The following is a 72,089-nucleotide window of genomic DNA, read 5'->3' on the forward strand; positions in this document are numbered from 1 at the left end:
TTGCTTAGAAGGTTGTCTTGCAATACCAAATTCATATTCATAGTTAGCAAATAGTCTACACTAGTCAACTTTACCCGCACGTTGTTGCGGCAGCGAAAATATAGTTATAGATTATGTCATTAACATATAAATACGCAGAGATTCAAATAAACACTGGATAGAAAATATAGCAAATATTTTTACAGAGTTGTCCAAATTTATACAACATACATAGAAGGCATTATCAACTGTTCTGTCATCCACATACAAAAGTGGTTATCCTGATATTCCCCTTTGATAACCACCCTAGTTGCTGATTGGTATCACCATTTGAAGATAAAATGTTTCAAAACAGCAGATTGTTTATGTACACCAAAAAATGGGGAATTCATGTTAGCAAGCACTATTTACAGACAAAAAATATTAGTCAACACTGTTCTGTTTTGGACAACAGATGATAATTGTTGTGCCTTGGCCCGTTTGTTAGTGCGGAAACGAGATTCAGATTATAACCTCACCAAATCACACTCAGTTGAACAGAATAAAATACAAGAAATTAAGACACCGAGAAATTTACGAGGTTCGGCAAAAACTTGCCTACGTCCTCGGATAAATATTGCTCTTCACTATGAGAATAACAGTACAAGTACACATGAGTTAAATTGACATAACCCAATTTCAAATCCCTTGTACACCCACTCATAGAATTTTCAAGAGCCTCACTCTACCTCTCAACCCATGTTCAACCTTTCCCATGGGAGAGCTAAATGCTCTCTCCACCTTGGATGCTTTTCTGGTGCTTACCTTCCCACTTTCTAAGCATACATAATGCAAGCATTTCCTTGCATTAAATAAAGGCCAAGCCATCATCACATTTCTTCATAATCATAAAAGCAAAGCAACCACCTTTTTCTATTTTCTTACAAGCATCATCATTGTGTCTTTACTTATGATGATGTCCACCAAACTTTTCTTTGTTTAGTTTACTAGCCGAAAAGCATTTGTCTTGTTGTCCACTTTTGCTTTTACTTTGCAGCACTTGTCTGCAACTTTCATGCAGCCCACACCATGTGATATTTCCATTGAAAGCAAACACAGGTCACTTCATTATTACCAACTCAAAATATGAGCCAATCACAACAATCTCCACCTTGGCGAATACACCATGCAAAAATCCTTGCACCCATCACCAAAGCTCATTGGCCTTACGTACCAGCATACACACCCTGAATCAACCTCGTTGGTCCTGTTCCGATTCAGTCACTGTCAATGCATGTGTAGCTACTGTAAGCTAAAAAATAACCATTTAGCTTCAGACAGGATCTCGACACATCCTCGTCTCCTCCAACAGGTTTTCCTCATCTTCATTGTCTGCAACCTGGAAACTCGTCAGCGCGCTTGTTTCCAGCAACAACCCATCGAGCCAGACAAAATTCCCACACTTCCTCCTACCTCAGGACCATCTCATCACCTATGAATCTCATAGCTCTACCTGCTGCAAAACCCATGCAACACTTGAAACTAAACATCACCAGAAGAAGTGTTGCTTCGAGTACCTAGAGGGCATACTCGAAGCCTTCTGCCATAAACTTGCTACAACCCGGCCTTGCATCGTAACACTGTGGACCCTTACCTCCGGAACCGGATCTGAACCTGTTGTCTCTCTCAGATCCTCTTTCTGATCTTCTTCCACGATTCCAACCTTGAATAGCTTAAGCAGTCTCGTGCCCACCATCATCCATGGTCTCCTTTGTGTATCATTCCACACCAAAGAAGCTTACACCTGCTCCAAACTTATTGTATCTTTCCATGCAGTAAAGTTTCACAAGGTTCTCGTACGAATCTGAAAGTGAGGTAAGAAGAAAGAGGCATTTGTCTTCTTCCTCAACATCAACTTTCGCAGTTGATCTAAGCATCCCTGAACACGGCTTCCATTTGTTCAGGTTTCCATTACTCTCATTTACCAAGAGTAAAACTGCCTCTCCCATTAAACTGCTCAACTGAAAATTCCATGGTGAACAACAAATATGGACCTCCAACAAACCAAGCGTCCAACGATGCTTTGATACCAATTGTTGTGCCTTGGCCCGTTCGTTAGTGTGGAAAAACGAGATTCAGATTACAACCTCACCGAATCACACTCAGTTGAACAGAATAAAATATAAGAAATAAAGATACCGAGAAATTTACGAGGTTCGGCAAAAATCTGCCTACGTCCACGGAGAGATATTGCTCTTCACTATGAGAATAACAGTACAAGTACACATGAGTTAAATCGACATAACCCAATCCCAAATCCCTTATAAACCCACTCATAGAATTTTTAAGAGCCTCACTCTACCCCAAGAGTTCTTTCACTAGAATACTTTTCACTCTAGCTCTCTTGATTTTCTCTCAACCTATGTTCAACCTTTCCCATGGGAAAGCCGAATGCTCTCTCCACCTTGGATGCTTTCCTGGTGCTTACCTTCCCACTTTCTAAGCATACATAATGCAAGCATTTCCTTGTATTAAATAAAGGCCAAGCCATCATCACATTTCTTCATAATCATAAAAGCAAAGCAACCACATTTTTCTATTTTCTTACAAGCATCATCATTGTGTCTTTACTCATGATGATGTCCACCAAACTTTTCTTTGTTTAGTTTACTAGCCGAAAGGCATTTGGCTTGTTGTCCACTTTTGCTTTTACTTTGCAGCGCTTGTCTGCAACTTTCATGCAGCCCACACCATGTGATATTTCCATCGAAAGCAAACACAGGTCACTTCATTGTTGCCATCTCAAAATATGAGCCAATCACAACAATAATATCCTCTGTACACCAACACAAGTTTATTCCTTTGAGTAGTCACTGTAGATAAAATATTTGGATAATTGGAAAAAAAAAAAGAAAAGAAAATGTTAATACACATGGAATAAGCTTTGGACATGAATAAATTTATAGTATGGAAGAAGCAGTAGGAAAACAAAGTCACCTAGTTTTTTTTTTTTCTGTGCAGCAGGGTCTGTTGTTGAGCTAGTTAGGGAGGATTTTTTTTTTTCTCAACAACTTAATCGAAACTTGATCGAAATCTTGCACATCTGCTTTAGAGATGTCTTCTGTTTCATTGCGTTAAAGATATTAAAAACATCAGAAAAGTAAATTTAGATTAGTTTGAGATCAATTTGAGATGCAGTTAAAAATAATGTTATGTAGAGTATAACCTTTTTTCAAAAGCTGTAAAAAGTGCTCTTCTAACTAGTTCTCCTTTTCTTTTCTATGATTCCCCAGTTTGTCTCAATAGGTGCAATGGAAGATGAAATCGTTGTAGAAGAGATTGCAATTTCTCTGCTAATTGGCTGTGGAGTTGTTGGCTGGATGCTCAGGTCTTCAGAAACATTGTAGATGAGGAAATCATTTGAGTATAACAAATTTCTCCTGCTTCCAAACCGGAGGTGAAATTTTTTTCTCTGGTCTATAAGTCTGAGAAACTTACTTGGCAATTGTTTTTGATATGCTCATCTTTGATTGAAGACCAAATTTTTACAGGCCATGGCAACCTTTTCACCTGATTTGCCAATAATCAGAGCATTGATTTCATTCGTCTCATCTTCAAGCACCAAGAACATTTTGTACATTCATTTAAAAATTTAATACATAAATTAGGAACCATAAACTGTTTAATGAGTTTAAAACTGGATTCAGATAAATTTTTGAATGTTATAGCTTAATGTTAATATAAAGCATACAAAAAATAAAAGTATGGCTTCATGAAACTGTGCTTCAAATTTGAATGAATCTATACTTTGTTTTGTAGTTGGATCATTAAAAACTATAAAAAAATTTAGGGAGACTTTGGATACGGTCCCTAACTATGAATATTCTTTGATTGAAACCTTGTTGGTTTTCAATTTTTTATCCAAGTCCTTGAAATTAATGTGATAATTTATTTCTATGTATTTTACTATATTTTTTAAATTAAAATTTGAAATTTTTATTTGTTTATATTAATAAGATTTTAAATATAAAAAAAAACCATAATTTGTTGGATTAAAAATATTAAAATATAAATATACTATTGTGTGTGTGTGTATAAACATTGGTACATTCATCAAAATTAACCAAAAAATTATTGTATCAAAACATGGGTACATTCTTCAAAATCAAAAAAAAAAAAAAAAAAAAATGAAGATATTAGGCTTAATAACATTAGTAAATTTCTTTGATTAAACTTAACATGGATACATTCTCAATCAAAGAAAAAAGAATGTACCCATATAAGTTTAAAAATGGATTACAAAAAAAATTGAATAGATTTTATATAAAAAAAATGGTACATTTTACATATAACAAATTGATATATTTAAGAATGAGTACATTTTAAGATTAAAAATTTGAAAAAATTACATGAATGGGTACATATAATTCGCATGGGTACATTTAGCAAAAATAAATATGGGTAAAAATAAATAAAAAAATGTGGGTACAAATACGAATAAAACTTTAAAAAATATGGGCACAAAAAGAAATTAATATATGGGAAAAAATTAAAATTGAACGAAAATTGGTACAAATTAAAATTGGGTTGCAAATTAAAAATGGGTACAAACTAAAAATAAAAATATATGATAAAAAATTTAGCCATAAATATAAAGGAAAACTAACGAAAAGTAAAAAAAAAAATTCCCTTTTAATGAAAAGCCCTTTTTAAATGTCACAGACCGTTCCAAAATTTTGTAACATTAATTGGTCTCGAACGAGGAAGTTACTAAATCACCCTTGGACATTAAGGTGTGTTGTGTGTATTATGTACTTAAGTTGCACAATTCTAATATTTCCTATTTTTTTGGAGACTTAGGCTTGTTACTTTGTTTTGTGGGTTAGTAACCAACTAGAACCACACACACACCTATCCATTTCCCTGTGTACTCTCTCTCTCTCCTCCCTCTCTCAATTTTCTGCAACGTCTGTACAAGCGTACTGACAATTCTTGAACCACTCCATTTAGGCAGGGATTGAGGCTAAAGTTAGTGTCTTTGAGTTCTTGGCAAGCTAAGGATCACAACCATACCTTTTTTTAGACGTAAAACCCTCGTTTTCTCGAGAACCCAAATTCGAGGTACTGTTCATGCACAAGTAAATGTGAAGTTTTCAGAAGATTTTAAGCCTCTAGGAAGCTTTAGAACGTCTTCACAAAGCTCGGAAAAGAAAAACGAGGTGTTTTGGACGTTGAGAAGTCGAGTTTGGTCGGAATTATCGTGCTTTCTTCGGAGAGATCTCGTGATCTTTGGAGCTTGAAATTGGTAAGATTGTGTTCTATTCGTCCTAAACATCAATTTGGTTCAAGTTTTATGGAATTTGGTTGAAAAATGGAAGAGAAATGAAGGTTTAAACATTTTCCAGTTTTCCGACGACGGCGACGACCGGCGAGGTTCACTGGAGAAGAAAAAAGAATATTCTGTCAAAGTTGACGGAATATTCTTAATGGAGGGTAACAGTGTTAGGTAATTTGGACAAAATATTCCTTTATTTTGACGGAATATTCCTAACGGCAGTTAGGGATTCCGTTAGGATTCCATGCGCGTGGCCTTGCATGTTGCCGTGCACTTGCTGGCACGTGGGACGTTGGAAAATTTTTCTAAAAATATGGGGATGTTCATGAGGTTGTGTAGATCACGTTGGTATATCTAAACACCTCATTTGAGTAATGTATGAGAAGTTATTAGCTATTGTTGGTTATGTGCTTTAAATAATGTTTATTTAGTTATTTCGCATATAGGTGAGACCTATCCTGAGGATGAGTGCAGTCAAGGGCGACTCGGGGGCTACGACCCTTCAGCATACCAGTGGGTGGGGTTTTGGTTTTCAGTATATAATTATATACTTGATATTTTCTCAAAAATGTGTTTAAATGAAAGTATGCTTTGAAATGCCATGCATATAAATTTATATTCAGCATATGAATTAGTATATGATGCATAATATGAATTGGTGTTGTGCACGCTCAGGTAAGTATCAGGTTAGTTATGTTTGTTATATGAGATATTGATAATGTGAGACGTGATTGAGAGCTCATAAACCTGCACCCCGGGTGATTGTGATTTAGCCAGAGATATGGCACATGCCTGTTTATAATGTCACCTCCCACACATTGGATCCAATTTAGGTGCACAATCTTGTCGTACAGACCATCATAGGTGGTTTCGACTCGTAGGTGACTAGTGACTTATCACACATCTATCATGAGAGCATAGGATTGAGCATAACTATATTACACCAAATCTTGTCGTACAGACCTTTGCAATGGTTCTGACTCATGTGCTATGTAGTGCCGTATAGGTCACTTACAGTGACTCCGGTTAGATTGACTAATGAGCTATGAATTCAACCGTACAGACTTCTGCAGGGGTTCCGGCTAATATGTTATTTTTCTATGAATTTATTTTCACCTGAGTTACTTATTCTGTTTTATATTTTGGCATGGCATACTTATGAATATGGATATGTGGAGCATGAATTGAATGTATATATACATATATATATATATATATTTATATTTATATTCTATTTCTGGGACAAATGAAATGGTTTTGAAAAACTTTGTTTTTGCCCACTCACACTTTCTGTTTTGCGCCCTTCCAGGTTTTAGATAAGCTTGTTCGTTGGTGGCTCACGAGGATTGATTGGAGGTTCTGATAGACTATCACACATGTAGGGAAACTTTGGGTGTTGTCTATTTAGTAATTGTTTTTCAGGACTGAACTTAGGCTACTCACACTCTAATTGTGCATTTGCACATATTCTAGTACTTGCCTTAACTAGTACTCTTATGAATTTGGCTTTTATTTATTCGTATTCTCTATTATCATTATTGCTTCCGCACTGTGCACATAGCTACGTCACCCTCACGTGACGGCCATCATGCCTTGATTTGGGTCGGGGTGTGTCAGTTTGGTATCAGAGCCTAGGTTTAGCAGTCTTGTATGTCTTGTGAATAATCTAATCATTGTGATGTCTCCTGTCAAAACTATGCTGTTTCGTAGATAGCCACGTCACTCAGCTGAGCTTAGTTTCCCTGATATTGCTCAGTTAGGGGAAGCTATAGCTAATGTCATTCAGTCTTCGCTCCATCCTCCTCAAATGACACCTCTTGTGACTATGTATAATCTGAAGCTGAATCATTTCATGGGTAATAAAGGACATGATGGAGCGGAGAATTGGCTTAATCATGTCGAGAAGACTTTCTTTGTGATGCAGAGTCAGGGGAATCTTCCTCCTGATTGGTGGGTTGAGATGACTACCTAGTTTCTGTGTTCGGAGATTGCATCCTGGTGGAGACAGGAGTCTTATCAAATGTCACCGGAGGTAGCAGCTAATTGGGACATGTTCAAACAGTTGTTTAAGAAAATGTTTATTCCCCCTGAGTATATTGATCACAAGAAACAAGAATTTATGCATATAAGACAAGGAAAGATGACAGCGAATGAGTATTACAGGAGGTTCACTGATTTGTCTCGATATGATCCGGAGGTTACTGTTAATCTGGTTGAGATGCTCTGTCGTGTCAGGTTAGGTACTAAGAAGAAATGGCGTTTTATAGCGACATCGACTCCTTGTGCCACTTACCAGGAATTTTTTGAGGTTTTACTGCGGATTGGGGACTCAGAGAACATGCCTAGTGAAAGTGAAGATGAAGAAGAAAAGAACAGGAATCATAGGCGAGATGATAAAGGTAAGGTCAATCATCTCAAGGACCTCGTAAGACCTAGAGTTTTAAGAGAAGTGGTGTCAGTTCCAGCTCTTCTAGTGGAGGCTTGAGCTCTAATGTATAGAGGATAGGTGGTAGATTTTCTGGAGGCCCACGATTTCAGAGGCAGAGGGATTTTGGTGGTTCAGGTACTCCTTTATGCTGCAAGTGTAATAATAGACATTTTGGAGAGTGTAGGAGAGGAAGCAATGCATGCTATACTTGTGGACAGATAGGGCATATGGCTGCACATTGCCTTCAGAATCAGTAGAGGCCTCAACAGCCTTCCTTACCACCAACTGCGTCGATCCAACAAGCTTCAGGACCTAGTGGTTATGCCCAAACTGGTCGTGGGGGTGCTTATCATTATCAGGGCGACACCGCTCCTTATATTACATGGCAGTATCAGTACTCGCAAAACCCTTATTATAAGGGTGGTTACCCTCAGTATCAAGGATGTTCTATGCCATATCAGCCACATTCAGCAGGTAGATCCCAGTGGTACCAGGGGGACAGAATAGGTAGAGATTACTGCTAGCAGTGTAGGATCTTCGAGGCAGTCTGGTCAACCAAGACAAGGACGAGGTATTCATCCTAACAGAAGTCGTGGTGGACGACATCAGAATCAGGGATGTATCCATAACATGACACTGCAAGATGCTCAGAACAATCCTGATTTAATCATAGGTACATTACATATTCTTGGTCATTTTGCTAGAGTATTGATTAATTGTGGTGCTACGCATTCTGTTGTTTCTCATACATTTGCTCAAATGACGCAACATCATCCTACACCTTTAGGACTTTAGGATATGATTTAAAGTTTTCTATGCCTATAGGGGACAAGTGTTATGTTGATCGGGTATATCCAGGATATCCAGTGATGGTGGAGGATGTTGTTATGCCAGCTAACCTTATTCCGTTAGACATTGTTGATTTTGATGTGATTTTGGGCACTGATTGGTTACACTGCAATCGTGCCAAGATAGATTGCTATGGAAAGACAGTTACTTTCCATCGTCTTGGATTACCCAAAGTTACATTTGTAGGAGAGCCTAACGAGGTGAGGCATGGCGTTATTTCTGCCATGAAAGCTAAAAGATTGTTATCGAAAGGTTGTCAGGGATATTTGGCTCATGTGGTGTTGAACGTTAATGCTCCTGGTAGTGTGGAGGATGTGCGAGTAGTCAGACATATTCCGAATGTGTTCCCTGATGATTTGCCTAGATTGCCGCCAGATAGAGACGTAGAGTTTACTATTGATTTACTTCCAAGTACGAATCCTATATCTTTAACTTCATATAGAATGGCTCCTGCTGAATTAAGGGAATTGAAAGTTCAGTTGCAGGAATTGGTTGATAAGGGATTTATTCAACCTAGTACTTCACCTTGGGGAGCTCCAGTTTTATTTGTGAGGAAAAAAGATGGAACCTTGAGGCTATGCATTGATTACAGGCAATTGAATAGGGTAACAATTAAGAACCGTTATCCATTGCCACGTATAGATGATTTGTTTGATTAACTCTAAGGTGCATGTGTGTTCTTTAAGATTGACTTGAGGTCCGGTTACTACCAGTTGAAGATTAAAAGTGAAGATGTCCCGAAAACAGCATTCAAGACTCGATATGGACATTATGAGTTTCTTGTGATGCCATTCGGGTTAACTAATGCACCAATAGCTTTCATGGATTTAATGAATTGAGTATTCTAGCCATATTTGGACAGGTTTGTCATTGTCTTCATTGATGATATTCTGGTATACTCTAAGTTTAAAGCAGAGCATGCTAGACATCTTAAATTGGTGTTGAAAAGTTTGAGGGAACATTAGTTATATGCTAAGTTCAGCAAATGCCAATTCTGGTTAGATCAAGTGGCATTTTTGGGACATGTCATTTTTGCTCAAGGTATTCATGTGGATTCTCAAAAAGTGGCAGCTGTGGAGAATTGGGAGAAACCTCGAACCGTCACTAAGGTACAGAGTTTTCTTGGCCTAGCAGACTATTATTGACGGTTTGTTAAGGATTTTTCAGTCATTGTCTTGCCATTAACGAGGTTGACTAGAAAAGAAGTTAAGTTTGAATGGGATGATAATTGTGAGCAAAGTTTTTAGCAGTTGAAATATTATCTCACTCATGCACCTGTTTTAGCACTCCTAGATGATAGTGGTAATTTTAAGGTCTACAATGATGCTTCTTTGAATGGTCTGGGTTGTGTATTGATGCAACATGGTAGGGTGATTGCTTATGCTTCGAGACAATTGAAACCTTACAAGAAGAATTACCCTACTCATGATCTAGAGTTAGCGGCTATCATCTTTACTCTGAAGATTTGGAGACGTTATCTTTATGGTGAGAAATGTAAGATCTTCACAGATCATAAGAGTCTTCAATATCTTTTTACTCATAAGGATCTAAATCTTCGGCAGCCGAGGTGGATTGAGTTACTTAGCGATTATGATTGCACGATTGAGTATCACCCTGGTCGTGCAAATACAGTGGCATATGCACTTAGTAGGAAGGCTTCAGCTAGACTTAATGCCATTTATGATGATTGTCATGTTCCTCTTCTTGCCGATTTGAGGTCCATTGGAGTGGAGTTAGGAGTGGAAGATCAAGAGGAAGCCTTACTTGTGAATTTTCAAGTTAGGCCAATTTCAATTGATCATGTGCTTGAAGCTCAGATGAATGATGAAGAGACCCGGGAAATAATTCAAGCAAGAAATCGAGGCAAGAAGAAAGATTTCAAAATTCGAGAAACTGATGGCATGCTTATGCAAGAGAACAAAATGTATGTGCCGAATAATGTAGAGTTAAAGAAAGAAATCCTTGATGAAGCGCATATGCATCCAGGAGGTACCAAGATGTATCATACCATTCGACCATTTTATTATTGGCCAGGTATGAAAAGAGAAATTGCCGAGTATGTGAGTAGGTGTGCCATTTGCCAACAGATTAAAGCAGAAAGAAAGAAACATTTTGGATTGATGCAGCCACTTCCCGTTCCACAGTGGAAATGGGAAAATATTACTATGGATTTTGTGTACAAGCTTCCTCGAACACAAAATGGTTATGATGGCATTTGGGTGATAGTTGATCGGCTCACTAAGTCATCACACTTTATTCCAGTGAGGGAAAAATACTCATTAAGCCGATTAGCTAAGTTATTTATATCGAAGATTGTGAAGTACCATGGTGTTCTAGTTGATATTATCTCAGATCGAGATCCTAAATTCACTTCTAATTTCTGGGTAGCGTTCCAGGAAGCTCTTGGTACGAGATTACTTTATAGTACGACATATCATCCTTAAACAGATGGGCAGTCTGAGAGAACTATTCAGAAGTTAGAGGATATGCTGAGATCTTCAGTGCTGCAATTTAACGATGGCTGGCATGATCATTTGGATTTGATGGAGTTCGCCTACAACAACAGTTACCATTCGAGTATTGGTATGACCTTTTGAGGCACTCTATGGCAAGTCTTATCGAATGCCATTATGCTGGTCAGAGGTGGGTGAAAGAGTTTTAGTGGGTCCTGAGATAGTGGAGGAGACTACTCAGAATATTCAAGTGATTAAGTCTAACCTGAAAGCGGCCCAGGATCGAAAGAAGAGCTTAGCAGACAAGCATGCCACTGACCGGATATATAATTTAGGTGATTGGGTATTTCGAAAGCTATCACCATGGAAAGGTGTTGTGCGGTTTGGCAAGAAAGGAAAACTGAGTCCTAGGTACATTGGACGATATATGATCACCGAGCGAGTCAGTAAGGTTCCTTACAGGCTTGAGTTGCCTCCAAAGTTGTCCAAAGTGCATGATGTGTTTCATGTTTCAATGCTTCGACATTATGTCTCAGATCCTTCTCATGTAATACCTCCTCAACCATATGGACTTAAACAAGCACCAAAACAATGGCACGAGAAATTTGATCATACTTTGTTGACACATGGGTTCAAAATAAATGAATCTGATAAATGTGTCTACATTAAGAGTAATGATAAAACTTGTGTTATTGTCTGCTTGTATGTGGATGATATGCTCATAATGGGAAGAAATAAAGATATCATAAACAAAACAAAGAAAATGTTGAATTCCAGTTTTGACATGAAAGACTTAGATCAAGCCGATGTCATTTTAGGAATTCAAATTAAGAGAAATAGTGAAGGATATGTTCTTACACAATCCCATTATGCAGAAAAAATATTACGATGGTCTGGTCAATTTGACTGCAAACCTGCTGCAACTCCTTTTGATGCTGGATGCAAGTTAGAGAAAAATAAAGGCGATGCCATATCTCAACTTGAATATTCTCAAGTAATTGGAAGTCTAATGCACTTGATGAATTCAACTAGACCCGACTTAGCTTATGCAGTAAGTAGGCTTAGTAGATATACAAGTAATCCAGCACAAGAGCATTGGGATGCTTTAGTAAGAGTGTTAAGGTATTTGAAAAATACACTTAACTACGGATTACACTACACAAAATATCCACCTGTTGTAGAAGGCTTCAGTGATGCCAATTGGATTTCTGACACTACAGAATCCAAGTCGACAAGTGGATATGTTTTTACCTTGGGAAGTGCAGCAATATCATGGAAATCCTCTAAACAGAAATGTATAGCTCGGTCCACCATGGAGTCCGAGTTTATAGCTTTAGACTTGGCTGGCGAAGAAGCCGAGTGGCTCAAAAAATTTCTAGAGGATATTCCAATATGGCCAAAGCCGGTAACGGCTATATGTATACATTGTGATAATATGGCCGCGCAATCAAGGGCCAAAAGTCATGTATACAATGGAAAGTCACGTCATATCAGGCGTCGACATAATACTCTTAAGAAGTTGCTCTCCAACGGAATAATATCCATTGATTATGTGAAGTCAAAGGAAAATATAGATGATCCTTTGACAAAAGGCCTACCAAGAGAGTAAATATTATTTACATCGAGGGGAATGGGTCTCAAGCCAATTCAATGAATCGAACTGGGCGGATACCTAACCTAGCTGATTGGAGATCCCATGGTCTAGGTTCAATAGGCAAACTGGTTGAGTTTGATTCAAAAGTTGAACACACAAACCCATTCTTATGATACAATGTGTGTTGTCTGTTGACGTTTAATGGGTTATGTTTTATACATTTAATGACATTAATATCTTGTTATCAAGAGGAATATGACAGACTATTCTTAATTAATGTCACCTATATAAGAGTAAATGGGGCCACATTTGTGAGAATTGACATGGCTAAATTCTCTAAAGCTCCTACGAAATCCGGGATCTGTTCAGGGCCGAAATGAACACAACCGTATGAATTAACATGTGGCAGACATGATATGTGTGTAGCATATTGTCTTGGTTTACTACTGTGGTGAACAGTTCAAGATCTTCCACATCCACTGCGTCACCAAGTAAACCCGATATGTTTTCACTAGGGTAAGTTCAAGTCCAAAAGACACTTCACCCGATGCATATCATGCTTATTCTCTCTCAGTTTTAGGCAGCCTAGTCATCCATTTGCATTTACATTTGCATTCAAATGTGGGGTGATTATTGGAGTTTGAATGAAATTTCAACTCAAATGTGGGGTATTGTTGGAAATTTAAATAGTTTGAGTAGAAACAAGCACCAAAACAATGGCACGAGAAATTTGATGTTTTATTTAGATTATTTTAGTTTATATTTGAGTTTCTTATCAAATCAATCCCCAATACCAGTTCGTTAGAATTGATGCGATTCATCATACACACTCACATCATGTATCACAACACTGATAACCAAATCCATTACACATTCATCATAACCATCACATGCGAGTATCTCGACCCTACCAATTTCTCGTCCATCACAAGAACATTCAAATTCACCCATCATGTCACAAGGCCTGGAGAACTTACGACCGAGACACGTTCGTTCCTCGGTCCTAATTGTTTTTTTACAGAAGTCAAACAGAGCGCAAACCATGAAAACGAAGAACTAGTTGGTTTCGTACAGTATTTGCCGTTCACTCGTCTAAAGCAATCAGCGTCATCTAACGCAAACAATTTTTGGAAGAAAGCCTTCATTCTAGAACACACTAAAGAACGAGATTACTAAAGAGATTGTCCAAGAAACCCTTAAGAAACCATTGAATAGGTGGTCTAGTAGCTGATTGAAAACAAAATAAAATGAAAAGACGAGAAGGATGAGAAAACCTTGAGTGAGGTAGAAAGAAGAGAAAGGATCAGGAAGTAGTTAAAAGCAGAAAGATCCCGAACTGTTTAACAAAGTATGATCAAATTTCAAATGTGGGAAATTTAAATTTATATTTAGGGAGTTTTAACAAAACATTCCCGGTATTGTTCACTTTTAACGAAAAATCACATTTTTACCTTTAACTGTCACTATTCACTGCACCTTTAATGACACACCCTGACCCAAATCAGGGCATGATGGCCGTCACGTGAGGGTGACGTAGCCATGTGCACAGTGCGGAATCAATAATGATAATAGAGAATACGAATAAATAAAAGCCAAATTCATAAGAGTACTAGCTAAGGCAAGTCCTAGAATATGTGCAAATACACAATCAGAGTGTGAGTAACCTAAGTTGGACAATTCTAATATTTCCTAAGTTTTTGGAGACTTAGGCTTGTTACTTTGTTTTGTGGGTTAGTAAACAACTAGGACCACACACACATTTATCCCTTTCCTTGTGTACTCTCTTTCTCTCCTCCCTCTCTCGCTTTTCTGCAACATCCGTACAAGCGTACGAACAATTCTTGAACCACTCCATTTAGGCACGGATTGAGGCTAAAGTCAGTGTCTTTGAGTTCTTGGCAAGCTAAGGATCACAACCATACCTTCCTTTAGACGTAAAACCCTCGTTTTCCCGAGAACCAGAAAACCCAAATTTGAGGTACTGTTCATGCACACGTAAATGTGAAGTTTTTAAGCCTTTAGGAAGCTTTATAACGTATTCACGAAGCTCGGAGAAGAAAATGAGGTATTTTGGAAGTCGGGTAGTCGAGTTTGGCGAGTCTGAAATTTGGCCGGAAGTATCATGCTTTCTCTAGCGAGATCCCGTGATCTGTGGAGCTTGAAATTGGTAAGATTGTGTTCTATTCGTCCTAAGCTTCAATTTGGTTCAAGTTTCATGGAATTTGGTTGAAAAATGGAAGAGAAATGAAGGTTTAAACATTTTCCACTTTTCCGGCGATGGTGACAATAGGCGAGGTTCACCAGAAAAGAAAGAAGAATATTCCATCAAAGTTGACGGAATATTCTTAACGGAGGGTAACGGCGTCAGGTAATTTGGACAAAATATTCCTTTATTTTGACGGAATATTCCTAACGGCAGTTAGGGATTCCGTTAGGATTTGCTACGCGTGGCCGCGTATGTTGTTGTGCACTTGCTAGCGCGTGTGACGTCGGAAAATTTTTCTAAAAATATGGGGATGTTCGTGAGGTTGTGTAGATCATGTTGGTATATCTAAACACCCAATTTGAGCAATATATGAGAAGTTATTAGCTAGTATTGGTTATGTGCTTTAAATAACGTTTATTCAGTTATTTTGCATATAGGTAAGACCTATCCCGAGGACGAGCGCAGTCAAGGGCGACTCGGGGGCTACGACCCTTCGACATACTAGTGAATGGGCTTTTGGTTTTCAGTATATAATTATATACTTGATATTTTCCCAGAAAATGTGTTTAAATGAAAGTATGCTTTGAAATGCCATGCATAAAAATTTATATTCAACATATGAATTAGTATATGATGCATAATATGAATTGGTGTTGTGGACGCTCAGGTAAGTATCAGGTGAGTTATGTTTGTTATATGAGATATTGATAATGTGAGACGTGATTAAGAGCTTATAAACCTGCACCCCGAGTGATTGTGATTTAGCCAGAGATATGGCACAGACTTGTTTATAACGTCACCTCCCACACCATATGCTCACATTGGATCCAATTTAGGTGCACAGTCTTGTCGTACAAACCATCATAGGTGGTTCCGACTCGTAGGTGACTAGCGACTTATCGCTCAGCTATCATGAGAGCATAGCATTGAGCATAACTATACTACACCCAATCTTGTCATACAAACTTTTGCAGTGGTTCCGACTCATGTGCAGTGTAGTGCCGTATAGGTCACTTACAGTGACTCTGGTTAGATTGAGAAATGAGCTATGAATTCAACCGTACAGACTTCTGCAGAGGTTCCGGCTAATATGTTATTTTTCCATGAATTTATTTTCACCTGAGTTACTTATTCTATTTTATATTTTGGCATGGCATACTTATGAATATGGATATGTGGAGCATGAATTGAATGTATATATACATATATATATATACATATATATATATATATACATATATATATATACATATATATATATATATATTTATATTCTATTTTTTGGAAAGCTATACTTGTTTTACGGCGAGGGTTTAGAGCATTTGATAAATGAAATGGTTTTGAAAAACTTTGTTTTTGCCCACTCAAAGTTTCTGTTTTGCGCCCCTCTAGGTTTTAGATAAGCTTGTTCGTTGGTGGCTCACGAGGATTGATTTGAGGTTCTGACAGATTATCACACATGTAGGGCATCTTTGGGTGTCGTCTATTTAGTACTTGTTTTTCAGGACTGAACTTAGGTTACTCACACTTTGATTGTGTATTTGCACATATTCTAGTACTTGCCTTAGCTAGTACTCTTATGAATTTGGCTTTTATTTATTCGTATTCTCTATTATCATTATTGATTCTGCACTGTGCTCATGGCTACGTCACCCTCACGTGACGGCCATCATGCCCTGATTCGGGTTGGGGTGTGTCATTAAAGGTGTAGTGAATAGTGACAGTTAAAGGTAAAAATGTGATTTTTCGTTACAAGTGAACAATACCGGAAGTGTTTTGTTAAAACTCTCTATATATAAATATACTAATTGTAATATTTTTAACATTAAATGAATATATTTAGAAATAAAAAATATTTTATTATTGAAATAATTAATGATTTTATTAATACCAAGGACCTTGATCAAAAATTGAAAATGAATAAGATTTTAATCATTGGAGTTGTAAAAATTGTATTATACAAATTTTTACTTTCATTGTCCAAAGTTTGATAGTATTTATCTAAACAGTCAGCAATTATTAATTAAGAGTTACCAATACTTTCCCAAAAATGAAAATATTAAATGAGCAACAAATCGTAATGCAAGGATGGCATGAGACAACAATTAATCGATGGAATTGAAATATCGTGTTAGAGCTATTACCAAGGAGTCGGAATTTGATTTGGATGCTTTTGGCAAATTAGCTGACCACTGGTTGGATCTTTGTACATTTGTTTTGCACATGTAGGGCAAGCGGTGTACCATTGCTCATACCTTGTGTTATACCGCTTGATTGATACTTTGCATAAAAACGTATCATTCTGCAAAATGTTTTAAAATTTATATTTTCACGCACTACAATCATTAAATAAATAAGTTTGATTAAAGAAGCTAAAAAGAGCTCAAACAGTTTTGGTTCGATGCAATAAAATCTAACTATTGCATATACCTTATATAAGTCAGGATCCAAATAATCCAATTCCTCGATTGTCACCTTCTTTCCAGTTTGTAAAACGTCTGCCTGATTTGCCTGATTGGAAGGAGGGAGCGTTCTAATAGGGTGAGGCCAAGCTGAAAACTTGTAATAGTTCACATTGAACGTTAGTCAAATAGTTTTTTCTTTTTTTCTTTTCTTTTTTTTTTTTTTTAAGAATTTTAACCATGTCATGATTTTGATTCTGAGGAAGAATGGACGCACACTGATTTGTAAGAATTTAATTTTGTAATGTCTGGATTTATAAATAAAAACGTTGAACCAATATTGTTCAAAATGATGTTCTATGTGTATTATATAAAAGTGAAGACAGAAAAGGGACAAAACGATGGATTAGTACACGTTTCAAACAGCTTTACACGCATGTGAAAAAAAAAAATGCAAACCGTAACTTACAGAGTGTAAGACAGTTTTATAGATTTGAGACGATGTGCACCACAACAAATCATGTTTAACCGAAAAAGAGCAATATGAAAATTAACTTTGGTGCATTGAATACAGCCTGTCTAACATCTTTATTATGGCAATAGTATGTGTTTTTGTAAATGTAATCTGTATAGCATGTTTTTTTTTTTCACCGGTTGGATTACTCTTTTATCTTCGAAGTTGGTTTTGATAATAATTAATTAAAATATATTTATCAATGGCTAGGAAAACTATTAACTTACATCCATAATTATATGGGAGTTTTAACGAAAAGGGTCTGACATTATTCATTCTTAATCAAAATGACATTTTGTGTATGAATAGTCCATAATGGATCAGGCTCTTTTTCTTATTTACTCTTATGCCATTACAGCGGGGTCTAGAATGATGTTGACATTTTTATCTGGGAAAAAATTATTTTACATTATGCTATTAAACTGTTTGGACCCGATTTTACACCATCGGCCCAAGCGATCGAGGCCGTTGATGAACATAGCTCTCAACCGTTGGATGACAGAGTAGTTAAGATAATTATTATTGAATAATATATTGTGGTTTTAATCATGATGTTATCTTTTAATGGTGAATTATTTTGACATTTTCTAATATGGGATAAATGAGTTTCAAATTATCTCCAATTTAGAAGCAATAACATAGTTCGAATTAATTGGGGTTTGCTGACAGAACATGCAGAGATCAGCACTTGGCGTGATCAGATAAGTCTTGAAGAATGGGATGGCATGATCAGATGGGCCTTGAAGGGATAATGAAAGAATATTCTTTTATTTTCCTAATTGGTCAAACAAATTTGTCAGATAAGTAAGTAGGTGATAGGTTTTAGCCTATCATGACATAGGGAAATGATCACGTGGAATGCATCCAAAAGATAAGAAAGGAAAAATAGGTTTTTTTGGATAATGGTGATAATACTGAAGCAGAGTCAGGTTATCTATTTTTCTGTTATTTGCTAAAGGATAGGCTCTAGCTTGTCTAGTTGGGATTGAAGTCAAATTCTACTCGAGGATCAGGCCGTGCCAAGCAAGCATACAGTCACTATAAATACAGATGCAATGACAACGGAAAATGACCTCCAACTCAACACACAAACTGCCATGCGCAAACCCTCGCTCTACACGAAACCTCTCAACAACCTTGAGATTTTTATTTTCCTTTTTCACCAACACATCTTCAGTTTGGATAAACAGCACTGTGAAGGCAATCGGCGAACATCTTCAGTTTGGATAAATAGCACTGTTGCCGGAGAATCAGCCGGTCGTAAAGCACCTTCAGTTTGGATAAACAGCACTGCGATGTGGCCAACTGGTTATCTATCCAAGTCTCGGTCGAGAAGGATTTTCGAATCCTTATTGGCAGAGGTCATCTCATTAGCCTTCTCGGCGAAGTGAGGTGTTACAAATTACTACATTCGACACATTGAAAGTCGAATTTGATATTGAATTTCGCAGAACTAGCAGCCTTGTCTTCAGGCTCTAGAACTCAAATGCCGAGAATGTTCCTTCCTCGGCCGCAGTCGTGAGATTCAGAAGTCAGCAGCGCGCCACGTAAGCTTAGTAGTTTTTAGGGTCAACATAAACTTATGCTAATTTACAGCTAGATCTTCATGCTTCCATCATGTTGTCGATGTTATGCAGCTCTTCTTCTGTCAAATTATTCCAGTATTGTTCATTGCCTTCTACTAGCTCTACATCTCTTTCTCTATCTTCTTTCACCTTGTAGTACATTTCTGTTATTTCTTCTTTGAAATTTTAAAGCTTCCAATAAGGTTGATGACTAATCCTTGTCTTGCTGTAAATACACATCTCTTCTTCCTCTGCTACTAATACCATATCATACATAAACTCTTCAAACTCATCTAAGGTATACATTTGGATCCCTCTAAATTTTAAAATATCTTTGTATGAAAGAGTCCACCTATGTGACGAGATAGATGATAGTTTAAAGGACTATTCATTAATCATGGCCATATGCCTAGCTTTCTCCTTATGCATATATGCATACCAATCTGTAGGACTACTAATAAAGCTTATGCAAATTTCTTTCCACCTTTCCAGATAATCTTCTGCTACTTTTACAAGTTTTTTAAGAAATGATTCTAGTTGGGAAATACGGTTAATGAATATTTTATCGAGATAACCAAACTCTAACAGTAAGGCAGGAGTAACTTCTACCACATTATGCTTTTTCTGATGTTCATAACTAAAATGCCATGGTCTAAAATCTCTCATGTTAATCATGGCCATAGCTATGCTAACGTTTGGTTTACAAATACAATTCTCTGTACTATCACAAAGATATAGTGGATACATCTTTGTAATAATATTCATCCCTTGTTTTGGATCACAGATGAACTGATACGAGGTGCATTGTAATTGTAATTGTGACTCTTTCATGAACTGTGATGCTCTGCTCAGGATCTCATTCTGCATATCTGTTGGCATTATTCTTAGTTTTTCTTTTGAAATTTCTTCCAATAAAATATCATCTAATATTAAGTCTAAAGATATATTCCTAATAAAATTTTCATATTTTTCTTTTTTTGTCTTTGTCACTCAGATGCTGATGTTGCTCTCATTATTTTGATGCTGCTCCATTTCAATGTCTTCTTCTAAGAGCTCAATCTTAATCTCTTCTATAGGCTCATTAGCCTCTTGTTCTATGAGTTCAATAACCTATTTTCCTTTATTCTTATGCTGATCAGTTTCTAAACCTATTTTCAATTCCCTTTTCAGGGTGTCACTTGCCTTCTGCTGCATTCTAAGAGCTTGGAGTTCTTGGTTCATTTTGCTAAACTTACTAACGGCTGGTTTGGTATTGTTGTGCTTTGAAAAAAAACTGATGTGAGAATAAACAGTTGTGCTTTGAGAATAAGCGGCTGTGAAATAAAGCAGCTGTGAAATAAAGCAGCAGAGTGTTTGGTAAAGTTTTTTGTCAAAGTGCTTTTGGGAAACAAAAACAGTATTATAGTGTTTGGTAAACTTTTATGTAAAACAGATGTGACTGTGTGAAATGACCAAAAAAGGTATAATACTAGATGTGCCATTAATTTAATTTTCTTAACAAATAAAGGTGAATTACTAAATATACTTTATTTTTAAAAGAAAAATATTTATAAACTTTATCTTAATTATTAATTAGTATGACAAACTACTTCAATTGAAATATTTTAGACTGAATAGCTAGGATTCATTAGTACAATATTATTAATGTACTTGAAAGTAGTCTAATTAGATGCATTCATCAATTATATTTGTAAAAAAATACAGTAACGTTTTTTTTTTGTCAAATAATATAATAATGTGTTTGATATAATATTGTTAATGTTTACCTTTTTTATAGTTACTCTTTACCTTTTTTATTATGATATTATGATTTTTTTTTTATTCTATTCTTAACTCACAGGGATCATTTCTTCTACCGTATCCCTATTTTTTTTTTGGCAGAACCTCTGTACTTCTCTCTTCCGCCCTTCTCTCCCCTTCTCTCTTTGACTGTCTCTGCTAGATCTCTCGTTGATTGTCTCTGCCAGATCCTAAGGAAGGCTGCGTAGCATGGAAGGAAAGCTGGGTCGCATCAACCAAAGCCCAGAAATCCGACGAAGAAGCCCCGAAATTCGATAAAGCCCAGAAATCCAACGAACCACCCGCCGCTGATGTCCCAGAAATCCGAATAAGCTCATAAATTAAATGATGGAGAGCAAAGCTGGAGGAAACAGGAAGAGAGGGCATGATTGCCAATTTTGAAAAATTCATTTATTGTTACTGTGTTTCCATTTCTTGTGCAGATCGGCAAAGACGTTTCTGGTGGGTTTCTGGGTTTTGTGGAGATCGGCAAAGGAGCACCGTTTCTTGTTTGAGGATGTTATTGGACTTTAGAAAGTTTCATTAAAGGAGCACTGTAGCTCCGCGTGCTTTGAAAAAAAACTAGTTTTCCAAAGTAGCATTTTGCTACTTCAGCTTTTCTGATGATTTCAGCTTATTCTAACAGCAGCTTCCAAAATAATCCCTTTTTTTTTAGTTTACCAAACACCTTCAACATAAAAACTTTGAAAATAAGCAGCTTTTTTTTTAAGCACCTCAATGTCAAACCATACCTAAGTAAAGACTCGTGTTCTCTTGAGATGACTTGAAGGTTGTGCTCAAGAGAATGAATATGATGCTGGCTTTGATGGAAATTAAAATTAAAACTATCAAACTCTTGTTCCAAGGCTCTAATTAATTTTTCATGACCTAACCTCATGTTTGGCTGCTTTATTTGGATATTCCAAAAATTATCTAAGAGAACATGTTGCCTATCAGAAAGCCCTGGTGCTCTTGACCTATATCTCAGGGTTGGATTTCTGATTCCTTCAACAATATTATCATTAAAGTTGAAAGTAGGTACTGGTGGCGATGCTGGTCTGCTTATGCTACTTTGAAATCCACTGAATGTTGAAGGTTGATGGTGCATCATTATGCTATTGAAAAAAGCTCTTCTGCTTTGCGGCCTTGTGCTATTTGCTGATGATGGTCCACGATATTTCATACCTGTTCAACAAATTAATCTTGATAAGATATCAGCTAATGTATTGTCATTACCTTTTATATGTTCAAAAATTGGTTTAAAACAATTTCCTGTAATTGAATCAACAAAATTAACCCATCTTCGGGCTGCCTGTTTATTAGCATGTATCTTATTATAATGAGAAACTATGTTTTGACAATCTGTTCTAATCGTAAATACTTCATTATGTAAAAATAAAGAAAATGCTTCAAGTGAATTAATTATCCCTAAAATTTCTAAATTTGTTGATGGTAATCTTAACTGTACATCACTAAATTTTCCTGATCAATATCTACAAACTTGTTCGTCAGTCTTTGGTGACTCCTTATGCTTTTTCTGGTATAGTATACATGCACATCCTAATGATGAAGCATCTGTTTCAACTATCTTGTAACTATCATCTAATGGTAATGTTAATGGCTTAAATTTAGTAATTTCCTCTTTTATATTTTGAACTAATTTAATGTCTTCACTATTAAAATATTTTTGTCCTGTTTTACTGGTTTTACTATGTAATACTGCTATTTTTCTTCCTAAATCAGGGATAAAATTTCTTGCATAATTTAACAATCCTAAAAATGCTTGTAACTCTTTCATATCTTCTAATTTGTCTGGAAATTCTAACACCTTTTTAGCTATATGATCTTGTAATTGTATTGTACCTGACTTGATATACATTTCTAAAAATTCTATATCTTGCTTTTCTAATGTTATTTTATTTTTGCTCATCACAATTCCATTATTGATAAATTCTTGTAATACTATCTCTAAATGCTTCCTATGTTCATTTTTATTTTTACTATGTACTAAGATATCGTCTACATAAACACTACAAAAATTATCACATTTCTTGAATATTTGGTCCATCTTTCTTTGAAAGATCGATGGAGCATTTTTAAGTCCAAATGGCATAACAAGCCACTCAAAATGTCCTTCTGGACAAGTAAAAGTTGTCCACTCAATTGATTCTTCTGCTAATTGTATTTGCCAAAATCCTGATTTACAATCAAATTTGCTAAAATATTTACTCTCTTGAATTTTATTTATAAGCTCATCCTTATTTGGTAACTTATAACTATCTTCATATGTATTATCATTTAGTCTCTTGTAATTATAAACTATTCTAGTTTTACCTCTCTTTAGTTCTGAATGTTTTCTTATAATGAATGCTGCTGATCGATGTCTAGACTTAGAAGGCCTAATTACTTTTAAATTTAACAACTCTTTTATTTGTTGCTCAAACTATTGTTTATCTATTAAACTACAAGGCATATCAGTGGTCTTAGTGGTTAAATCTGGGTTAATTATATTTAATTTTGCTAGTATTTTATTTTTATTCCAATGTAACTGTGGATCTTCTCCTATAATTTTAGTTTGTTTTGCTAATTGTAATAATTTTTCTAAACTTCTTGGTTTACTTAACTGTAATATTTTTATACAGTTTCCTTCTTCTAAAATTGGATATTCATGTTCAAATATGTCTTCATGAAACTCTTCTACGTTATTATGTGTTATGCGTTTAACAACCTAAATATTAAGCTACTAATCACACGTTTTAAACTCGCAAGTGCACAAGATCAAACACATAGTATAGAAAGAAAGTACAAGATCATTCCCACGAGGATTGCACTAATATGTATCTAGAGCAAGATTTCTAACAATTTAAATTAATTAATTCACAAAAACTAGCAAATATGCATATAAAGGTTTAACAAATAGTTCGAGATGTCTTAAGTTTAAGTAGTAAAACACAATATAAAGAACATAGGCAAATAAAAGTAATTAGCAATTAAGGTTTTAAAAATAATGTTTGAACGGTTAGGACTTTGGTATCCATCTGTAACCTTTTTCGCCTAAGCAACTGATACACACGATGATACAAAACAGATTTTTGATGCTTTACGTTTGTCAACCTAAAGGCATGGTATCTACTTCTTAAGCTATTGATTTCCCTAAACAACGAATTAGGCATGGGTGTCTACACTAACTCTTTTCATTCTCGAAGTATTTAGCATGGTATCTACTAAGTTGCACTCCGAGAAAGCATAATACAATGGAAATCGACAAACACACGAATCCTAGAATATGGTATCTATTCCGGTTATCCATGATAATGAATTCCAAGAATTGTAACTAGTTCTCTTGTTACTCGGCATAGGTACAAGACTCGATCATCCAAATTTACCCATGTAACAAACTCAATTACAAGGCTATTCTATGGTGATCAATCATAGAATAATAACTCAATAAGATTGGAATTAAAAATGGAATTAATCACTAAAGCATCAACAAATTGTCTTGTAACAAAAGTGTATCGAAAATACTCAAGGAAACTTGATTAGGACTTCAACCAAGTCCCCACTATGAAATTTAGTTACTCATAATGTAAATGGGCAGCAAAGACAAACAAAACAAAAAGTAAAAGGAGAAGAAAAAAAATCTTCAATAATGAATTGCGGAGTGGTGCCCCGGTCCTTCCTCTTTCTCTCTTCTGTCGTGGCTGCCTCCTCTTTGGTGGCTGCTCTTTTTTTATTTTCTTCTAATTGTTTTTTCTACACTGACATGCTACTTCGCTGAAGAGGGATAAAAACCCCCCTTTTCATTTGTAACAGCCCAAGGCTTGAATAGCCTTCTTTTCTTAATTCTAATTTAATGGGCTTTAAAGTCCCATCTTATTAGTCTTCTTATTTATTTCCTTACATACTTTTTAGCTTCTTCCAACTGGTTAAAACTCCTAATAAATAGGAATTTTAATCTTCATTTTATCTGCCACATTGATACACGTTTGTAGAAAATTTCGTATTCGCGCATAGCCTGACCTTCATGTACTAAAACTGCCATAACTCCCTCTAGAAAAATGATATTCAAGAACCGACTCAGAAAATAGACACCCGTGGCTTTCCAAGCATATATGGCACATCTCCTGGTTCTTCCCGAGTCAATACAGTTTAATCCACGAACTCGACTGCTTTGCACAGGCTGTGCTGATGACATAGGATTATGAAAGCCTTTTTTAGCTCCTTTTGCACTCTTTGCTTGTTACAACCTACAAAACACAAATATAATGTAAAATCTATATAGAAGAGTAAAACAAAGGTGTAAACAAAGAGAATTATTAAATATATAATAGTGAATTTACGAGCATAACATTATGCTCATCACTTTCTTTTGAGTTTTCTAAATGATAACTATCTTGGCCACTAGACTCTTCTATACTTATGCTTTTATATGCTTCTACAGCATTACTTTGGTCAATTATTGTAATGCCTCTTTTGAAAAATGTTATGTTAGGATTCATAAATAAAAAATCTTGTAAACTTTTCAAAAAGTTTAAACCTAAAATAAATGGATATGATCCTACTGGTGAAATAAATGTTAATGGTAAATTAAATTGTTGTTTTTTTCTACTTTAATAAACTCATTATTTATATAATGTGTTAAGTAAACTGGTCTCTCATCAAAATGTGTTATTCTTACAGGTTTTACAAATTTTTGTCTATATTTTTCTAGTATTAACACTTCTCTTATAACACTCTTTGTACTCCCTGTATCTATCATAGATGTTGTTTGTATCTTATGTTCTTTTGCTAATTCTATTTCACAATTTATGGTAATTAAAGAACTATTTTTTTATTTTACTATGCTGTGAACAATATTTCCTAATATTTCAGTATTTTCTTGTGATTCTGCTGAATTAACTTCTAATAACCTATTACTATAACTCTTTTCACATAATATTGAATATGTATTATAGTATTTATTTGCAACTAATTTACTACACTTATGACATTTTTTTGGCCAACCTAAATTAATGTATTTATATTCTTCTTCATGATATTCTTCTTTGAATACACACATATACTCTTCTAGATCACTATTTGTGCTACTTAAATCTTCCGAGTCTGAATCTATCATGTTAATACTTTCTATACTTTAAATATTTTCATTATCACTTAAATCATCTAAATTATATATTGACTGAATATCCTCATCTTCTCCACATGAATAACATTTACAACTACTCTTATCTTTTAGTGCTTTATATTTTCTAATCCAAGGTCTGCCACTTCTTTTTCTGAATTGTTTTGGAATATATTTTATTTTCCTATATGTTCTTGAAGGTCTTATACTGAAATTCTTATGTTGTTTGTAGGGTATTTCTTTTTGTATATTTTTTTATGCTTATTTTTCTTATAGCAACCATACTGTTGTGGTAAATCTATATTTTTACAACTCATGTAAAATTGTTTCCTAATTTGTCTGTTAGCTTTTATTTGACTACACTCTTGTCTAAGTATATCATATACATGTTGAATTCTAGGTCCTATTGCAATATCATTATTCTTTGGATACTTTTGTCATTCATCCCAAATCTTTACACCTATTGGTCCTTTTATTTTTGTCATATAAGTATCTAATAAATTAATATCACTAATTCTACATGTTCTTCTTAAATATTTAAAGAAATATGTGGTATACTCTGCTATATACTGCAAGTCACAAATTTGTAATTGTTCTAAATTTCTAATTGCTCTTATTTGTTCTTGTTCGCTTCTGCCATCTAACCTATTATGATGTAAAAACTCTTGTTTAATCAAAGTGACAAAACCATCAATATTAAAATGTGTTTTAGCTGCCTGATGTTGTTCTGGATTTTGAACTTTCCATGATTGGAAATAATCAAAAACTAAACTGTCCAAAGTATGCTCAAAGTAATCTAACATATTTTGTGAATTACTAAAATCTAACATTAATGATGCATGGACACAACCTTTTTCCCATTTCTCAATCGTTCTTTCCCAATCTTGTGGATCTACATTATCTAAATTTAATATATTACTAGCTATATTAATTTGTTCTAACCCTCTCACATATGGAATCCTATTTTTTCTAGGTGGTCTTATCATACTTTCTTCTATGTAATCTACTTTTGCCTTTTCATTATATTGTTCATTTGTTGGTCTCAAAAATTGTTGATCAGTTCTGCTTGCGTGTCCTGGATTTTCTACTCCTGATGTACTACTTTCTTCTGCTGGATTACATTTTGTTTTCAATTCTAATAAATTATTATATTCTTTTGATCCTAAAATATGTTGTACTCCTATTTCTAAGATTAATTTTTTCATCTCTTCGTCTGAAATTATATGTAGTCCTAAATCATATGTCTTATATTTTTCCAAATATTCTTCTTCATCTAAATGATCAATATCTTCTATAAGTTTATCTACAATATGATCAAAGTTTTGCTCAACTAAATTAATATCTAAATTATCAAGCGCCATATGTATACTCTCATTTTCGATCTCACTCTCATCCTCTATTTTTTTCTAGTTGCTTATAATTACTAAACCTAATTGTTGCTTGACCTGTACTAGTTTCATATATTTGTACTTTATCTGGTTGTCTATTAGTTGCTACTTGTAAATTGGGCAATATCCACTGAGTTCCTTCTAAACAACTATTATCTACTGGTTTTGCTTCTATCATATTTACATGTTTACTACCAAATGTTTGAACTAAATTTTGAAATTCTAAATTAAACTTATGATTATATCTATTGGACACTTTACCAATATACATTAAGCTAATACACAAATTTTTATACTCTCCTGTCATAGTATAATTTTTTGTTCTTATGCTTACTTTAATATATTTACTAAATTCATTAATTGTCATAACATAATTTGGAATGCAACCTATGACTGCTAAGTTTGAACTTAAGTCTACTTCAGCTATTGCTATTGCTGCTTGTTGGTGATTATCTCATCTATCATCATATATGTATACTAATGTTTTTGTGCCTACTTGTGCTCTAGTTAATCCTACTATTCCAATTAATATTATTCCTATATGAATCTCACTAAAATGTGATTTTCTCAAATGAGTAACTGCTTCTTTACTAGTTAGATTAAGTGTGATTTCTTTATTAATACAGCTAACTTCATGTTGACTGATGCTACTCACAATTTTGCTTCTATTTTCAAATAAACCTAATTGGTACAGGTTATATTTATTTTTCTGTATTCTTTCAAAACCTCTTCGAATAAATTCTTGTGCTTCTTCTTCATTAGGATAAATATCTTCAACTCTAACTACTTCTTTTCCTTTTTTCCTAAAGAGTTCCATTTTCTAGTATCAAAAGGATTTAGCTTAGGTCTTCTATTATTATTTGCACTTAAAGTTAAATTTTCTAATTTATCTAGCAAGGATGGTGGAATTGATGAAGAGGCGTTATGTAAAACTTGGTTTATTTCTGCTATTTGTTCTTCAACTTGATCTAATTTTTCAGCCAAACTTAAAACTAATTGAATAATCAAATTATTTTGCCTAATGGGAATATTACTACTGGATACTTGTGTTGAAAAATATGTTAAACCTACTGGTTCTTCATCTAACTTACTAATTTCTTTCAAAGCTTGGATATATTTTCTGCTAGTTCTAGAATCGGTCATTAAACTAATAATTTATCTATTTTATTATGTAACTTATCTACTTGTTCACTTAACTCTTTTTGTACTAATTGAATTTTTTGAACTTCTAATTTTAATTGCTCAACTATTTCTAGTGATCTAAGTTCTACTTACTTCGGCCTACTATCTATGAGATCAACAAGCTCTTTTATATCTCTTTTGCTAGGAAACCTTTGAATATTTTTATTATTATCTTCTAACTGAGATGTAATATAGTCTAAATTTTGTCTTTTTATGGAAATTTTCTGAAAATGCTCTAACAACTGGTTTAACAAATGATTATGCTTATTATTTTCTAATTTTATATTTTTCTACTTGACTAATAATAAGATCTACAATATTATTGGCTAGTGGATTTTCTTCACTATTCAAAATATGATTATACTTTCTCAATTGAAAATAACAAACTAATTTCTAAGTTAAGATAATCTATCATAAACTACAATCTACATTTCTCTAAAGTTACTGCTAACTGGTTTCTTAGAAACTCTCTTTCTTCTCTCAAGATCTCTAAAACTTGATATGTTACTCTTTTTGCTTCTAAAACTTTATGTTAAACTTCTGTAATATTATATTTACGAATAAATGAAGGATGTTCAAGATAACCAAGATAAAACTTTTGCTTCTTTAAATTACTGATAATTCTTTTGGATATATATGCTAATCTTCTCTTTATGCTAATTATAGTTGGGTGTCTGAGACAATAAATACCTGGTGGTTGTGGCTAACAAGGTCTACAAGGACAATAATATATGTTGTTCATATAATAAACAAATATGATATCAGTTGTATAAATGACTTCCGTCCTCAAGGTACTTTACTATTATAATTATACTATTAAAATGCTAAACTAGGCTCTGATACCAAATTCGCAATGCAGGCTCGTTTAAATAGTCGGATAACCATTATAACAACTAGACATAGAACCTTGCACATGGAACTCGACATGTTTCAGCATGATGGCCACTCACAATACAAGTATAAGGCCTTAACAGCTGAACTCAGAGGTACCCTGGTTAATGTCCAGTTATTTGTATGGCAAGCATTCAACTATAACAGAGTATTAGAACAAAGTATGATCGTCAGTTTAGCAGGTTAATAATATAACTACAATAGTGTTTCCCTGTTTTGGACTAGAAGTCTAATTAAACAAGCACACTAAAGAAAGAAAAGAAAGCTTACTTAAGACTTAGAGATTGCTTGAATATGTACACTTGAACTTTTATTGCTATATGGAATGTTTACAAAAAGATAGTTGTTTACAAGAAAATGTTTACAAGGATGCTATGAAGACTACGGATGCTTGAGAGTATGAAGATGGTGTGAATATGAGAGTAGGGCGTTCATGTATTGAGTGGTTGAGGTGTTAAGAGGTTGTGAGGTGTTGAGATATGTTGAGCTAGAGGTGTCTTTACAATGAATGAAACTCCACTTGTATAGACTGAATGAGGATACAACGGTAATAAATGGTATGGACATCTCCTTGGTACTTGTCATTTGTCACTTTGCCTCTATTGTTGCTGAAATTGTCAGCACTGTTTTTGAAACGTGGTCATATGATCTTGCTTGTGTCCTTTTGCATGTGAATTTGTTGCATGATTTGTCTCCTGGAGCCTTTATTTTGGTCATCCATGTGATCTTTCAAAAATGCTTGCATTGTTTGCATGTGATCTCTCATAATTGTTTTTCTTCCTTGTCCTCTTTCCCATGCCCAATTTGGGTATTATAAAAAAATCTTTTCCTTATGATTAAAATGAAACTTTTGAGGATGTTTTGGTTAGTTTTCCATAATAATATTGCTAGAACGATATTAATATAAAAGGAACAGATCACATGCACGAATGATAATTCGCATTAATGTAATATCATAATATAACAATTTTTTTGTTGTCCATGGAATTAAACATTTGAGTTACTGAGGCAGTGAATATTTTAAGCCATTCTCAGAAAGAATTTAACACAAAATAAAATTATCTAACAATGTTTTGGAAGCAGAGAAATATAGAACTGAACCTAATTCAATAGTTAAAGAGATTAGAAAGAAGACAGAAAATGAAAGAAAAATTTTGATTGAACTAAATACCTGCAAACAGTTTTACTTTCAAACTTGTGAAACGATTGGCTGGGGCAGCTGTTCAAATGACACAGAGGAAAAACTATGCGCAACATCCAACCATAGCGTAATCTTAACTTCTTCATTTCTGTGAAACAACATAAAAAATAAAAAAAAAATTGAAAAACTGATGAAAACCACAATAGAGGTATAATGGACAGCCAAAACAATTTTAAAGTTTATTATGGAGACAAAATGACCTGATATTTTGTATGACCAAATCACACTTGTAATCAATTATGTGATTGATCTGTATTGGCTCTAAACGTTGGACTGCAACCAGTTTACAATAAAATATTCAAATTTAAAAAAATAAAAACAAAACTGATCAGTTCATGGCCAAATGCTACAAACAGTAAGTGTTGATGTATTTTAACATGTATATTATCACCTGTCAGGATTTCAAGGGTACAGCCTATTATAATCTTGCAAGGAGAATCTGTGCCGTGGAATAGGCGGAAAGACACTCTGCCAACTTCGTAAAACTTGTTTTAGAAGTAAACTCAATGTGGGTATCGTGTGTGACAACTCTATACTAACATCTTGTCTTGTTAGTCCGAAAATTTATAATTTCATAGCAAGTGCCCGCTTCAATTTTTGGAACTATTATTTCATAGTCCATTTCATCAGGAGATGCCTCAATAGCATCTTTTTTTTTTTGACAATCAAAGAGTCAGAAAAATAAGAAAAAAAAATATTAAAAACACTGCGAATAAGTATGCAGCACTAAATTTTACACTCAAAATAATAACAAGCAAATAGACGTAGATGACAAATATTAAATAGAAATATGGATAGTCAATAGCAAAAGTCAATTTACTGTCGTAACTAACAGTTTAAAGGAGAAAAATGGGCGTTAAAAAAAAAAAAAAACAAAACAAAACAAAACAAAAAGAAAAAACTATGTACTGCAGAGAGTAAGCATAAAAATTGATATATTACTTGACAACATTAAAACCGAAGAATATAAAGTTTAGAAATAAATTGGATCGATTCTTTACTACACATAGCACAAAAACTATCTTATGTGTATTAAAATAAATAAGTAATTGTTAACAAGAAACATGAAATATTTGTAACTCAATTTTATAAACAAAATGATCACAGACCTTTTCATCAACCAATATACAATGGAGCCTTGTGTTATCACCCATGCTTGGAAATTTCTGTGTCCATATTCTACAGACACGTACTTTAATTTTGGCAACTTTTTTATATGCTACCAATTGATCAAGGGGAGTTGGACCTTTGTTTTCCATTTAACCCATCCAAATCAAATACAAATTTTCTAAATTTACAAATAGTCTATACAGAAAGCTTAAACCACAAAAAATTATACCATATTAGTCTAGGACAATAACGTAGCAACACAGTTAACAGCTCGAGAGATAAAAAGAAAGACTTGTTAGTTCGTGTTATAAAAAAATAACCGCGTGATTTATTATTAAGCAAGATTGATCCATCTTATTAAGCAAGCATGTCAAATGCATTAAAACTATTGTGAGTAAGTGTATTGATAGCACAATGCGTGATTCGTCGAGGACATGAACTTCAAAACCATAGAAATTTAATCATGAGGAGCAGATAGTCAAAATAAACCACAGCTGAACTAATGCCTATCCAGATGTGCACAAAATCTGGTTTGCCAGCACGAAAAATGCATAACTGAGCTTTGTAATTCAGGAAGACCAATGTTGCAACATAACGTTCATTCCGAGTTGCAGTTTCATTACACCTAACAAAACAAAATTGACAGCTTAATTTAAACACCATTACAATTCACAACAAACATTTTAACACCAAAACTCTTTCAATTCACTGTGTGCATTCAATAATTTTCTTCCGTTGGAGAAAGAGATAAAGAGTTTGCAGAGAAAGCAAAGAACATTCGCAAAAGCAAATTAGCAGATGGTCATATTGCAAAAGTAAATTATATAAGCAAATGAAGAGAGTCATATTACAGAAGCAAAATAACATTCATTTAGAGTTGCAGTTTGACTACACTTAACAAAATTCACAGCTTAATTCAAACAATTTGATGACATTGTTTTTAGTAGCCACTCATTATTAATATTCACACGAAAAAGATTGGACTCAAACGAACTACACATTTGCAGTCACTTTCTTATTTGATATATGCACGTCAGTATCGAATTTTATATAAGCACATCGCATCATGTATATATAAACATAACAAAACAGAATAGCAACTGTACATACAGATCTTGTGATAGCATACAAAAATTGAGAAAAACCTGAAATTCCCAAGACATACATCAATCTAATACAAAAACAATATACTATCGCGAAGAAACTAGACCACCACAATAGTACAGTGACACATTCAACATCAAAATCTGTGCATCACATAAGAAAACCAAATGAAGTCATTTGCCCAAAAAAAAAAAACCATTCCAACTACAGAGTGACAGACTTAGATATAGACTAAATCAAAGTATCACTCTATCTTAAGAAGCAAAGAATAATCAGCCATGCCACTTTTTATTTTAAGAATTTAACCTACATGACATCAAATTTAACCACCACAACAATATAGTGACACAGTTAGCATCAAAATCTCTGTTGATTGTCAAGAAAGCAATTGAAACCAATCCAAAGACCAAAACCCTTTCATACATGCCTGTGTATTCAGCAAGTTTCTGTCAATCAAATATCTGACAGCAATCCAACCCTCAACAAACATATTAAACCAATCGAAACACCAAAACTCTTTCAATTTACCATGTGTATTCAATTATTTTCTTCGTGTTGAAGAAAGAGACACAAAGGTTGCAAAGAAAGAAAAGAAAATCCACAAAAGCAAATTAAGAACTCATAATAATGTAGAAGCAAATTATATAACGAAATTAAGAAAGTCATGTCACAGAAGCAAAATAACACTCATTTGGAATTGTAGTTTCATTCCACTTGACAAAACTTATAGCTTAATTCAAAAAATTTGATCACATCGTTTTTGTTCGCTCCTCATTATTCATACGAAAAAGATTGGACTCAAATCAATTGCACATTTGAACTCAGTTTCTTATTTGATATTACCACATTAGTATCATATTCCCAACAGACAGACCCATCTAATACAACAACAATATCTCATCGTGACCAAATTAGACCATCACAATAATATAGTCAGACACTTAGCATCAAAATTTGCTCACCGCATAAGAATACCAAATCAATGGCGGCCAACTGAACAAAAACAGGAAGAAAAAAAAAATCAAAACTCTTGTCAAGAACGAAACAGCGGAAAGAAAACCACACAAAGTACAGTCTAACTATGGCACAATCCCAGAGGAAAAATAGAAGCTCAAAACCCAAACGAAAACGAACAAAAAAACACAATAGAACAGAGAAGAAAACGAACAAACCCAACCCAAAGTTGAAGCAACAACGACAGAGGCCAGACAAAATGTAAAAGTTGAAGGTGAAACAAAACTGCGGGAAAGAAAGAGGATGAAGAGTAAGAGAGTACAGTTCGGTTCAGTTCGGTTCGGTGTTATTTCAAACGGTTTCAGTTCGGTTCTTAAGAAAAGAACGTATAGTTTAAAATTTATATCTATCTACGCATAAAACAGTGTCATTTTTCAATTTTCATAGAATACATTAATCTATGAACCCTTGTCCACAATCAATACATTGAATGAGGATATTTTGATAATCTATTTTCATCTAAAATTGGAATATTGTCTGCAGCAAACTTGCAGCAAATGCACAGCTCCTAAAACCAAATAAGTTCTTTGTCATGAAACAAAACTTTTAACCACGTATCAACCATATAATGGACGAAACAAACTAAAAATTGGCAGGCACTAGTTTATGGGGTGTGTGCGGGTGTGTGCGGGTGTGTGCGAGAGAGAGAGAACGAGAGAGAACTGTTGACAGCAAGCCATTCATTTAAATCTTCTCCAGTTGGAAGCATTCTCTTAGGTTGCCGTTGCCATTGCCAACTGTACTAGCATCAATATGTTTTCTAAGCTAAACACCCTTGCTCCCTAAAATCAAATTGTTAATGTAGAAAAGGAAGAGATCAAGAGAGAAGAACAGAGCTTCAAGAACTAGAGAGGGAAAGATTTAGAGAGAGAAAAACTATCGAATCTTTATTATTTCTGTTTTCCTTAATCTCAAATCTATTACAATGATGTATTTATAGAAAGAACACATTCTCTAACAACTTAACTAACTAAGAGTTATAATCCTGTGACAGATGACACAATCCTAGCCACTGTCTATATCTATATCCTTACATGCCCCCTCAAACTCATGATTGGATGATCCAAGCATGAGGTTGAAACAATGAGACCGAAAGAGAGGTGCACTGAGACCCTTAGTCAAAATGTTTGCAAATTGTTCTCGAGAAGATACAAACTGAACAACCAGTTGCTTCTTAGCTACCCTTTCATGTACAAAGTGCACATCAATCTCAATATGCTTCATGCGTTGATGTTGAACAGGATTAAAGGACAACGCTATGGCAGAAAGATTGTCACAGAAAAGAACAGGAGTAGCTCTTACAAGCTATGACAGAGCATAGGAGCATAATCCTTGGTACAAGATATGTGAGACCTACTAAGCATTAGAGAAGCAACATTATTTGATGGATGCCCTAACCTATTGTGCCAAAGATTAGAGCTAACAAGCTGTCCAAGCAATGCAAAGTCTTTAGAATGGCCGTGAGAAGGAAGGGAATGATGTTTGACAAGAGAAGGAATATGATAGCGTCCATTAGTACATTGTCCTTTGTATAATATCCTCCATGTGGCTTTGTCCTAGATCCAAACACAAAAGGCATCAAATACTAACCAACAATTGTTATCAAGACAAATGCGATGAACTGATAACAAATTGTGAGATAGTTTAGGCATATAGAGAATTGAGTTCAATTTGAAGGGTTGCACAGGTGTTTGAATAATAGAACTACCAATATGCGATATTTTCAAACCTTCACCATTAGCAGTTTGCACTGTCTCATTAGAGGGATAAGGAGAGGCCAATGACAAATTACTGAGACTGAGAAGAGACTGTATGCAGAGCCTGAATATTGGACTGAAGAGAGAAGGTAGGTGCAGAAAAAGCATAAGCATTGCTTGACATATGAGGATAGTGTGGACCACCAAAATTGGGACCTTTGTCATTGAATAAGCAATACCAGGTAGTATGATTCATCTTACCACAAATTTGACAGCCCAGTCGTTCCAACTGTTTTGAATGACAAAATGGAGCAGTGTGACCAAGTTGATTACACAATTGACAAGGAACTTGCTGTGTAGAAGAATGACCAAGATACTGTGACGAAGAAGGTCCAAGAACCCCAGAAAATACAGGTGCAGGATGAGATCCATGATTCGGAAACTGATGTCTTGGATTAGTATGAGGATACCTATATCCCTGATTAGATTTTCCTTTACCCTTGTTATTATTGTAGAAAAAGCGATATCCACCAGAGAAACCAGAATTATGTCCTGAAGCACCAAGATGAAGACCCCCATATTGATGTTGAGATGTAGAGAATTTAGAACCACCAGAGTCATTTGCCACCATGGCAGACATAAACCGAGATGGCACATTACTGTCAATAATCAATTCTTCAGCAAGAAGTTGCACCCGGAGTTCTTGGAGAGAAATGACACTTTCACGACCCCTAATAACACTTCGAAAAGTATTAAACTCAGGAGGTAGACCATTTAGTGCTAAAATAACAATATCCTCATCTGCAAAGATCACTCCAGCAGCAGAGAGGTAATCCCGAGCTTCCTTAATTCTTTAGAGATATCGAGACACCGAATCAGCCCCTTTCTTGATGGTTTGAAGATTCGACTTGAGCTAAAAGATACTAGTTTTAGATACAGCAGAGAATTGTTCCTTTAACCTGGTCCAAAGATCATAAGCACTTGTGCTTCCAATAGCACAGGAGATCACAACAGGAGACAAAGTTGCAGTAATCAATTGCATAAGAACATAATTGTGCATCTTCCAAACAATGTAATCTTCATTCTCAGATTGAGTAGAGGAGATCACAACACCAACACCAGAAGCATTAGACGAACAAGTAATATAGCGAGATGGACAAGGAGTGGAGCCATCAACAAAACCCATAATATTGTGCCCCTCAAGCAACAATTGCATTTGAAATTGCCAATTCAAGTAATTAGAATCATCAAGCTTAACATTCACAGATGTAGAAATCGTAAAGATAAGACCAGTAATAGGGGATTGAAGAAGTTGTAATTGAGAAGCAATAACCATAGTTGCATAATTGAGATGAAAAATCAACAGAGGAAATATCACAAACACCTGGTGTGCACAGTCTTGTAGTAGCAGGAAAAATGAGATCAAGAAACCCAAAAACCCTAGAAATCACAGAAGAAGAAAATACCAGAATTCAACCAAGACGCAGCAATATACTGTCGTCGAGAAACAGAAAGGATTAGAAAAGCGGAAGCAGCCGTAGAATCGGAGAAAATAGCGTAAGCAACAATGGCAATTGATACCATCTTAATGTAGAAAAGGAAGAGAAAAAGAGAGAAGAACAGAGCTTCAAGAACTAGAGAGGGAAAGATTTAGAGAGAGAAAAACTATTGAATCTTTATTATTTCTGTTTTCCTTAATCTCAAATCTATTACAATGATGTATTTATAGAAAGAACACATTCTCTAACAACTTAACTAACTAAGAGTTATAATCCTGTGACAAATGGCACAATCCTACCCACTGCCTATATCTATATCCTTACACAAATAAGTTCAATTATGAAGCCAAAAATTTGCAGCAAATGCACAGCTCATACAATCAGTGCATTGAGTGATGAATGATGATATTCTAATGTGGTTGAGTCCATGCTAAATATATGAATTCTAACAAATAATCAATTAAAACGTGACATCTAATATGGACACTTCATTAAATGTTTATTAATATTTGTGGTGCGGTTCGGTTTCGGTGCAGTTTTCAAAAGCCAAAACCAAAAGCAAACCATTTTTTATATTGTGGTTTGGTTTCAAAACCGAAACCGTTTCAAAACCGCAAAACCTAACCGTTTGGTGCAGTTCGATTTGGTTCGTGTTTCGGTTTCGGTTTTGGTTTCGGTTTTCGGTTCCAAGTGCCCACCCCTATTGCACAATCCCACTAAAGCCGAAAAACCATAAAGAGAATGATGGGCAAAACCGGGTGGGCACTGTTAATGAACAATAATTTTCCACCGTGTTTTTGAAGAGAGTAATATGTGAAGAAGTACCCCAATTTACCAAGTGTTGAGCTATATATTTTCACAACCAAAATATATTAGCAAGTCTTATTAAAAATAGGGAGACTTCAAAATAAAAATAACAATAATAATAGAGTCCAAAATGTAGCTGACTAGAAATAAAGCTCACATTATGTGTGTGTATATATTCTTATATATACTATATTTATATAATATATATAAGAAATAAAGAGAGGAAAAAACAACTCTACATCCGCACACGTGGACCTCAACGTTTGCCAAGTCTGAAGGAGTTTGTCATCTACATGGCAACCGGGTATAGAGAACGTGTGTATCTAGAACCCTCAAAAACTCCCACGTTCTCCACTCAAGAGATGGTTTTCTCTCAGCATCTCTACACCCCAGGAAAGTTGCATCCCACTAACTTCAGTTGCCATGTTCACTGTTCGCCTATAAAAAGGCATCGAACCAAAGCAAAGAGGAAGGAAACAAGAGGAGAGACTCTGCAGAAATTGAGAGACAACGTTAAAGAACGGACGACAAAGAAGAACAAAGCAAGAAAGCAAGGGGAAAACCAACAAAGCATTCAAAAGGTAAAAATCTAGTTTTCTTAAAAAAAATTCTTCGTTTGGTATCTCTCGGTCTCGCAGGGAATAAAGAAGCAGTTTGCTTCTCCAACCTATCCCATTACCCAACGTCTTCCCAAATTGTAGCCCAACAAATCGCAACGAAACCACCACTTCTCTTTGCTGCCTCTATGACAACCAATGAAGATTTTAGCAAAATGCAATGATTGGATCCAACCAAAAGAAAGAAACAATTGCTTAGGTGTCCAAAGAGGTTTTGAAACCGGTTCATTCGTCGTCAACCCACCGTGCCCAACGATGGTTTCACGAACGCAAAGATGGACATAGCTACAACAACCTCCCCATTTCCATGGGTCACAAGCAGCGGAAGACAGCCATGCCATGATCTCTGCCCAGTAAGTTTGTCCACGCCAAGAAGAAAAAAAAATGAGCAGTTTGTGCCACTACAGTTAGTCCCATGAATTTCTTCGGGGTGGTTTAAACCAGCCCGTGAAGTTCCAATCAAACCTGAAAAGGAATGAAAAATAGAGATTGTAAAGTCTGCAAAAAGAAAGCTACGGCAGGGAATAAAAAAAAGGAAGTTGTCTTCAAAGTTGTTGGGAAATTTGACACAAACACAAAGAAAAGATGAGATGGAAATGGATTGAGAGAAGCTCCAAATCAAAAGTAAAGGAAATAAGTAAGTTTTCATCAAGAAAAGTTTTGTGCAGTACTCGAGACGACGATACTATAGCACTTTGAAGTGCCGGCTTCACAGCTTTAATAGTTCTTCTTTCTTATTCCACATACTCCTACCTCTTAGAGAGAGATGTATCGCAGCAAAACCCAAGCAACCCAAGTCATTTGAGAGCTCTGCTTCTGGAAAAATCGAAGAAGTCTTCTGCTTGAGAAATGTGAAGAAAAAAGCAAGATGGGCGACTGCTTTTATTCCAATTTCATGTACGTTTCTCTGCACAAGGAAGGAAAAGTATATACAATGAGTTTAAAAACTCTAAAGGAAGAAAAGTGTTCCAGATACCTTTATAAAGCTAAGTATGACTTGGTTTTTTCCTGATGCCACATGAAGACTTGCTTGCACCTAGAAATCCAAGTCTACAAAGAAAAAAAACGGAAAGCCTGCACCTCACGTGGAGAAGAACAGAGGTTGTTGAAATTTGGAAGCTTAAAAGTTATAAAAAAAGTGGTCCTGCTGTCAGAAGGCTTGGAACAAATGGATTCAAAGTTCCATTTTTTTTAATGGGGCTGAAAATTCAAAAGGCCGAAAAGAAATTCTCTAAATGGGTTTGACCCAAGGAAGAAAATATCGGTAATATCGGAAATATCAGTAGTCCGAAAACACGGAAATATCGATGGAAATATCGGGATAATATCGATATCGATAAAAATTACATGGAAACCACGGAAATTGTAAGAAAAACTTGGAAATTTTTAATGAAACTTTGCAGGATGTTTATTTAGTCAATTATCTATTAGTTTATCACAAAAAATTGAAAGGAAATGCATTGCATGATGGATTTAACTGATTTAAGTTGATTATATAGCGAGCTGGCAAACATTGTGAGTGTAGAAAATATGTAGTAATTAATGAAAGAAGTGTAAACACACCATAATCATTTATATATAATTAATTAGTACAATATTGGGAGGTTTTATTTAGGATATTAAAAAAAAAAAAAAAGGAATTGAATAAAATGATGAAGAATAATGTGCCGAATTTGACACTTTAAATTTCTTACACATAAGCATGTGTCTAGGCGTTGAAGTTCCAAATTATAGTATATCAATTAACGATTGAAAATCAATAGGTTGAATAAGACTAAACTTTAATTTGGATACCGATTATGTTTTTTCAAGTTTATATAAAGTAAAAGAATTGAATTTTGGAAGCCAAGAGTGTGTCAATTGTTTTATAATTCGTCCGGTCAAACCACGGCGATTTGGCCGGCGTACAAGGTATCAATCTCTTCATCTCGTCGAGTAGTACAACTTTCCTTTTTGTTTCACTCAATTTCGTTGAGTATTGAAAAAATTATACTCATTTGAATTTTACCCAGTTTCCGGCGACCGCAGTGACTTTCGAGGCATTTTCCGGCCAAACCACGACGAGTCAGATGTCTTTTGAGGTACCATTCTCTTCGTCTCTTCGAGGGCTACAACTTTCGGTTTTGTCTTGCTTGATTTCGTTGCGTTTTGACAAAGTTATGGCCGTTTAAAGTGGGCGTAAATTTTCGGCCGAAATTCTGATTTTCTCTCCCATTGGGCGAGTCCCATATCGCCCATGCAAGGGCAGTGAGCAATCATGAAGTCCTATAAAACCCACATTCCCCTATTGAAAGAAACCTTGCTTGTTCGGCCTTTGGGCTATGAACAAGTGAAGTATGTGTTGAGTTTTCTCAACATATTTAAGTATTTTTTAGTATTATGTTGCGATATTATTGATAATTTTGAAAATATCGCGATATTATAGATAATATTGTGATATTTTAACAAAATCATTTGGATAGTTAAAAAAATATCGAACTTTCAAAAAAACGATAATATCGGCGAAATATCGCCGTTATTATCGATTTTTTCTTCCATGGTTTGACCTATGCATCTCACGCGGGATAGACTTGGAGTCCCACTTTCTAATCAAGGGAAAGGCAAATATCATTCCACTTTGAACTGAGCACCTCACGTGGAGTTTGCTCAAGTGAAAGGGAAGAGTAGTTGTTGAACTTTTAAGTCCTATTGGAACTTGGAAGCTTTAAAAGTCACATAAAAAAAAAAAAGCATGGCTGCAGAAATATTGAAGTCTTACTTTTCCTTCAAGTCTCAGCCACAAAAACAAAAGCAAATGGTACCTCACGTGAAGAAAAAGGGAGCTTCATTGAAATTAGAAGTCCCATTTGGAACTTGGAGACCTTTAAAGTCAAATAAATAAAGTGCAAAGCCTGCTGTTAGATTAAAAGAAAAACTTAGGTCTTGGGTCAAATGGGTTCAAAATCCCATGACAAATGGGTTTGAAAATTTAAAAGAAAGTTAAGGGAAACCAAAACCTGACTTAAAGTTTCAAGCTCATGCATTTATTTCATTGTTACATAATAAAGGTTTTTGTTCGAGCAGTTCATGAAGCGAAATGGATGAATGAGATGGAGATCAGTATCTACGACTCAGGGTGTTTGGAATAAAATCTGAACTTTGGGCCAGAGAGAAAGCCGGCCCAAACCCAAGGCCCAGAGGAAAACTTAGGAGGCAGGAAAGAGGCTTTCGGCTGGGCACAAGTTACAAAGGCCACCTGCTTACCTGCTCAAAGACCATAGGGGGTAGGTTATTCAGTCACTGCACAGCCCAATAAAGTACTTTATTGGTGGCATTCATGTAAAAAAGCTAGTGAGTCATCACCAAACCGCATTCGGGCACCGCTATTTGCTACAGGAACCCAAGCTGAAGTCGTCTATAAAAGGAGGAAGAGAAGACAGAATTAAGGACACTCAAACAAACAAACAAAAGCCAAAACTCTGCTCAAGCCAGATTTGCCTTCAACGAAGCTGTAGTCAGCACAAGCCTTCATCCCATTCGGGATAAACCTTCCCAAACCCCTGTAATAGCTCTGCTACCTTGTTCATGGTGGTATCGATTCATTTTGTATCCTCTTCTCCCCCGTCAACCCCTCTAAAAGCTTTCAGACCTCTGACAGAACCACAAAGATAGATTTTGTAAGAAGTTCAGCCTTGGCCGATAAGGTTCAAACTTACCCGACTATCTTTGCTCTGTCTTTGTCTTTTCTTTCTTTTAAAAGCACAATAACATGTTATATATTCCCAGTTATATACAAGTTATTTCTAGCAAAGTCATAATGAAATGAGTCTTCAGCACTTGGATCCGATCTGAATTGCGTCAGAGTTCAAATCAGATCTAAGTCTTAAGCCCGGCGGGCATGTAATTTAAAGATCAGTTTAAAAGTCCTTGGCCTCAAGGCATAAAAAAGAACTCTATGTGGACTCAACCCATCCACGACAATCCTTGATAAGCGAGAAGTCCGAAGTTACTTGGGGCGCAAGTAATCAATCTATTTCTCCGTTTTGTTGCTATTATATCTTGATTCGTAGAAAAGGCTTAAGCATGGAGTGAATTCTGATAGAAAGCCTCAAGGCCTACACCTAAGGCCCCACGAAGGCATCTATTTAGCTTCATTTCATGTTGTGGTCTAGTTGGTCCGAGTATAAGGATTAACTCTGATGGGAAGCCTCAAGGCTTATACCTAAGGCCCTACAAAGGCACTCATTTGGGTTCGTCCTACCTCTTGGATTCAGATAATCAAAAGTATAATAGTGATAAGACTCTGGCAACCATAAAAGACCAAATATGATACATCCAAGCGCTGGTTTAGTTTGACAGGAATCCTCAAGGCCTATACCTAAGGCCTCATAAAGGCACCTGTTATATCTAACTTGGTTTCTCGGGCGTATACATATTCAATCAAAGCTTAACACCCATTCAACATCTGCCATACTGAAGATGGCAGTGGCACGCCTGAGCACGACAAAGTTAATCTTGATTGTGAGCCTTAAGGCCTACATCTAAGGCCCCACAAGGCACCCTTTCAAATTAACTCTGTCCTTCTCTTTCAGAACTGTCCGACGAGCCTTGCCCGAAGTGTGTCTTGCCCGACCAAGATATGCCCGACAAAGGCTTGCCCGAGCGAGCCCAAGAAGAAAGCAGAAGTACGACAGATACCCTCAACCGACGCCATTCTCCCAGGGGAGCTGTGTGCTCGTCCGCCAGGAGATTCCTGCGACGAACATAGTTTTGGCACGCCCAGTGGGACCCTCTGATCTGAAGATAAAGATAAACATGCCAGAAGATTTACATAATACATTGTTTCAAATGCTACAGAGACTGAATGAAGCCTCCCTAGGCTCTAGAAATGAGACAGGTTTGGCTCCTCCCAAAGGAGAAAGACACAGGACTACCCAACCAGATGAGATAGTCATAGTCAACCCTGTGTTGCCCTTTTCTGAAGCCCCGGTAAACATGCTCAACATGACCTGGGCAGAGAAAGGAAAAGGGAAAATTATAAGGGAAGAAGAAGAAGGGAAACTAGCCAAACGACCTACGGAAGGGATAGGCAAACCATCCGAGTACCCAAAGGCTGCCATAATCAAAGGGCTGGTTATGTGTAGTAAATGCCAGTGTGAATGTGAACTCGAGATTCCCCCAGCTGGAGTCCTTATTGATCACGAGTTAATTAAAAGAGAAACACGCGAAAGGCTCAAGCAGGCAACAAGAAAAAATACTTCCCGAAGCGTTTTTCAACGTTTAGGAGGTGATTCCCAACCCAAGGCGTTGTCAGAAGTATTTCGAAACTATGAAGTTTCTGACGAGTTTCGAAACTATGAAGTTTCTGACAAGGCAGAGGACATGGAAGCCAAACTCCAAAGAAGTACAGAGCAGCTTCAAAATGGCCAAAAGGGGAAGGAAGTCAGAAGAACTGATGGGATAGCTAATCCTGTTAAGAAAGCAACTCCTGCATATCGTGGGCGGAAATGGTATGTAGTTGGAAAAGATGGGCAGCCCACCAGACCAATGGGAGCATCCATGGTCAGAAGGGTTCAAAGGCAGCACAAAGCCTACATGAATTCCCTGATGACCCCCATCACCTCTGAAGCCTCAAAAAATCAAAAGCCAGAGAGGGCAACATCTGGAAGTAGTAGTCAGCTTCGTTGGCGAAGTAAGAAGGAAGTAGAAAGGGCCAACGGCAAGACGGAGGGTATGGGGAATCATGTGCCACAAAGCCAACATCCTGGCAAGTATAGGATCTTAAGAAGGGCTCAGGAAGATCTGACTATGATGCCAACACCTGGTTGGAGGCCAGGGCCCACCCATGAGGAAACTGTTGCATCTGAGAGGAGACCAACCTTTCTGCCTTTGGATCCGTTTGGTGAAGTTCCAAAGCAAGCGCTGTACGGAGACATAAATCAACCACAACAGGAAGGGATACCAGAGCCCTTACTACCAGCCGATGCAATGGCCTGGTTAGACGAGTTCATGGATCACATTGGGAGCAAGAAGGAGGACTTGCTCGAACCTAGCAACTTCCACATCAACATGACGTATGTATTATCCGCCATGTTTGGCGCCAGGCCTGACCAGCCCGCTACCATGGAAGGTGATTATTTAACAACTGAGCCGATGATGGCTCACGTCAATATGGAGGTAGTTACAGAGGAGGACTCAGGCAAGGTTGAATCCTCAAAAGTACCTAAAGGTGGTCCCCTACGGATTTACACAGATAAAATGGTGTTCAGCCGCCCAAGTATTTCGTTGGCCAACCACCTGAAGCCTATATACGTTTCAGCTCATCTGGAATGTGTACCTTTCAAAAGAATTTTGATTGATGGAGGAGCGGCTGTTAACATATTGCCAGCCAAGCAGATGAAGATGATGGGGAGAAGCACTGAAGATCTTATTCCCACAAACCTTACAGTCTCGAGCTTTTCAGGTGCCATCACCAGGACTCATGGGATATTACCTTTGGAGGTAGATCTGGGGTCCAAGAAAATAATGTTGGCGTTCTTTGTAGTAGACTGCACTTCCACTTACGGGGCCCTACTTGGAAGAGATTGGATTCATCAAAGTTTAGCCATACCTTCTACTCTTCATCAACAAGTGGCTGTATACCACGAGGCAAGTACTGAAGGATCAAGCTTTTGGGAGTTGGTAGAGGCCGAATCACGGCCGTTCCTCCCCTCAGCTAATGTTGCAGAAGCAAGTTTCTACAATCCCAACGTGGGAATCTTGAAATGTTTAGGAGCTGATGAGAACGGCCGCCCTACCAAGGTGACGGCCCGAAAGCTTCTAGAACAAGGGATGCTCCTTACCAAGGAGGAGTGGGAGAGACCCTGTCTTATACCAAACTCTCTATACCATCAATGATCGAACAAAAGAAGAAAGATCAGGTCATGGCAGTCAGATCCCTGATTAAAAGACTGTTGGTGTATGGAAAGGGAAGAAGACAGGAAGAAAAGCTCTTGGATAAATAAGAGCAGGAGTGGCAGGGGAAAGTTTCTACCAGCCAGCAGGAAAATGAGGAAGAATCTTGCACAGAGGAGTTAGATAAGGCCATTCAAATGGCCGAATGCGTCTACGATATAGACGAGCCAGACGGTCTGCTCGAGAACCCGGAGTTAGTTGAATTTTTGTGTGCAGAACCTGATAAGCCACCTCCAGAAGTCCAGGATCCATTGGAAGTTATTGATCTAGGCACAGAAGAGGATCCGAGACCAATTCAAATCAGCGGTTTATTAAGGATTGAAGATCGGGCCAAGATTATCTCTCTTTTGCAAGAATTCAAAGATTGTTTTGCTTGGCATTACACCGAGATGCCAGGATTAGACCCAGCCTTGGTGGAACATAGAATGCCCATCAAGGAAGGATATAAACCTGTCAAGCAGGCACCACGAAGGATGTCAAAGGAGATAGAAGAAAAAGTCAAAGAAGAAATTGAAAGGCTGGTGAAAGCTGGCTTTATTAGACCAGCCAAATATGTAGAGTGGCTAGCCAACATTGTACCCATTTTAAAAGCTATAACAAAAGCAGTACGGTGTTGTGTTGATTATAGGAATATTAATAGCGCCACACCAAAGGATGAATATCCCATGCCCATGGCTGACTTATCCATAGATGCTGTAGCAAAGCATAAAGTTTTATCGTTTATGGATGGAAATGCCGGTTACAATTAAATAAAGATGGCGCCAGAGGATATTCATAAGACAGCTTTTAGATGTCCTGGTCATGTGGGGGCATATGAATATTTGGTCATGCCATTCGGGCTCAAAAATGCAGGCGCCACGTATCAAAGGGCAATGAATGCCATTTTTCATGATTTAATTGGCCAAAGCATGGAGGTGTATATCGATGACATTGTGGTGAAATCTAAGACAGAAGAGCAGCATCTCGTGGACCTCAAGCAAGCATTGATGAGGATGCTGATCCACAAGTTGAAGATGAATCCAAAGAAATGCGCTTTTGGAGTAAGAGCGGGCAATTTTTTGGGATTCTTGGTGCATCAGAGAGGTGTGGAGGTGGACAAAAATAAGTCTCGGGCAATATTAGAGTCACTTCCACCTACCAACAAAGTACAGCTTCAGAGATTGCTAGGTAAAATCAACTTCTTAAGGAGATTCATTGCCAATTTGGCGGGCAAAATCCAGCCACTAACTCCGCTACTGAGATTGAAGGATAGGGAGAATTTTGAGTGGGGGCCAACCCACCAGCAGGCATTTGATAGCATCAAGGCTTACTTAACTTCCCCACCAGTGCTGGTGCCACTTCAAAGGGGAAAGCCATTGAAACTATATATTTCTGCATCGGAAAGATCAATTGGGAGTCTACTAGCCCAGAATAATGAAGGAGGAAAAGAGCAGGCTGTGTATTACCTCAGCAGAATTCTGACCGAGGTAGAAACAAGATATTCTCCGGTGGAAAAACTGTGTTTGGCTCTATATTTTACTGCCAGCAAGCTAAGGCATTACATGCTACCTTGTCATGTGCACATTATCGCCAAAACAGATGTGATAAAGTATATGTTGTCAAGACCTATGCTAGCAGGGAGGATTGGAAAGTGGATTCTAGCATTATCAGAATTCAGTTTTCAGTACATACCCCAGAGGGCAGTCAAAGGCCAGGCAATTGCTGACTTCCTGACCGAACATCAGGAGTCTCAAAGCGAGGAAATCAATATCCCGGGAAGTTTAGAAGTTGCTAATATATGGATCCCACCAAGAAGTGATGTTTCGGGCAAAGAAGATTGGATCCAGCAAGAGATAAGGAGAGTAGCAGGTCTTTGGATTGCACCTTGGAAGCTATATTTCGATGGATCCTACACTCAGAGGGCAGCAGGAGCTGGAATTGTGATTATAAACCCTCAAGGGGTTTATCATTACTATTCCTTCCTACTTGATTATCAAGAAAATACCAATAATCGGGCGGAGTATGAGGCATTGATTATCGGCCTAGAAATCCTGATGGACTTGGGGGCAACTGAGGTAGAGATCTTTGGTGATTCAGAGTTAGTGATAAATCAACTAAATGGCGAGTTCAAATGCAGACATATCACTATGGCAGGGTACTATATGGCAGCAACACAACTGCTAAGTTTGTGGGAGTCTGAGATATCAGTCAATCACATTCCTAGGGGATCTAACTTGGCAGCCAATGAAATGGCGCAACTAGCTTCAGGAGTGCCAATGCAAGAAAGGAGGTATGGTGTTGATGTTGAGATCCAAACAAGAAACCTTCCCTCTATCTTAGATCGGAGGTTCAGTCTGGATGTGATGGTTCTAGAGACCGAGGTGGAAGATTGGAGGACACCTATTACTCAGTATCTGAAAGATCCTTCTTCACCCACAAGTAAGAAGAACAGGCAGCAAGCAACCAAGTATGTCTTGTGGACAAAAAATCTGTTGAGAAAGACCCCAGATGGGTTGCTATTAAAATGCTTAGGCCTAGAGGAATCCATGAGAGTAATGGCCGAAGTACATGAGGGAATATGTGGAGCACATCAAGCGGGAACAAAGATGAGATGGCTACTCAGAAGGTATGGTTATTTCTGGCCCGACATGGAAAAAGATTGTAAGTCCTATGCCCGCGGATGTGAAGAATGTCAGAGACATGGACCTCTCCAGCACGTACCATCAGTACCTCTCAATCCAGTGGTCAAGCCTTGGCCGTTCCGAGGATGGGCAATGGACTTCATCGGGCAGATTTATCCGGCCTCTAGTAAGGGACATACTTTCATAATTGTGGCAACGGATTACTTCACCAAATGGGTAGAAGCATCGGCAGTAAAATCCATAACTTCAGCCGTGGTCAAGAATTTTATTGAGACCAAGATCCTACACAGGTATGGGGTGCCTGAAACTATAGTAACGGATCGTGGGCCATCTTTTATTTCAAAGGAGGTTGAAGAGTTTGCAAGCAAGTACAAAATAAAGATTATCCAATCCAGTCCATACTACCCTCAGTCAAATGGGCAAGCAGAGGCTAGCAACAAGATCTTGGTCAACATTATTAAAAGGATGGTGATTGATAGTCCAGAAAGGTGGCATGAGATGCTAGGGAACACGTTGTGGGCATACCGGACTTCTAAAAGAGCGGGGACAGGCACGACTCCTTATGCCTTAACTTTCGGGCAAGATGCAGTGCTTCCTATGGAAATCAACGTCAGTTCCGTAAGAATTCAAAACCAATTTGGGTTGCATAGTGCAGAATATATCGAAGCCATGTGTCAAGGTATTGAAGATCTGGATGCAGCCCGAATTAAAGCCTTGAACCAGATTCAAGAAGGAAAGATTGTTGTTGCTCGAGCTTATAACAAAAGGGTGAAGTTAAAGTCTTTCAAGGAAGGAGATTTAGCGTGGAAAACGGTCCTCCCGCTAGGCGCTCAGCTGCGTGGCTTCGGGAAATGGAGCCCGACATGGGAAGGTCCTTTTATTATTAGTAGGGTTTTGAACAAATGAGGATATTATCTAGCAGACCTCGAAGGCAATGAGCAGAAACACCCTATTAATGCAAAATTCTTGAAGAAATATTGTCCTACATTATGGGATGTTAGGGATTGTTATATCGAAGAGGGAGCAGAGTGGGACGGACCTTAGAAATTCACATACGGTATTTTGTTCATCCAAACATTTAAAGAAGACAGAGATGCAGAAATAGATAAAAATACTTATTTCATGTCGACAAATTGATGAGATTACAAGATACCAAATCTTATGTATTACATTTGATCCTCTCTGAAAGTGTTGGTGTCTTCAACTGGTTTCCCGCTATCTTCTTGGTTGAACCCAATCAGGTGATCGGGTTGTGCGGCCAACATGAGCTTGGTAGAGGACCCTCCCACAAGATCTTCACCATGTATGATGATGAAGCCCGACTTATCACCACAAGTTGTGGGAAGATCAGTCATCAAGGGGAGACCTCCTGACCAAGGGTGTTGGAGGTAGAGGGGTGATCGACCAAAGGTGTTGGAGGTAGCAATCATCAGGTGAAAACTTTCTTTTTTCTCACGAAAGGGGAGTTTCAGGAAACTCCACTCAAAACCTGAGGAACCCATTTCTCAGTGGAGAGACGGAAGGATTCAAGGTGGATGAAGGGTGAAGACCAAAATGAAGAAGAGGTGATGATTTGAAAAGGGTTTCCAAAGCCAGAATTTATAGAGAACCAGAAGGCAGTTTAAAGGTCGCAAGAAGCTCAAAGGGCACGCATGCTGTTATTCATTTAATGTTGGCGCTTGGGATCCCAACCTTAACATCAATTGAAGGGGGCACTGTTTGGAATAAAATCTGAACTTTGGGCCAGAGAGAAAGCCGGCCCAAACCCAAGGCCCAGAGGAAAACTTAGGAGGCAGGAAAGAGGCTTTCGGCTGGGCACAAGTTACAAAGGCCACCTGCTTACCTGCTCAAAGACCACAGGGGGTAGGTTATTCAGTCACTGCACAGCCCAATAAAGTACTTTATTGGTGGCATTCATGTAAAAAAGCTAGTGAGTCATCACCAAACCGCATTCGGGCACCGCTATTTGCTACAGGAACCCAAGCTGAAGTCGTCTATAAAAGGAGGAAGAGAAGACAGAATTAAGGACACTCAAACAAACAAACAAAAGCCAAAACTCTGCTCAAGCCAGATTTGCCTTCAACGAAGCTGTAGTCAGCACAAGCCTTCATCCCATTCGGGATAAACCTTCCCAAACCCCTGTAATAACTCTGCTACCTTGTTCATGGTGGTATCGATTCATTTTGTATCCTCTTCTCCCCCGTCAACCCCTCTAAAAGCTTTCAGACCTCTGACAGAACCACAAAGATAGATTTTGTAAGAAGTTCAGCCTTGGCCGATAAGGTTCAAACTTACCCGACTATCTTTGCTCTGTCTTTGTCTTTTCTTTCTTTTAAAAGCACAATAACATGTTATATATTCCCAGTTATATACAAGTTATTTCTAGCAAAGTCATAATGAAATAAGTCTTCAGCACTTGGATCCGATCTGAATCGCGTCAGAGTTCAAATCAGATCTAAGTCTTAAGCCCGGCGGGCATGTAATTTAAAGATCAGTTTAAAAGTCCTTGGCCTCAAGGCATAAAAAAGAACTCTATGTGGACTCAACCCATCCACGACAATCCTTGATAAGCGAGAAGTCCGAAGTTACTTGGGGCGCAAGTAATCAATCTATTTCTCCGTTTTGTTGCTATTATATCTTGATTCGTAGAAAAGGCTTAAGCATGGAGTGAATTCTGATAGAAAGCCTCAAGGCCTACACCTAAGGCCCCACGAAGGCATCTATTTAGCTTCATTTCATGTTGTGGTCTAGTTGGTCCGAGTATAAGGATTAACTCTGATGGGAAGCCTCAAGGCCTATACCTAAGGCCCTACAAAGGCACTCATTTGGGTTCGTCCTACCTCTTGGATTCAGATAATCAAAAGTATAATAGTGATAAGACTCTGGCAACCATAAAAGACCAAATATGATACATCCAAGCGCTGGTTTAGTTTGACAGGAATCCTCAAGGCCTATACCTAAGGCCTCATAAAGGCACCTGTTATATCTAACTTGGTTTCTCGGGCGTATACATATTCAATCAAAGCTTAACACCCATTCAACATCTGCCATACTGAAGATGGCAGTGGCACGCCTGAGCACGACAAAGTTAATCTTGATTGTGAGCCTTAAGGCCTACATCTAAGGCCCCACAAGGCACCCTTTCAAATTAACTCTGTCCTTCTCTTTCAGAACTGTCCGACGAGCCTTGCCCGAAGTGTGTCTTGCCCGACCAAGATCTGCCCGACAAAGGCTTGCCCGAGCGAGCCCAAGAAGAAAGCAGAAGTACGACAGATACCCTCAACCGACGCCATTCTCCCAAGGGAGCTGTGTGCTCGTCCGCCAGGAGATTCCTGCGACGAACACAGGGTTTGACCCAGTTGTATCATCCTTGCCCGGGCTTGTCCCTGATGCAATTCCCTCAAAAGCACTAAGACTTTGACGTCATGTGATATCTCATCTGGACTTGGAAAAATCAAAGTGTACAAGGGAAGAAATAAGAAGCTTGCTACATACAATTCCCTCAAATTAAAATGGGAAGGCTATCCACAAAACCAGAAAAGAAAAAAAAAAAAAAAAGGAGTAGCTCTTCCATATTACTCACATAGGATTTATGAATATGGCATTCATCAAAGTTAAATTTATTCAAGTAGTCTGAGATGTACGGCACCGAGAAAAGTCAAATACCAAAGTAATAGTGGGTTCATCACAAATATTCCCATTAAATTTACAAGATACAAATGGCACAAATCCATATCAAGTATTAAATGGCACAAAGCCGCGATGAGTCAAAATTTATGAACTACACCGGTTTGATTCCGTTAAGGATACGTAGGCAGTCTGATATCAAATTATAGACGCAACCGTGAAATCAAGACGAATCCATGGTTTATATAAACTAAATTCATTTCTGTTACTTTGACCAAGTAATTACAAATTCTACGAAGAGTAAAAGAGAAGCGAGCCAGTTCAAATTACGAATGACACGAAGCTGCTTCAAATGGTACAAAGCCGTTTCAAGTTACAAATGGCACAAAGCCATATCAAATTTCAAATGGCATGAAGCCGCGTCAAATCCCAAAAGGCATGAAGCTGAAGAAAAATCTCAAATGGCATGAAGCCGAATCAAATGCTCATCGCCCGCATGAGCTAAAACTGCACAAAGCATCAAATCCAAACAAGTACCAAATACATGAACTACGAGTGACTTGATCCCTCAAGAGGGTACGTAGGCAATCTAGGGTTCGACCTAGGTGCAGTCACAAAGTCAAACAAACACCAAAATCCTCAAGTTACATTTTATTCGAATTGGAATCAAAGGGTATTCCTTTCCCAAAAGAATGGTTGTAATTAATAGGCGCATAGCCTAGAATAGGTCGAACTCGAATTAATAAAACCCTCTTCGGAAAAATGAACGAGGGTGAAATTGTGTCGAGTGAATTATTTGTTTACATATTATGTACAATTTTTGCTTAACACCAAGTTTTTCAAATGATTTAAACATCCTTTGGCAATAATAAATGTCATGAAATTGCGTATGTCAGATGTCAAAATTGTATGTTACCATGCACTCTCACCTGCTTGAGTTAGAAATGAGGTTAAGGAGTTTATATTCACTGCAAGGGATCCACTGGATGATCATATCCAAATTCTTCTTCAGCCTGACTTAGCAAGTCTTGGAATGAAGAATGGTTCAAATATGAGATCGGAATCACAAACCGCTTCCTTTGGCTTTCCCAATAAGGATTGCAAAATAGCCATTTGGAACTTCTATGACTTCCGAAGCAGCTTGGTTTGAGGTCGATTGTTGAAGATTTTTCTTAGCACAATTAATACCAGGCAAACGAAAACCCGTGCTTCTATAATATTTTACAGGAAGAACAAGCAAAATATCTCAAAAAATTTGCATAACCCAAGTTGTAAATGCATGGAAACAAACCCAAGTTGCCTATGTAACCCAAGTCCACACATCTCTTCCACTGTCACAACTTTTTTCTTATCTCCAAAGATATCTTAACTCTTAAGCATAAAAAAATTCCACAGAAACCATGGTATGAGCTTGATGTTGATCATCCGGCGATCTCTCTTGATTGCTAAGCAATCGAGTATGACCACAAAGAATGTCCCAAAAGGCCACTTTGCTGTTTATGTAGGAGAGGAACAGAAGAAGAAACTTGTAGTTTCTATGTCATACTTGAACCACCAATGGTTCCAAGACTTGCTAAGCTGTGAAGAGAAGTTCGGATTCACTCATCGGAAGGGTGGCATCACCATTCCATGCATTGAAGAGGCCTTCATTGGTCTCAGTTCTTGTTTGCATGCCTTGTATCTCGAATGAAAGTCCCTATTCAACGACTTCCACCATCACTTTTGAGTACTCATTTAAGAACATAAAGGGAATCTTTGAGTCCTAAAGGAATATTGTCTCAAATGAGAGAATCCTCGTAGAAAAATCCTAAATTTGAAGTTTTTATGATTTTATGTGATAATTTGATTAGATGCACATTTTTTGTTTATGTTAACCTTTTTTTTTAATTAATTAATAGCATTAAAATTAAAAACATTAAAAGCATTAAAATCTTCAATCAATCAAGATTGTGGCCGTTTTCCACTCAAAATGCACATTTTTTTGTTTATGTTAATATTTTTTTAGTTAATTAAAAACATTAAAATTAAAAGCATTAAAAGCTTCTATCAAGATTGTGGGTCCCGTTTTTCACTCAAGGTTGTCCCTGTACGGTCCCTATATATGAGGACATACTCTATGTAGCCGCTGAGTCCCTATACTTTAGGGACTCACTTTCCGATCCAGTGAAGATTCATTTTGTCCTATATTTATTTTATACCCATTTTATACAGTGGTTGTTCCTGTTTAGAGACTACTAGAGATGCTCCAATCGAATCAAACTCCTCAATTTGTGGGGTGAAGAGTTGACAACTTGTAATGTCCTCATTGCATTTTGATTATAGGGAATTAATTCAAAAACTCTATTCAAGTTCTGTTCAACAAGTTTATCATGGATAGTGATTTTCACACTTCGTATTTTCTTCTTCACTCCTCCCTTTGTTTATGTCTGTTTTTCAAACCCAATTAGTTTCTTCTTGAGAATAAATCTTCTGACATGAAGCCTGCAATGTGGGTTAATTAACGCCCCAACCCAACAAAATGGAGAATTCTTGACTAGTTATTTTAAAAAAGTATATTTTTTGTTTTGCCCCTTAGAATTTCACTTTATTCTCACTTTGCCTTTTGATACACCATTTTGTCGCTAGAAACTCAATGCTTACATCACTTTCCCAAATTCTGTCAATTGCGTTGGAAAATCTGTTAAATCCGTTGACATCGCATGATTGAGTCTCATTTATTTCTGTTTTGATTTTCAAGTGTCCTAAATAATATTAAAATATATAATGATATTTTTTAAAACTAAAAGAAAAAAATCCAAATTTTTCCTTCTTCCCCTCCCCTCACCGCTGCGACCTCCAGTTGCCAAAATCCAAACAAACTATTAGAGTTGACAATTTCTTACATGATCCGTTAACACTATACGAAAATAACACGAAATTAATGGATTTTAGGTCAACACGATAACTAATCGGGTCGTTATTGGGTTACCCGTTAATAATGGGTCTTTAACGGGTTTACACGTGGGTAACCCATTAAGAAACAAATTTTTTTGATGAATTTTTTTTTAGTATATCGATATTTTTACACTAAGAGGAGGGAGAGTTCAGCTAAGTCACACAATGGGTAACCTAATTTGGTCTCGAATTCGTCATTCATGAGATTCGAACCTAAGACCTCTCACTTCCAAGTGAAGATAATACCACCAGACCGTAGTACTGAATGGCTATATTGTATGTTAAATATGTATTATTGTATTATTATTATTATTATTCTATATAAGTTAAGAAAATTTAAGTTTTATTTATTTTTATTATGAGAGTTTCTTATTATCATTACTGGGATAAATTTTACTAGTCTTGTTGTCCAAAATTCAAACCAACTAGTATAGTATTAGTATAGGCAAAAAGACATACTTTCAATTCTAAAATTGCGACCCAACAAAGTTTTTTACTGTTTATCCTACAATCATACTCATAAATATTTTATCCTCTTAAAAAAGATGCAAAAATTGAGTTCCCAAAAATAAAAAAACGTAATTTTTGTTTCAGTAGGCAAAATGATATTGAAGTAGAGCTACAAGATGATTGTGACTTTCAGGGTTCTTCTTCAGTTCACATGCTGCAGTGACAACTAAATAATAATTTGTAATAGAAGACAATTATCTAGGGTCCCCACCATTACATCAAGAAAACAACTCCAGATAAAATACTAAATTATATACGTGTAAAATTAAACCCATACCTTATTTCATTTTGATAGCCTGGATTGTAAAACTTGCTTTATATTGCTGAATAGAAAAAATCACATTGGTTTTATACACAGAAGTGTCAAAAGCTTCAAGTTCTAACTAGGAATCATGGTTCCAGTTTAGCTTATAACACAAGGCTTCATTTTAATCTAAAAAATTTTCCTCAATAAATTTAGTTTTTTTTTTAATTTACAAAAATATTTCTTTGTTTCAAAACCGCAGAGTTCTATAAACCACAATACTTACATTTGACGTTGATTAGGCCTCAGAGTCTCAGACTCACAGTTACAGTCATGATCCTCAACAAAAAATGTTACATACAAAATTTATGTTAATTTAGTTCTCTTTAATATTCATCCATTCCTAATCCTTTCTAAAAGCAGTTTAATTTACAACAAACCTAATAATATTACCTTTGGACTTGCTAGTAGAATCTTGTGCAGCTGTGGTATCATGGATGGAACCAAAAAATATGACTTAGAAAACAATAAAATTTGACAGAACTTGGTGTATGGGCTTTAGATGCTTCACAAGTGCATAATAAACAATATAAACCACAGAAAATCAAACAGTTGTTTACAAAAAGTAAAAAATAAAAAATAAAAGAGAGAAATTTACATATATCTGAAATGAGATAAGATTGTTATTTGAAAAGCTTGTTGAGATTTCTTGGATGATACGATTGGTTCAACTCTACTCACTCCACCAAGATTGTCCATGTGAATGGATGTGGATCTTTTCCGATGATTCTAGAGATGTTCACATCCTATCCGTTCATTGTACATCGTGTGAACAATTTTCGTTAAACACTGTTTATGTTTAATTATAAATAAAAAATCAAAATAATTTATGACGGCATAATATATGATAAACGGATAGAATGTAAGGATCCTTAAGATCCTCACAAATGGGATCCAAATCCCATGTGAATGTGTCAAAGAGGGTCCCAAGTAATGGTTTAGCGAATCCAAAGGGAAAGTCTAAGCAGAAAGTAGACAACTTAATTTTGGTAGCCTGTCACCACAAAAAGGCTTATTTGCTGGTTGTCACTATAAAAATGCTACTGAATAGCCCCAAGTACGTCCAAGTTCAGTGCTTTAAGTATATGCACAATGAGTCACAGACTCAGAATATCCTCTTTAATTGGATACTGGCCTCTAATGTCAAGAACATGGCTAGCATCAGAAAGGTCTCTGCTTTATTAGTTGAAACATTACTCAGATGACCATATAGGTTAACTTAAGGGATATCCCTCAACTATGCTTATTTGCTGTTTTATGTTGTCACTTTTCATTCAATTTCAATGATCTGAACTGTCTAGTTTTGAGGTCTTTCTTTAAAGATTATCGTTGCAAAAAGTTACTCAAGTTCAAAATTAACCACTCAAATTAATTGGTTATCATTTTAGCGTTTTCTTGAAATACCGTGTTCATCTGTTTAACTTTTTAGCCTATATGTCTCATTGGTTTCGGACTTGTTTGATTTTCTTACAAGGATGATTGTTGAATAAAGAATGAAAAATACAATCTCCATGTCAAGATTATTAAAAAAAATTCGGAAGAAGCCCCCACAAGGCGTGCATTAGGGGGCTCACTCTATATATCCCTCAATTTGCACCACTCTTTATTGGTTCCTAAAGTTCTGTAGGGCAGGATGTCTTGGCTAATTAAGGCACAGTCCATGTGAAACTTCACCAAGTCCTTCACCTGATATGTTTCTCACAACATTCTCAATAGGGACCTTACAATTTTATCCATTTGAAGGTTTGAAGTCCTCCCCTATATATTTAGGTACTAACAAGCCAATTCAAGCCAAATCTGCATTTCTCACTTAATCACTCAAGGTCTCAAACTTTTTGATTTGATCTTCGTGGTACATTTGCTTATTTAACATTCCTAAAGATGGGAATCAAGTTGATGGGGATAGCTCATGCCAAGCAGAAACTTCAGAGAACTCTTTCAGCAAGATATGGATCAGCTGCAGACAATACTAGTACTGAGGTTCCGAAAGGCCACTTTGCGGTTTATGTTGGAGAAGATGAAAAGAAGAGATTTGTGATTCCGATATCATATTTGAACCACCCTTTGTTCCAAGACTTGTTAAACAAGGCTGAGGAAGAGTTTGGATATGATCATCCTACAGGGGGACTCACAATTCCATGCAGTGAAGACTACTTCGTCAGTCTATCTTCATGTCTAAATTGTTCGTAAAATAATCATTCACTCTGTATATGACCTGAATCCTGATGATGGTCAATTGTTTAACCAATTCATTCTTCTTTCCAACTTCTATTCTGCAAGCGAAAGCAATAGACTTGAGACCAATGAGTTATCAGTCTGTTATTTATTTTTTTAATTGCAAGTTCTTGGAAATACTATTCCCTAATATTTTTGTAATTTTTAGTTAAATTCTTTATCCTTATTTCCTAATGTCTACCTCCTTATGGTCTAATTCTGAACTAACAATGTAGAAACAACAAAATGGATTAACATCAAAATGCAGAAGGCTAACCAGAAAATGATGTTTGTGATAAAATTTGATTGCCCAACAGTGGATGCAATTCTAGACCAATTCACTGAAGGCTTGCTTGATCTCGTTGGTTTGAGGTATTACATTGTTCTAATTCATGGTTGCCATTGTTCTGCTCAGCCGGCAGGATTACAAACCAACTCCTATACAAGTATTACTCCTATACAAGTATAACAAAAGCAAAAGTTAGTAAAGTTTCAGATTTATCTGCAATGACTTTGATAAGGAAATGATAAACATATCCTTGTTAGCCTTCTACACTCCTAGTTAATCATGTTAGTTATTTTCGTTTGATGCATTGAATTTAACAGTTATAAATAAAGAGTGATGTGTGAGAAATTAAAAATGGTGTGCGAAAATTATCGTTCTTGATTTATTTATGTGATCCCACATTGGGAGATAAAAAAAATTGCAAAAGCTAATAAGAAATTGAGCTACTTCCCACACATTATTCATTAAATTTAAGATGAAATTGAATTTTTTAGGATTTATTTTATACAAAATTTGGATGAAATTATTGGATTGTGTAATGTGACCCTATTAGTCTCTCCTGGCTAAGGAAGAAAATATCGATAATATAGGAAATATCGGTAGTCCGAAAACACGGAAATATCGATGGAAATATCAGGATAATATCGATATCGATAAAAATTACATGGAAACCACGGAAATTGTAAGAAAAACTTGGAAATTTTTATTGAAACTTTGCAGGATGTTTATTTAGTCAATTATCTATTAGTTTATCACAAAAAATTGGAAGGAAATGCATTGCATGATGGATTTAACTGATTTAAGTTGATTATATAGCGAGCTGGCAAACATTGTGAGTATAGAAAATATGTAGTAATTAATGAAAGAAGTTTAAACACACCATAATCATTTATATATAATGAATTAGTACAATATTTTACACTTTATACATTGCATGGTAAGATACATGAGTGACTAAGTACCACATAGAGTTCCTATGAGGTTCAAAATTTTCACTATCTTCATCATCTCTATGTGTAGAGTAAGTGTATTGTGAAGAGTAGTCAGCAACCATGGCAATAGCTTTCAAGAACCGAAATCCAAAAGTCAATAGGAAACCGAATACTTCGGTATTTTTCGGGATTTCGAGATTACCAAACAAATGGGATTTGGAAACCAATCCCATATCGAAAATTTCGGTATTTTTCGGGATGGGATTCCCAAACTTCGGGATGGTTTTGGTTTGGGACTTTTTCGGTTTGGTTTGGGATTTTCGGGAATTTTTTCCAACCATACATGTAAGTGACCAAATAAAAAATAGAAAAATTAAAAACCACATGCCATTGACTAAGTAATTAATTGACACAATTTAAAATATAATACCACAAAAAATTTGGAATATGTGCAAATTTGTTTCTTACAAAAAGAATTCAAAACAAAACCATATATATAAATATTTTAGCATGTTTTCACAAAAACATAAGTGGTATGGTAGTCAAGGTGCTGAAGGAGTTAGATGGGAGGGGTTCGAATCCCGTATGTAGGGGTCGCTTCAACATGAGAAAATAGTTCTATTTTATTTATTTTATTTTTCTGGTCTGACAATAGTGTATTAAAAAATGTTCCTTATTCTGTTTTTTTTTTTTTTTTTGAAAGAAAATGTTCCTTATTCTGCCTCGCTCAGAGCTTCAGAGATCAATCTCATCTGTAGCGGCAAATGGTAGCTGCGTCTTCTTCTCCCATATTAGATCACGACAGTGATTGCATGCCCACATCCACATGCACTGCAGATTATCGATTAATGACTCTCTTAGAGCAACTCCACCCATTGAACCATCCCCCTTGGCAATCCACTATTCAATCCACCATATTGAACAGTAACTGTCTTAAATGAATAGTAACTACCATTAATGAACAGTAATTGTCATTTACATCTCCACCATTGGAACCCTCCCCTGGCAATAAGCAATTAAAATAATAGTTTTTTTGTTTGTTTAAATAATAAAAAATTACAAAAACTCTCTCTCTCTCTCTCTCTCTCTCTCTCTCTCTCTGACACAAAAAAAATAAAAAATTGCAAAGCCCTCGGGCCACAGGCCCGTCGACTCCCCACCCCACCTTCGCTCGGGCTCCCACCGTCGCTCGGCCTCCACACCACTCGACCCCTCTCCACCGGCCCTCGAACCCTTTGTCCTCGCCTGTCGCCCGAGCAACCAGCCTCTGCTGGAGTTGCTCTTAGGAATGCACCCTGGACTATATCAACTTATATCGGAGCCAAAATTCTACTAGATATATTATATTTTCCGACAAATTGAAATTTTTTATTTGCTCTTTGACGAGAAATCTAATTCTAAATCCTGATCTAAAAAATAACCGGCGGCAGCATACTAGCTATATATAGAACCTCTAATATGAGATCCAATATTTCCAAACACGAGGCATGCGCACTGGAGGGCAACACATTAGCACAAACTGTAATTGAACTTTGATAATTTAATACTCAATAATTAATAACTTTAGTTAAAGATTAATATTTTTGATCGATTCTGATTTGAGGATGATGTGCTAAACTAATAATTTGTAAGATAATACATTATAAAAAATTCATACATGTTTCACATAATATATAAATTAATAATTTCCTAATATACAGTGCTTATGAAGCGTGTGTGAGACCTTACTAAAATATGACTCAATCATTGTTTCAACATGATAAGTTCTTGTGTGGTTTTCTCATACTACAACAAAAATTACTCAATGTCGTCACCGCTTTGAGAGCTTCTTTTTGCGAAATGGGCTTCATATTAGAACTATCATCTTCGACTTCATCTTCTTGATCTTCTCATGGTGCTCTCAATTATATGTTCGTCAGTCATCAACTTTGAAGTTGTGTTTTCTCCAGGGTAGTTCAAGAGGTCCTTGACATCCATTCCATTACGATAATGTTCACAAAATAGAATAATGTAGTGCATTGAACATTGTATAATCTATTTCTAAGAAAAATAAATAAGTAGATTCATGAATTTTACTTGGTTAAAAAAATAAATAGAATTGTTAGTTCGAGAAACTAGATACAATGTACAATATTTAAAAAATAAGGAATACTTTGATAAATTAAAAGATTTCTTTGGTCCCAAAGCTATTAGCTTATAAAGGTTCAACTATAATTCAAATAAGAGTTGTTCTCAGCTTAACCATAAAGTGAGACATATTAATCTTAATTGTGATGCACTTATATTATAACTAATAGTGTTTTATATGGTGTTCAGAATATAACAAAATTTCTCGTGTAGGCTCTATTAGGCAGTTACCATAGTTAAGGCTCTTCAAGGATGGTTTTAGAGCCAATGAATATCAATATTAATCTTGTAGAATATACGGTTTCTACAGGCTGCATGTACCCACCTAGACGATGTTATTAACTATATTGTTCATCTCCTTCGCGGCTTGTATCAAACTTCAAACCACACAATCTCAACATGCATTTACAGTGGCCACCAGTGTATATGCCGAAAAACGGTGGGCAATTAAACTAGCTATTTTCACGTTTCAGTAACATGCGACTGTGTAAGACATTGTCCCTAGCGGATTTGGATCTCATCAGGGTTCATCTTGTGGGTATCTTAGAGATCCTTACATCTTAGTCATTCATCGTGTATCGTACGGTCAGAAATTATTTGACTTTTTTATTTAAAATTAAACACAATTAATATCTAACGAAAACTGACCGTCCAATGTACGATGAACAACTAGAATGTAAAGATCCCTAGGATTCCCACAAAGTTAATCTGGAGAGGATCCTCTTCCGTCCCTAGCTAGCTAGCTGCATCAAGGTAATGATTAATTTTTGAAATTCATCACACATGGACTTCATATGTAACTGACACTCATCATCTTTTGGTAGCATTTATGAGTTGAGTAACGCTAGGGAAATCAAAATTTTAAACTAAAATGGCAAACTAAATAATATGTCATCAATAAAAAATAAATATCATGTTAATCAACGCTTAAGTAATAATCCAATTATCAACAACAACATTATTTGATTTGTAAATTTGGTTTAAAACATTTGATTTCCCTACCATTATCCTTATGAGTTTGTTTACTAATTTTACACACACAGTCACGCACTTGCTCACTCTGATGATCTGATCAAATGCATTATATGCATATTATCGACTCTTTCACATCGACATTTTAATTTCTGTTGGTTGACATATAGATATGTAGATAAGGTCATATATGCTATGTGGAGATGCAAAATACGTACTCATCATCAGATATATATGTATAGCCAGTTTGACCAGGAGGTCAAGAACATGTGCCAAACATTAGAAGGAAGCAATTTCATACTTCCATTACGTATGTGCAAAACGGCCATGTATAATTTGTTATACCTGATCTAGCATGTCCCATGCTATACTAGATTCATCAATCTAGCTTTTTTCCTAATTTCACTCTTGTCATCCATGCTGATCCTCACAATTGTCGAACTCAACCAATCAAAAGATAGTTTCATTTCTATATATCAATTTCAAATATTCCATTAAAGTCCATCCACTCCAATATGCAACAATATATGCATATAATCAGCATTATCATGATATTCATATTATTGAAAATAACAATCATATGTCAAAGTTCCAATATAAACAATTACATCAGTTATAAACATAAGTATAACACATATTTCACAAAGTTAACTTTGTATTCCAATCCAAGTGCCAAGCTTCACAAACAATCTCCTAACACATGTATTTATTCCACTCTTTTCTTTTCTTATCTCTCTATATACATACACATACACACACACACACATAAACAGAACCACAAATATTCAAACTAATACTTTGCATGCAAACTACATACAACGTATAAAATATTTTGGACAAATTGTATCAAGTAGTCGGGACTCTGGCGATCGAGAAGAACTAGTTGACAAAAAAAAGGGAAATTTGGAATGACAACGTTACGGGTGTTAAGTTTACATGATAAAGCTTATGGACCACAACTGTAGTGGTAAATGCATGGTATGTGACGTGCATGTCCGCTTGTTTTATTATATAAATTAATGGATTAGGTAATTGAAGTTAAGCTGCATTCATGAAATATAATTTATGTTTGTTAACATGATATAATTGATTTACATGTTGCCTCACATTTGATTTAGCCTTGACAATTATCCTTGATAATACTTAAGTCCCTACTAAGCCGTGGTTTCGCTCACCTTGTACATTTTAGATTTTGTAGGTTTGGTATGAGATTAATGAAGAGTATACGAGCTGAGGTTGTATTAGAGGAGAGATTTGTGGTTTTGTTTTATTTTTATACACTTGTAAGGTTTCTCGGATTATTTGTATAGAGAACCTTATTTTTGTTTTGTTTTATTTTATTTTATTTTATGTTTACTTCCGCAACGGGCATAGGGATAATTTTTCCGCTGCCCCTGTGTCCGGGTTGTTGACACCTTTGGTCATGAGATAACACGAGAGGTAACATGTTACATATATATATATTCGATAAAGAAAGATTAGGTGAGATTAATTCTTCGACAATGGTCATGTGGGAAACACGTACCCTACCATGAAGAGGAGAGGACCATTACATTTAGAAACCCCCTGCTCATCCCTCCTCCACCAAATTTACTGATAATAATGAAAGTAAACAAAAAAAAAATACAAGCAAAAGGACTATGCCAAGACTTGCAAAGACAAAACGATCAACGAAAACGATAATAAGGACAAAGCGAAATGTCACGAGTATGTGCAGAGGCTACAAATTAATTTGGAATCGTAAACCACCAGTAATAAGTATAACTATCTACCCCAAATGAAGTTAAAGCATATGCAACTTAATTTTTTCTCTATAAATATGTATACATATAAATCGCATTTGATGAAGTCGCAAGATAAATTTTTTCTAATCCACCATCGGAAACCAAGGAACAGTATTAGGAGCCTTGAAAAGATAGTGAATAGCCATGTACTCTGTTTCAATCCATTAATGTTTCCAATTTCTGACTCAAGCCATAAACATGACCGCAATCAAAGCAAGAATTTCTGCAGCAACAAATTTTGTGTGTGATGCAAAAGCACCAAGTGCCCCACCCTTTGATGAGCGAAAAATCCCCTAAATCCTGCACATGTGTTGGTACAAGACCCATCGATATTAACCTTGAGTCACCCAAACATTGGCAACCTCCAAATGACTGGAATAAAGGCTGGACCCACAAAAGAAAGTGACGAGATACCAAATATAGATAAATAGGCTACAGTAAAAAGGAACGTTGACCACTCGAAAAACACACTAGCACCGAGTCATAAAACCAAGCCGCTAGCCAACACTTTACTGTACACTATTATATAATATTATACTTCTGTAGTCTAACAATTATGTCTGCATTTAGATGGCAGAAAAAAAAAACCATAGTATTGATTCGATTATTAATAAGTTATTCTCATATGTATATGGATAAGCACGGAGAAGTGAGCATTGGATAATGAGGACAGATGAGAGCAAATTTTAGACCGCTGCCGGGGTTGGTTAGAGTAAAAAAATAGTCAAACGTTCAACTTGTTTGGATAATTCAATTCTTCTTTATATAGTATCTAATAATTTCAAGGTCTTTTACGATAAGATTTAACACATATCGAATTATGCAGGTTGTTTGAGCTGTGATAATATTAGTACGATTAGTAGCAAGTCATTAGCATAATTCTAAAATCTTAAAATAGTATCAAAGCGGGTTCATATGATGATCATACCAATTGTTAATAAGATCTCGACCAAGACCGTTTCAATTGTGAACAAAACTCCGAAATCGTTACACAACTAGTAAAAGTGAGCACATTTCATAAAATATAAGCTGCAGTTTATATTATTTTTCTTTTTCAAAATACAAATTCACATGGATGTTGCTGAATGCCGAGTTGCTTTCTAATTCCATGGTTTCCGGCGTAGGGTATCCCTGGTTTTTGATACGCATTAAAGTTATGTGACATATGGACCTATTTGTGGACTGTGGCAGTGGCAGCAGCCATGAGTTTTTCTTTATTATTTGGACCATTACATAATGTATGGATATTCAGACGAACAAGTGGGGCTTTTCTGCATATTAAAGTCTGTTAGATAGGCCAAGATGAGCCAACCCATGTGACAGTCTTTGATCCGACCTCATACTCCAACTTACTCAAAAATTTGACAACTCTATAAATAGAGGCACAAACATTTGGGTTTCACACTACTACTATAGCTTTTATAACAAGCAGCTAGGGAAAAAAAAACAGCTTTTGTATTAAGCAAATTTAGTTAGAAAACCCCATCATTCCAAGTTCAACTGTAAATTTTCAAGTCGTTTTAGGGTTTCATATATCATGGGTATGATGAAGCACATTCTCAAACTGCAGTCTAGGTCGTCATTTCATGAAGTCCCGAAAGGCCATGTTGCAGTTTATGTTGGAGAATTTGGAAAGAAGAGGTATGTGGTTCCAGTGGCTTACTTGAACCATCCTTCGTTTAAGGTCCTGCTTAAGAGCGCAGAAGAAGAGTTTGGCTTCAACCATCCAATGGGGGGTCTAACAATTCCATGCAAAGAAGAGACTTTCATTAGTCTCATTTACGAGCTGGGAATTGCCAGATTACAAAGATGATGGAGATTTTTGGTAGACATCGGAATGGTGGAGACCTCATATAAGATTTTTGTACATGTATTTAGTAGCTAGGAGGGAAAGTGCGAATTGAATTATGATTTGGTGACTGAGGTCCTTGTTAATTAATTTTAGGATTTAACTACAATACTTACATGTATTTAATTTAACTTTGTACAATTTGAAGAATATATAATACGGCACTAATAAGTTAGTACGATAATATAACGTTAATCAGTTAGTAAGTTAATATAGAGCTAAGTAATCGTGTTTGTCAATATTTCACTATTCCCGATTATTGAATAAATGAACACAATATTGATAAATTTTTGCAAGGAAATATGTATAATAATAAATCAAATATTGGCTAAACTGCTTGAATTTGAGTGAATTTTTGCAAGAATCATATTTTATTGATAACTTAAAAATAAACAGTATGGATCATAAAATTATATTGTAGAATGGACTCAAACGGCTAGTTAATGCGGCATTACCTTACAATGTATTAGCTTAATTTGTTGATGCCATGTTGCCTTACTAATTATACATATATACAGATACAGGGACTTGTTATTGGCACTTCAAATTTCTCATTCTACATTCTAAACTTTCTATATTTAGAAAGAAAAATACACTTGAGATAAGTGTAGAATGAGATTTTTGAAGTGCCAATAACACTTCCCTATATATATATATATATATATATATATATATATATATATTGTTTATACCATATTTAGGGCCTCGTATTTAGATCTCGTACTAATACTCGGAGGACTTAAATGTAATTATGTGATAAAGGAAGGGGCAAATATGTAATAAGTGAGGAGTCCTTATTCTATAAAATGACCCCTCACCCTCACAATTAGGGGAGGCCATTTCTTAAGGCTCCTTCATCCTCTCAAAGCTCTCACATTACAGAGCTCCCTCACTCCCCTCACCTCTCGGATAAATATATAATCAGTGTGGACGTAGTTCAAACCTTGGGGTGAACCACGATACATCTTGTGTTATTTACATTTTCTGCAGATTCACAGTCGGATTTACATTGTTCCAAGACCTCCGGTTTTGTGCATCAACATTTGGCGCCGTCTGTGGGAATCGACACAAAAAGTTATGTCGTTTCCCTCTCAATTTCTCACCTCCGCCGTGAATCTGCAAAAACCACACAAAAACACACTCATTCAATTTCCAGAGAGAGAGAGAGCTATGGGTGTGAGAGTGATGGGCTTTTCTTTTGTATAATGAGCAGAGGAGTAAAATGCTCTCTCTCTCTCTCTCTCTCTCTCTCTCGCTTAAGTTTTCACTCTCTCTGAGGTAAAACATCAAACACCATGAAGATAAAGAACAAGGGCAAAGTCTACCCATCTCCCTCCTCCTCCTCCGACAGGTATGTTCTCTCTGTTTTTCAACTCCTCCCAGCGACTATTCTAGCTCTAGCCTCCGTGCTCTTTCTCGATGACTGCAAGGTCCTGGCTTACTTGATCACCTGCTCCATGAAAAACACCCCCGACACTTCTTCTTCAATCCCCGCCGCCTAAGACCCCCAAAAAAAGACTTCCAAGAAATGTCCTAAGAATTCCTCCAGCACCGCGGCCACCCATCAGCCTCCAATGTTCGATTGCGACCACTTTGACTGCTACAGAAGCTAGTGGTTCAAGTGGGACTCTTCCCCCAACCACGAGCTCATCCACCAAGCCATCAAAGCCTTCGAGGACCACTTGGCTAACGGCGAGCGGCCCAAGAGGAACAACGTAAACCCCATCAGATGACCACTTGGCTAACGGTGACTGCGACGGCGATGCCAAGTCGTCTTCGTCGTCGGGTTGTTCCGCCTGCATATACAGCATAAAAATGGGGACCATAAAGACTGGGTATGAGAATCGGAAATCCGAGAGCTCCGTGACGGATGTTTCCAGTTCGAATGTTCCGTACAAATTCTCAGGCATGAAGAGGAATATCCTGCCCAATTCCTGCATCCAAACAGGTCCAAAACGTTTCGATTTCCACTTCCACAAAGGCGTATACGGAGGAAACAAAGGGATAGGTTGGAGTTAGGTTTACAGTTGAGCAGGTTAACAGAAAATCTCCACAAATTGAAGCCTGGCTTGGCTACTGTAGTTGGTCAAACCAAACCAAACCCCAACGATGTATAGGCCTTGATCACAGCCCTTACAGGTTGGTACTAACAAAGTTAAAGGTTCTCATCGGTGTTGGCGTCGGCTTACAAGCCCGAAGAAGCCAGGGTCCCGCCTGCTCTTCCCCTTCCCACTTCTCCCATCACCAAGCTTAAGATTGCACTGTGCCAATTGTCGATGACGCCGAATAAGAAGAGGAATATTGCCATTTTACGGCTGGAGTACACCAGCTACTATTCAGACGCAGTGGAAAGAAAAAGCAACAAAAAGAGAGCACATGGAGTTTGGAGCAGTTGGAGACGGGACCCAAGGTGGTGAAGGGGACCTTGCTGACAGAAAAATCAGAGAAGAGAGCACATGGGTCATGCATTTTCTTACCCATCATGTGGAGGCAAAACAGCCTTGAAAAGAAGGAAAGTCTTGCTAACAGAAAAATCAGAGAAGAAGCGAGGAGAGCACATGGGAAACAAAAACAAAAGCAACAAAAGTGCAAAGGAAAGGCAAAGCAATCAAGTGAGTTGCAGGAAACAAAAGCAAAAGCAAGGAATAAACATCCATACTGCAAAAGCAAGGAATAAACATCCCACCAGAATGATGTGATTTACTTTTTTGATAGATGTATGATGTAATTTATTTTTCTTATCTCTCAGAGACATCTATATAAACCCCATCAGAAGGTAATAATACCCAAAAAAAAAAACAACAAAGCCCAAAATAAATGGGCTGGCATGTTGTGGAGGACGAAGGCCTATGAGCCCAAAATAGCACCAACCAGGTGATTAAAAGTACGCCCAGTACTCCAAAATTATTCGGCAACCTGCCACTATTACCACCAACCAGGTGATGAAATGTACAACCCGTACTCTAATATCATTTGGCAACTAGCCATTCATACCACCAACCAAGTGATGAAATGTACAACCCGTACTCTCCCTCATGCCACTAACCAGGTGATTAAAAGTACGCCCAGTACTCCAAATTATATATGAGCATTACTCATGTCATTCATACATAAACATTCATGAGCATCACTCATGACAATCATACATAAACATTCATGACCATCATTCATGTCAACATTCATGAGCATCACTCATGTTAACATTCATGAGCATCACTCATGACAACATCCATGAGCATCACTCATGTCAATCAACATAAACATTCATGAACATCACTTATGTCAATCAGCTTCAAAAGCTTCATTTACAGAGTTCTAGCTTCAAAAGTTTCATTTACAGAGCTCTATCTTCAAAAGCTTCATTTACAAAAGCTCTAGCTTCAAAAGCTTCATTTACAAAGCTCTAGCTTCAAAGCTTCACCTGCAAAGCTTCACCTACAAAGCTTCAGTGCAGGGTATACAAATACCGCCTCCGAACAACCGTCACTTCGGCCCATACATGGATTCAATTTAAAGTCTCCAGCCAACAAACTCGATTGACCGAAGACTTGGGGAACTACATTATGTACCATATATTGGGCCTCAACTGGGCCTAATGAAAAATACTTGGGGGATTTAGCCCATTATTTATGTATTAAAGAGTGAGCCCTTATTCTATAAAAGGGACCCCTTCACTTTCATTAGAGAGCACCCATTATTCATGTACTGAGGAGCGAGCCCTTATTTTATAAAAGGGACTCCCTCACCTTCATTAGAGAGCAACGCCGCCAACTGAGCAACCGCCTCATCGCGAGCATCACTCCTAACCCATTATTCATGTATTGAGGAGCGATCACTTATTCTATAAAAAGGACTCCCTCACCATCATTAGATAGCATCAACTCTAGCCCATCATTCATGTATTGAGGAGCGAGCCCTTATTCTATAAAAGGGACTCCCTCACCTTCAACGCCACAAGCCGAGCCAACCAAGGCAACATAAGCCACAAGCCGAGCAGCCTCACAACATGTGCTACTTCTAGTTGAGCATCATTTCAGATTAAGCATCGCCTCATATCGAATATCAGTTCAAGACAACATCTAGTTACTTCGGCCCACAAATGGACTGAATTTCAAGTCTCCAGCCAAAAGACTCTCTTGACTGAAGACTTGGGGGACTACTGTTTATATCATATTTAGGGCCTCGTATTTAGATCTCGTACGAATAGTCGGGGGACTTAAATGTAATTATGTGATAAGGGAAGGGGCAAATATGTAATAAGTGATGAGTCCTTATTCTATAAAATGACCCATCACCCTCACAATTAGGAGATGCCATTTCTTAAGGCTCCTTCATCCTCTCAAAGCTCTCACATTACAGAGCTCCCTCACTCCCCTCACCTCTTGGATAAATATATAATCAGTGTGGATATAGCCCAAATCTTGGGGTGAACCACGATACATCTTGTGTTATTTACATTTTCTGCAGATTCACGGTCAGATTTACGTTGTTCCAAGACCTCCAGTTTTGTGCATCAACATATATATTTCCAGGAGATCGATGGTCTATAACTAGAACATCCATATTGTTGAAATGTTGCACCAACAGCTTAATTATGTATTGCCTCTGTTTCTTTAGCACAACAACATCACATGGTTTTGTTTTCTTTTATTCGGTCCATGCAGGCTGCTCTTGAATTTAGTTAGGAACGTGCTTGCAGCAGCCTCACATTTTCTTCAATTTGATACTTCAGCAATGGAACATGTGGGGGCAGCATTAGAGGTTAAAGGCAAATGTATTTGTTTATTTTTAGGGGCCCTTAATAGAGGTAACTCTTTTTTTTTTTTTTTTTTTTTTTTGAATAAACGATGTTATCTATACTAAAAGGGTGGTGGGTGGCGGGTGGCAGAGTAGGCTAAGCCTCACAATGGGCTAGCAATAATGTTGTTCAAATTCACCTGTGGTGAAAAATTAAACATAAGACATCTCACTTACAAATGAAGATGAATATCACTAGACCGTAGTACTAATTGGCTCAATAGAGGTAACTCTTGAATCCACACTGCATTCGATGAATAATACTTGTATTCTCTTTTGGAGATGAGCTCATTCTTCCACTTGCAAATAACGTATTTTCACTTTAGAAATTTCATAATCGGAATCGTTCATTGTCTTAATCTTCATTTGAAGATCATTCCTACAAAAAAATCAGTCGAATTGGAGATCATTTAGTCATTCAGATATATCAAATAAATCAACCGTGTAAGTATCAAATAATATATTAGCAATGACCCATTCATTTATTTGATACAGTGTAAGGAATGCCAGCATTATTCTAATCAAGTTTTTGCAAAGTCTTCAACTAATGGTACATTGTTTATCTTGGGTTGGATTTGGTACAATCGTAATCACATTACTTCTCTAAGAGGTTCAGTCATAACGCTTAATGAGAGAGTGAGGCAGAGACTATAGAGCTTTGTATCACAAAACAAAACCCTGGCTAAAAGGTACCGTGTGGTTGCTATGGCCTTTTAGGCCTTGTGTCAACAGAAGTAACTTGTTGACTTCAGCTGTTATAAGTGGGTTTGGCTTAATGGGTTCAGCTAAAACCCGAAACTATTTCGAAGCCCATTTGACATTTAACCTCCATGATAATTGATTAAATATTTTAATTAATTTTTTAATCTAATAATTTCTAATTGAAACTGGTTTCTTATCTTTCAGTTTCAATTACAATTACATATCAAAACTGACTTGCGTACTAATTTAACATCATTGTTTTCACAGTCTAGTGATATTTGATTCACTTGTAAGTGAGAGGTATTAGATTCAATTTTGCCAAAAGCGAATTTAAACCACATTATTGCTATCTCAATGTGAGTATACTCAATCCTCTTCCGCTCAGTATAGATAATATCGTTTGTTAAAAAAAAAAACAAAAATCATTTGTCAAAAATCAAAATATTTTATTTTGAGTTTAAAGTCACCTAAATCAGTTTTCTTGTCTTTCTATTACAATTGTATATCAAACAAAGTAGAGAGAGAGAGAGAGAGAGAGAGAGAGAGAGAGAGAGAGAGAGGGATAACTCTATACTGTTATATATAAACAAAGTTGACACTGTCATAAGCGTACATTTCAACTTCCGTGATGGTATTGAACACTCAAGTACAACTCTGTACCGCTGTTTTCCCTCACTTTTTATTGTCTTAAAGCATACATTTATGAAGGTGTCATCACCAATTTCCAACTCCAAGGTACCACAAAGACACTGGAATGCTAACCTGTGTAAGTTACACCTCTC

At 36.5% G+C, this 72,089-nt stretch overlaps 4 protein-coding genes and 1 pseudogene across 5 annotated transcripts in view; 2 read left to right on the top strand and 3 right to left on the bottom strand.

The window, feature by feature from the left end:
- Positions 1-3,257: 3,257 nt before the first annotated feature.
- LOC126622660 (uncharacterized) lies at positions 3,258-31,489 on the bottom strand (annotated as a pseudogene).
- Positions 31,490-35,542: 4,053 nt separating this feature from the next.
- Positions 35,543-36,375, bottom strand: LOC126621049 (uncharacterized). Its single transcript, XM_050289411.1, has 3 exons — positions 36,054-36,375; positions 35,825-36,008; positions 35,543-35,651 (listed from the first exon to the last, which is right to left on the bottom strand). The coding sequence occupies exons 1-3, from the start codon at positions 36,369-36,371 to the stop codon at positions 35,608-35,610; spliced, it is 546 nt and encodes a 181-aa protein (XP_050145368.1). The 5' UTR covers positions 36,372-36,375; the 3' UTR covers positions 35,543-35,607.
- Positions 36,376-57,251: 20,876 nt separating this feature from the next.
- Positions 57,252-58,045, top strand: LOC126621050 (auxin-induced protein 15A-like). The gene has a single exon (XM_050289412.1). It carries the CDS (start codon positions 57,526-57,528, stop codon positions 57,832-57,834), a length of 309 nt encoding a protein of 102 aa, XP_050145369.1. The 5' UTR covers positions 57,252-57,525; the 3' UTR covers positions 57,835-58,045.
- A 7,337-nt stretch (positions 58,046-65,382) lies between these two features.
- On the top strand, positions 65,383-65,997 carry LOC126621051 (auxin-responsive protein SAUR21-like). The gene has a single exon (XM_050289413.1). The coding sequence runs from the start codon at positions 65,497-65,499 to the stop codon at positions 65,770-65,772; it is 276 nt and encodes a 91-aa protein (XP_050145370.1). The 5' UTR covers positions 65,383-65,496; the 3' UTR covers positions 65,773-65,997.
- Positions 65,998-71,866: 5,869 nt separating this feature from the next.
- LOC126621046 (pentatricopeptide repeat-containing protein MRL1, chloroplastic) overlaps positions 71,867-72,089 on the bottom strand; it is a 9,330-nt gene continuing 9,107 nt past the window's right edge. For both annotated transcript variants that reach the window (XM_050289407.1, XM_050289408.1), the window contains exon 18: positions 71,867-72,089. This exon is cut by the window's right edge and continues 459 nt beyond it. The gene's annotated coding sequence lies outside the window, so the exon portion shown is untranslated.

The sequence above is a fragment of the Malus sylvestris genome, chromosome 5 (genome assembly GCF_916048215.2).
Source record: "Malus sylvestris chromosome 5, drMalSylv7.2, whole genome shotgun sequence".
In the NCBI taxonomy this organism is placed as follows: Eukaryota; Viridiplantae; Streptophyta; class Magnoliopsida; order Rosales; family Rosaceae; genus Malus; species Malus sylvestris.

Coding starts and splice junctions, on each gene's coding strand:
- LOC126621049 (XM_050289411.1), bottom strand. CDS start 36,371: ATGGGGGTCTTCATCTTGGTGCTTCAGGACATAATTCTGGTTTCTCTG. Junction 36,009..36,053: donor ACTGGGCTGTCAAATTTGTG/GTAAGATGAATC, acceptor TCAATGACAAAG/GTCCCAATTTTGGTGGTCCA. Junction 35,652..35,824: donor GCAAACTGCTAATGGTGAAG/GTTTGAAAATAT, acceptor GTTTGGATCTAG/GACAAAGCCACATGGAGGAT.
- LOC126621051 (XM_050289413.1), top strand. CDS start 65,497: ATGGGTATGATGAAGCACATTCTCAAACTGCAGTCTAGGTCGTCATTT.
- LOC126621050 (XM_050289412.1), top strand. CDS start 57,526: ATGGGAATCAAGTTGATGGGGATAGCTCATGCCAAGCAGAAACTTCAG.